At 36.3% G+C, this 72089-nt stretch overlaps 2 protein-coding genes across 4 annotated transcripts; both read right to left on the reverse strand.

The window, feature by feature from the left end:
• Nucleotides 1-9907: 9907 nt before the first annotated feature.
• On the reverse strand, nucleotides 9908-18476 carry LOC132068730 (probable protein S-acyltransferase 19). 3 transcript variants are annotated; one of them, XM_059462412.1, is made up of 10 exons: nucleotides 17862-18476; nucleotides 17713-17767; nucleotides 16448-16561; nucleotides 15499-15897; nucleotides 13628-13696; nucleotides 13451-13522; nucleotides 13241-13369; nucleotides 13071-13151; nucleotides 12780-12980; nucleotides 9908-11275 (listed from the first exon to the last, which is right to left on the reverse strand). In XM_059462412.1, exons 2-10 carry the CDS (start codon nucleotides 17755-17757, stop codon nucleotides 10223-10225), a joined length of 2163 nt encoding a protein of 720 aa, XP_059318395.1. In that variant the 5' UTR covers nucleotides 17758-17767; nucleotides 17862-18476; the 3' UTR covers nucleotides 9908-10222. The 3 variants fall into 3 exon arrangements, with proteins under 3 accessions (XP_059318395.1, XP_059318394.1, XP_059318396.1); XM_059462411.1 differs by having other exon boundaries at nucleotides 17713-18475; XM_059462413.1 differs by lacking the exons at nucleotides 17713-17767; nucleotides 17862-18476 and adding an exon at nucleotides 17559-17582.
• A 4868-nt stretch (nucleotides 18477-23344) lies between these two features.
• On the reverse strand, nucleotides 23345-32926 carry LOC132068731 (cytochrome P450 97B2, chloroplastic). The gene is made up of 14 exons (XM_059462414.1): nucleotides 32666-32926; nucleotides 31314-31494; nucleotides 30607-30714; nucleotides 29815-29899; nucleotides 27906-28144; nucleotides 27471-27644; nucleotides 26226-26273; nucleotides 26021-26080; nucleotides 25722-25808; nucleotides 25338-25426; nucleotides 24531-24622; nucleotides 24166-24227; nucleotides 23884-24033; nucleotides 23345-23788 (listed from the first exon to the last, which is right to left on the reverse strand). The coding sequence occupies exons 1-14, from the start codon at nucleotides 32800-32802 to the stop codon at nucleotides 23567-23569; spliced, it is 1734 nt and encodes a 577-aa protein (XP_059318397.1). The 5' UTR covers nucleotides 32803-32926; the 3' UTR covers nucleotides 23345-23566.
• Nucleotides 32927-72089: the final 39163 nt, after the last annotated feature.

Raw genomic sequence — 72089 nt, forward strand, 5'->3', positions numbered from 1 at the left:
CCACAAAGAAAAGAGAAGAACTAAAGACAACCCAAATAGATGAAAATAACCTACCGAGTCAAGTTTTGAACATAGAATTAATACAAAAAGATTTTAAAAAAGACATAGATAGAACTAAAAGAAAAATACTTTCATGAGGAAACACAAATATAACTTTTAGATGTAAAGGAAAAGTTAGGAGATCTAACAATAGAAGAAACTATAAGTCATTAAATATGTGAAGCTAGAACCGATAATTGGGGATATAGAGTAGAACATATAAAATAGGGAAATAACTTCGATAAAATCTATACAAGATAATAAAGAAAAAGACTCAATAATAAGCCAAAAAGTTAATGTAATAAATGAGCGCGTTCTATTGTTAAAGAACAAAAGAGAACAATACATAAAGACACGAGCTAAAGAATGTACTTAGAAGAAGAGTTTTTAGATCAATTAGGAGAACCAATAGAAAATATAAAACCTCGTGAAAAAAGAAAAAAGTCAAAATATTCTAGAAAAGCAAAAATGAAAAATATTAAATATCCAATTAGATCCACAAAGAAGGAGAAACAGAATAGACCAAGAAAGAATAGAGTAAGTTATATAAAAACCTATAATGATAGGTACGGAAACTTTTTTATCAGAGACATTTTAAGGAGAAGACCAAAGCTCTATGGGAAGCATATAAGGAAGATTTTCCAATGGAATTCCAATACTTAGTATCCATGGGAGCAAATCCATACAATTTTACCAATAAAATACATACTTTAAAACTATTAAGATCCAAAAGTGGATTAGTAATACAACAAAGAAATGCTTTAATTACAACAGGTTAAGTATAGACATTATATTAAAATTTTTTTAAATGATTATTTTTATTATTGTACAATTAGTGGAAAGCGTTTGACCAAGAACTAGGAAGGAAATTATTTAATAAACTCCGTGAAGCTTTAGGACAGAATAAAAAATATGGAATAAAAGAGACGCTAATACAAAATGGGATTAAAAATAGTAATAGGATACAACATATAATGGACATACTACAAAAAAATGCACGCATATAAGATACAAAAACAATTAAAACAAAATGAGATGAATTTTTGTAATGAAGAAGTATACACTACTCGGAGTTACGATAAAGACAATTATAAAAATAATGGAGAAATTTTTTATCAATATAATAGAAACTACCCTAATACAATAGAAAGAAATACTATCTTAGAAAATCATCACCAAAAAAAATATTTAGGAATAGACATATAAGAAAATAGGATACGATAGAAATTATAAAAATGGAATGTTTTACTTGTGGAAGTAGGAATTTTTAGCAAATACATGAAAAAGAATAAATAATAAGATACTAAGTTTAAAATTAAAGTAGAAGATTTCAAGAACCTTAATAAATGTAGGAATATAGAGTAAAATATATATCCATAGTAATTAAACCGAAGAAAAAAATTAAAACGAAGAATACGCAGCTTAAGAATTAATTAATGAGATAGGATTAGAAAAACTAGACTTAGAACCAATTCAAATAGATAATTTAGCAAATATATCGAAGACCGTAATACATGAATTCTAAAGGAAAGAGATAGTAAGCATTTTCTCAATTATAAATGGTTTTATAGAGATAAAAGAGCAAAATGTAGAAATTGCTTTATAGAAGGATGTATCTGTGATAGAAAAAGAATTTAAGACAAAAATTCATAAAGAAGAAAGACATAAAAAAATAGAAGACATACTATGAGTATAAGAATAATGACATTAGAAAAAATAAACGAATAGAAACTTATGTAAATTAGAAAAAGGAAAAAAAAAGAAGCAAATTGAAGATGAAGAAATACATCTATCTAATATACAAGAGAACAATATAAGATTCACGACGGAACTAATGAGTATAGAAGACCATGGAGCCCTAGTATGTAATGAAGATAAAAAATTAGGAACTATAAAAATACTTGCAAGAATTAAGATAGATGACTATGAAATAGAAACATTAGCATTAGTAGATTCAGGATGTACTAAATGTATAATAAATAAACGAATAGTTCCACCAAATTTAATAAAAGTTCTAGACAAACCAGTTGCGGCCATGCAAATGGATGGAACTCATAATATATATAAACATTATGTTCATAAGGCATACATTAGCTTTATCAACACTTGTTCGGAATTTTACAAACCCAGTTATAAAATGGATAAAATATGGGTAAGAGACTTGAATATAAATATAGACTTCGTCATCGGGTTAGACTTTATGTTACATAACAATGGAAGTTGCATGATTACAAGAGATGGAGTAATTTTTCTAAAAAATATTACTCATACACCAGTACAAGCTCATAAAACCGAAACTAGAATCAGACATAAGAAGATCTCTACTCCAGACCAAATAAACCTACAAAAGAAAGAAGAGAGTTGTTGTAAGGATTGTCAAGACAACAATACATGCTGTAAAAGCAAAAGAGAAATAAAGAATTTAATTCTAGAAGAAGAAGAAATACTAGACGACGATAATCTAATAGAAAAAAAATTATACTTTAATAGATATAGAAACAGAATTATATAATTTTAAAACAGGGATAGAAAAGATAGGAGTAATAAAAAACCAAAAAGATTTAGATAATATAATAAGAATACTAGATGAGATAGAAATTATAGGTGAAAAACCTTTAAAACATTGGAAAAATAACAAAATTGTATGTAAATTAGACATAATAAATCCAGAATATATAATTAAAACAGCCTCAATAGAAGCAACTAACCAAGACGTAGAAGACTTTAAAGTACAAATAAAAGAATTGTTAGAGTTAGGAGTAATAAGAAGATCTACTTCTAAACATAGATCTGCCGCATTTATGGTAAGAAATCATAGTGAGATAGTAAGAGGAAAAGCTAGAATGGTAATAAATTACAAAAGACTTAATGATAACACCAGAACAGATGGATATAAGTTACCAGACAAAACAGAGCTAATAAATAGAATACAAAGTAAAAAGATCTTTAGTAAATTTGATTGTAAATCAGGATATTGGCAGGTACGAATGCATGAAGAAAGTATAGAATGGACTGCATTTACCTGTCCTGAAGGACATTTCGAATGGTTAGTAATGCCATTTGGATTAAAGACAGCTCCACCAATTTTTCAAAGAAAAATGGATAGCATATTTGGAGACTATAAAAGATTTGTCCTAGTATATGTAGATGATATATTAGTATTTAGTAAAGACATGAAAGAACATTTAGGACACCTCCAGACAGTATTTAGATTATTTGTAGAAAATGGAATAATAATTAGCAAGAAAAAGATGGAATTATGTAAAAACCATATAAACTTTTTAGGAGTAGTACTAGGAGATGGCAAAATAAAATTGCAACCGCATATAGCCAAAAAGGCCTTAGAAATGCCGATAAATTAGATAATGTTAAAGAATTACAAAAATTTCTTAGGAATAGTAAATTATGCTAGAAGTTTTATAAAAGATTTAGGAAAAATAGCAGTGGCCATTGTATTCAAAAAAGCTGGATCAAATGGTCAAAAACACTTTAATACCGAAGATATTAGATTAGTACGTAAAATTAAAGAAAAAATAAAGAATATTCCGGACTTAAATATGCCCCTAGAAACAGACTATTTAATTATAGAAACAAGATGGAAGCTTCGAAGGATGGGGAGCCGTATTAAAGGCAAAACCAAATAAATATAGCAATAAAAATGAAGAAAAGATATGTGCTTATCAAAGCGGCAAGTACCGAGAAAAAGGAAATATGAGTAGTATAGACGCCGAAATTTTAGCCGTAATATATGGCTTAAATAGTTTTAGATCAGTATATACTAAATAAACCGTAAATATTGATAAGAACGGATCTGTGAAGCTATAGTCAAATTTTATCAAAAAATTAATGATAAAAGTAGCGAGAGACGAAGATGGTTAAACTTTATGGATACTATTTCAATTTATAATTTAACATTCGAACATATAAAAGGAAAAGATAATAATCTAGCGGACCAATTAAGTAGATTAAAGATCACATCTAACTAATTTTCTATTTGAACAAAGGCATGAGACCATCAAGTTCTCGTACAACGGACAAGGGAAAAGGCATAGCCTCAACCCAAGACACTTACGTATGACAAGTACTAGGTAATCTTCATTTTAGACCTACATCCGCATTAAACAAAACGCCCAAGAAAGAATACATTTTGGAAACAATAATTTAGTATTTTTCCGCCATCTAATTTAACTTTAAGGTATTACCGTAATATGTAATAGACAAACAAATGTATTTGTTTAGTAGACAATTTATGGATATCGCATAACAAAAAGACGCCGGTCATTTTGTAGCCACTCTAAATGCACTTTGTCAATATTTTACGTACAAAAATCTAGATAAGAAATTTAAATTTTATGTTGTAGTCCATGGTAAAACTAATGGTATTTTTCAAACCGGATAGAAGTTGTAGATTCTATCAAAGATATAAGAAGACCTCTTTTAAAGGCTTTAATGATTTCACCGAGGCATTAGACTATGCTAGAGGAGTATTGGGACCAAACTATTATATTTCTCCACTCTCGGACAAAATCCAGATAAAACCCCTCAAGACAATATACAAAAAGACACGGACAAGGTGATTTTTTGCGATCGCTCTACTATGACCGAGACCGTCGAAGACTTAACCACAGAAAAAGAGACACTCATCCAAGAAAAAAATGAAACTCTTGGAACAAGCAAGATCGTTAGAACAAAGACTACAAGCAGTTAAGTTTGAATTAGTACAATCCCGCAGTTCTCCATCTCGGACAAAAATGGATGAGACTAGGTGTGCATTCCCCAATGAATGCAAATAGATCCACTCCGTATCGGATAAAGATACAGCTAGTCCGGTTCAAACGGTAGCCGGTAAAGACTCATCAAATCCGTTAATGGCTGTCACTTTGCCAAAAAGTGAAGATGAGGGATGTTCATCTCTCTAGACAAGACGAAGACTACCAAAGACACTGACGCAAGGAGCTACTTCTACCAAGAAAAGCATACTTGCAAAAAAAAAAAAATGACAACATAGAAAGTGTAGTTAAAGAGACTTTGGAAAGATTTTTCCAAACAAAAGCGTAACAAGACAAGCATGTAATCAAGAACCCTAGTCCATAATTATCTCCAAGTCCAAGATGTCACCGGTCCATAGTTCGGAAGAAGGAGATATGGTAAATTTTCAAGACACGTTGCATTTCAAGATTCTCAAGACCCAAACGACTACGATTCGGGAATGAGTTTTGATTCTATTGCACTACATAATTTAGACATTAAAAAAAAATATATATATATATATATATATATATATATATGTGTGTGTGTGTGTGTGTGTGTGTGTGTGTGTGTGTGTGTGTGTGTGTGTGTGTGTGTGTGAAAAGCAAAATAATCAGACAAAAATAGTGGAGGAAATAGTCATCATGAGACAAAAGACTGAAAGATTCGTTGAAACGGCTAGAAGACATACAAAAGTAACTTTAAAAGTAACTTTAATAATAAATCGGCCCTAAGAAATGGACAAGATCGGCTCGCGGACAAGAAGATGAAGTTTCCTTTTGAAAAAGTTCACGTGACGATGGGGCCCAAAGAGCACCCGGCTGAACTCAAAATATTCTTCAACATTTTGAAATCCGAAGTTGAAGTCCGCCAAGACCCCTATAAATAGCAGCATTTGTGGAGAAGCGAAGACATCACGAACAAGAGCAACAACCACCTCTCTCTCTAGAAAACTCCCATATTCCCCTTCTCTTTCATCAAATACTCCAATCCCTTACCCAGCCAAAAACCAGTGTAATATAAACTCCTATTGTAAAATAGTACTAAGTTTTTTTTACTACCCCCTAGTGTGAAGTAGTTTTTGGGGTTTTCCGAAAGGGAAACCTCCCTCCTTCTTCAAATCATGTAAGTTATTTACTATGTTTTCTGTACTAATCTCCCTACTATGTAAATTATTTTGTGATTATTATGTTTAAGTAATTACTTCTTTAAATCCTTTTGTGATTATTATGTTTAAGTAATTACTTCGATCCTCATGAATTTGTTATTCTTAGTATATGGTTATTCTCTTAACTTCTTAATAACCTCGATGGATTAACCGTAAATTCCTAGGTTTAAAAAGTAGGTTTAATGTCTAAAGGACGATGTTGGCCATGGTTACCGGGGTGTGGTTAAAAAAGACGCTATTAATAAAAAAGGTTAATAGAAAGAGATGAACGGTATAACAAAATTCGTGACTGGACAAAAACCATAAAAAAAAAAAAAAAAGTTACTGTTCAAAAAGTACTGTTCATTTTTACTGTTCAAAAAAAAATTTAAAAAATTAAAAGTTTGGGAGATAGACAGAAAATTAGTTATAACTACATAATAAGAAGAAATTTGGGAGAGAGGAAGTACCGAGTAGGATTGTTAAAAATTTATTTAAAAACAACTTTAATTTCCTGCTTTGTCCTTTGAACTTTTCTTATTGAAAAAACTTATTAAGAACTTATTGAAAAAATTACTACCCCCCATATATATATATATATATATATATATATATATAGTACTTAGTTAGAGTCTTTGGTTACATTACAACTAAGGTTGCCTACTAAATGTTTCCTCTTCCAAATTTACCCCTATATTTGTCTTTTATTGTTTCCTCTACTATGGGGTGTTTTAGAAATATTAAGGCACTTCTAAACCTTTTTTGATTATAGAAAATCCCTTATACTAACTTTTTGAAGGTGATGACATGTACTATAACTTCTTCATATGGCTTAATTTTACTCCTACTTTATTTCTTTATTAATTAAGGTGCCACACCCAATTTTGGTAAATTTAGAAAATTTTAAGGTTCTCTTAAAACGCTTAAGAAATTGTGAATTGTGATGATGTCAATTAAAAAAAAAAAAACACGTCACTATGCATAATTTGAATGAGAGAATACACCGCAATGCTTCCAAGATTTTCCGTTCTAAGTAAAAAAAATTAGTAGGTTCAGTACCAATTATAATGTTTAGTATTGCATTAAAAAATACATACTTAACGTGCCACTAGATCAAAATAATTAATTTTATAGAAAATTTGATAACTAGTGTATATATATCTCTAATTAAAATATTATTAATTTTATATTTTGAGTCAAGGTTTAGTATATATATATATATATATATATATATATATATATATATATATATATATATATATATATATATATATATATATATATATATTGGAATGGAGGGAGTAGATATTAAGCTCCCATTTGGCCATAGATTTTAAAGCCATATTTTGATGATTTGTTTTCAAATCTTTGTTTGGCCATAAAATTTTGACAAATTTTGAAAACAAATCTTCAAATACCAAATTCTGGCTCAAACCTATTTTTGGGTCAAGATTTATGTTTTGGCCTTTTCAAACCTTTTAAAAACTACCCCAAACTTTTGTATTTTATTAAAAAAAAAAAAAAAAAAAACTCATCTATTTATGACCCAACTAATTCTATCTGTTATGTTCCTCCATTAAAGCAATATCTACCATGTTTCCACAATTACTACCATTGTGGGAAGATTATATTTAACATTCTTAGTTATAAATCATTTATTTAAAAGTTATGGGGTTCATGTCTGTATTATTGTAATTTTAAGTGTGTTTTTACGCAATAAATTTATATTCAAATATTATGGGGTTCAATTGAGACCCTTAACAATGACGCTATGGTTGGGATTCTTGATAATTTTTAGAACTTATGGGTATACGTAATATTTTATGTTTTCCAAAATAAAAAGTGAAATATGTTTTGAAAAATTATGGTCAAACACATTTTCAAAACTTGAAAATTGCAACCAAATAAAGTTTTTCAAATTTTTTTCGGGAATATATGGCCAAACGCTAGCTAAGCACTTCCTCTATTACAAAATAATTGAATTTTTGGCACTTTTTTTTTTAATCCAAAATAAATGAATTTTTCAAAGTTAAGGTTATTAATTAATTTTTTTTTCAATCTAATGGACTTTTCAAATCTCAGTGCTAATCTTTATTTTTAAGAAAAAGTTTGGGAAACCAAACAGGTAAAATAGTGAAATGACTCTTTAATTAATGTAATTAATTATTCCCTCTAGTTTGTGAATTTTTTTGTGTGACACGACAATATTACTTTTTATTTCTCCAAACTTTTCTTAAACGTAGAAATATTCAGTATTGACGTTTAAAAATATATATTAGAGAAAAGGTAACATTGAAAAAACTTAATTAATAACCTTAACTATGAAAAATTGATTAATATTTTTTTGAGTTTTAAAAGATTCATTTATTTTGAATCAAAGAAGAAATGTTGGAAATGCCCTTATTTTAACTAGGAGGGAGTAACAAATATAATAAGTAGGTGCGAAAGTATGTACGCAGACGCCAATATCAAGATATGGTCACTCAAAAAGATTCATTAGCTAAAAATTTGTTTATTAGGTCAATCAGACAAATTATTTAGAATGAGATAATAAGCAACATAATTAGTCCGAAATTGTGTTAATCCTTTGTCCATGTGAATATAACTAGAATGGCGCGACATGAATGAATAGCAATACAGATCACTAAAGCAAAATAATTGATAAAGTAAAAGAGAGAATGATTCGTATTGATTCTCCTAGCTCAGAAAAATCTCTAAAGATTAGTGATGACCAACAATGTTTACCGAAAATAAGAGTAAAGATGCGTGTAATCAAGTGAAATTCAATAAATACAATCATGAGAAAGTGAAATATTTATAGGGGTAACTACGTTGTTATGTCCTCATAGCAATATCTTTTACTTTTATGTTGAAATGCACTACAACATTAAATAGCTGGTCCTTAAGTAAAATTAGTTGACGTGACCATCGAGGATGTTAGCGGCAATAGAAACTGCCAACGAAGAGACCAAGGTCCAAACCTATGGCAAACTATAAATGCTATAAGCCTGGCGCAGCATCTATTGCCAACTTGTCTACATCCAATACGGTACAAAGTTTATTAATAGCTGCATGGGCATGAGTGGTATGATCACTAGCCACGTTGATTAATTCCTGCATGACTACAGTCTACAAGTCTTCATGAAACATCAAAAGTTTTCCTATTTTTAACCTACAAATCTTGTTAAATTGTTCACAAATCATGCCGGATCAGTATGATTTAGTACCATCTACATTTTACCTATCGTATTGGCAAACTGAATAATCGTCTAATTTTACAATAACTAGAAATGATACATATGCCCTCCCGATATCCAAGTATGGGACCTTTATGGTCTATTTAAGGTGATATCTAAACCATTGCTCTAAGAAAACTGAGGTGCCAAATCATCATCTCAAAATCTGTTTCCCTGTCTTTACTTACAAGTGACAAGGTAACACTAATTGCTATTCTAATTCCAACAATAGCTGTTGAGTATATTTCACAAACTGTCAACACTATAACAAGCAAAATAAGTTTGTATAGAACATCATCTATTTCTTCCTTACCATACTATCTATTAGTTAGTCTCTGAAATAAAATAAAGATAGAGGCTACATTTGCTTTCGGCTACTGAACTTTCGTCAACTAGGGTGTTGCATTCAGGCTTCGACTAGCAGCACGACATTTTTCTGTTCCATAAAACATTCATAATCGTATAAAAGAAAAGGTTATCTATTGACTGGTATCTTTATTTCACAATGAGACCACCAGCACAGTTAATCATTTAAATAGCTCGAGTACAGAGAGGCGCAGGAGGAAGGAGGAAGAAGAAGAGCTGGAAAAGCGGGGAGTGGAAGGGTAAAGATGTCGCCTGCCTTGCCTAGAAGGAGCCTGTTTTTGGCAAGAATTCTAAAACAAGGACAAATATTACCAGGCCTGCAATGGAACACACCCGCGCAATTTTTTCTAAAATAAGAACCAAAATGCACTCAAGCAGGAATAGTCTGGCGATTCTCATTGCAAAATTGCTAGACAAACCCACCCTACCGCTCAAGCTTCAATTGTACAGATAAAAAGTTCAAAGGATCAAGGAGTGCATTTCCTCCACACTACATTCATTTTCTTCCGTGTTAAGTTAGACAATCCGTCAAGAAGAAACCACTGGAACCTCGGAGTGTACACCAACGGACTGCAAGGTTCCTGGAAGGCCAAAACCAGCTATAGCTCGAAGGGTTTCTTCTGTTGAAGCCTTAGCTATGCAGAGGCAAATGAAAAATGGAAATTCATCAGTAGTCCTGTAAGCTTTATTTATTTGACTCAAGGTCACCAGGAACAAACACAGGAAGTTGATGTGACGCAGCATCCCTTCTAAACCTGGATTCACGAGGCAAATTAAATGGCAGCCTCTCTTGGTTATCTCTGGAACCAGCGCCTCTCTCATTTCTCAGTCCATCCTTAATTGGACCGCGCAAAAGTGGACCGCCAAAGAATATGGACTCTCCAGTATATGTTAGCTTTTCTGACTGCTCGACTGGAGGCTTTGCGGAAGGCTGTGAAGGTTCTCGAGGGACAGGGGCTGCTGGCCTCTTGTCATTGCTAGCAGAAACAGCATTTGGGTTTGATGATCCTCCTTGCATAGGCGGTGGCCTCGTCCGAGCATCTGAAGCTGATACTGGAACAGATACATACCTTCCAGCTTCTTGGTCCCAAACAACAGATGTTCGTTTAACGTCTCTCAGCAGAGAAGCTGCAGGGGCAGCAGCTGCAAGCAATAACGGATCGGTGGTACTATTCCTCTGCATGATTTTCTCATCAAATTCTGAAGAATGTGCGAGGTGGTGGTTATTATTAGGGGGTGCAGGCCGAGTAGTTCGGACCCTCTCTGGGACAATGCCGGCACTGAGATGACCTAAATTGTGAACTTGTGGGAGAGGGCTTAGTGTGACTGACTCGTGCACATGGCTAGGACTGCTGAAGCTACTGACGCTGTGAGTTCCAGTTTCATACTCATCTCGGCTACCTTGACTAGGAGCAACTGAATTCCTCAATTCATTTCTCATGTCCCTATTTCCTCCGGTGGTATCAGCACTGATACTGCTTCTGACACTCATATTCTCACTGGAACTTAATTGATCAGGATCAAAACGACGGTTATCAACAGGACGTAGAACAGATGAGGATGCTCTAGCTTTTGCTGCAGCTCTCATTGCTTCACTGGAATCCAATTTTGCAAGTTTCCATGCACTGATCTTAACAGGCCGCTTCGGTCCCTTGTTTCCCTTTTCAACAAACCCAGCTGCATCTGGATCAACTGTTGATGGGATCATTCCAGGCTCTAACTGAGGTGCAACTTCTTCCTGCTCATCAATTGAAATGCAGGGTGACAATTCAGAACATCAGAGTTTAAATGGAGATTACAGTTAATATTTGAATAACTGGCACCTGCAGAAACAAGGGGAAACCTTTCTAGATTAGAATAACACAAATATAGAGTAATTACGAGCAATTTGTCCAATTAGGTACTTTCATCCAACTCTTTTGCTTTACTACCTCTTGCATCGACAGTCCCCTTTGGGTATAAGCACTTTAGTTTTGATTTCCGCTTCTGATTGTTTTTGAATTTTCCTTAATTATCCAATATCTTTATACATATGATGTTTCTATTATCCAGAATACTTTTGGTTACTTGTCATGAGGATATCCAAAATTGAGGAAGCATACATCCCGAGCATTGGGGGTTCCAAGTACCACCTTGGCTCAAGATTCAAGATTCCCTGAATGATCAAGACAAATGCCTTGTAACTGAATCACTTTACAATGTAAATATCTATATTTACCCGATGTGGGACACCAAACTGCATTACATCAGGTATAGCTGTTTAGGCTTAACCATTTAACTTAGCTATCTATCATACGCATTAGCACTATGCTTTGAATAGCCAACAACACGTGTTCTTTTTTTGTTTTTTGTTTTTTTTCCCTGGATAAGGCCGACGATACATGTTCTTAGTAACAGATTTGAAAAAACTCTTGAATAAGCCTAGACATCAAGAGTACGAGTAAGTAATAAATATTTGTCAGAAGTATGGCACAAAGAAAGTCTCAAAGCAACGGTGTATGTGATTTCCAGATCAAGAAAAATCTATTATCCATATAAAATGGATTGTGAAATGGCAACCAAGCACCAATGCACTCGTGTCTCAAGTTGAGTAAGAGTCCAAATATTGAAAATGTGCTAATAGGCGATAACCACAAGAGAGGCCTCTGAAGCCAAATGATTGGCTATTTAGGTTTGGTGTGGCAACGCACCGGACCCAGCAGACTAATGTTAACTCTGGAATCATCAGCAAATGCCTACTACTAAAATTCTTGCCACTTTGGAGTTTCAGAAACTAAAAAATAATACTTAATTTCTCTAGGTATAATAATGATACATGAATGGTCAAGGAAGTGGCACTGAAAGTTGTGAGACAGTGAAGCAACTACCAACTATTTATTTTTTGTTTCATACCAACAAGAAAAATGCAATAGAATTTGGATCACAAAACACAAGTTCAGCATCTTGTGATATTGATCAAAATTACTAAATTAAAACCTCTCCTTTTTATCAGGTTCACTTTTTTTTTATCACACATTCAGGTTCAGGCAGGTTAATTCCCAAATTAAAATCATATATTTTATCTTATGGACATGTGTGTCGTTCTTCTGGCCCATGGTTCACTGTTAGATATTCATTGTAGACGACTGGAACAAAGATTTCCATAATGGAAAAAAAAAAAAAGAAGGATTAAGGCATCCTCTCTGCCTACCAACAGACTTGGAAGTTTTCAATAACTTAACTTCTCAAGTTGTTACTAATACCTGATAATCAACAAACACCCTAGGAGGGGTGCACCATGCTCCCTTATATTGCAGTCCCAAAGAACTTCCACCACTGAAGCCAGTCGTAGCTGATCCGGATGGAGAGTATACAATGTTAGGCTGTTCTTCATCTATAGATGCTCCTCCAGGTGCCTCACTCATGGCCCTCATAGCTACTACGTACTCGTACGTTGTAATGCCCTGACAGGAAGGTCATTTTGAAAAAGAATCAGACAACGAAACGTCAAGTTCCAACTCATAATAGAAAGAGAGAACCATAAAAAATCTAACCTTTCTTATCAGTATCATGTGGAAAAAGAAAAGCTCCCCTAAGGGCACACAAGCCAGCAATGAAACAGCAGTACATACAGCCTGCATAAAGTCAATATCCGTCACAATTATGAACAGGATTCTGTTTTCATTAACCAGTCAGAATAGTAAGCAGTGCAAGTAAAAATTACCACAACAGTTGCAAATGGGGCCAGTGAGAAACCATTCCCTAGTCTATCAACTATTTCAGCCTCCATGTGCTTTTTGTTTACAAAGCATCGTACCAGAACAGCAATTCCAACTCCAGCTTCAGTAACAAGCTGCAGAACAGTGTGTGAATGATTCAGTGATAAAAAAACACAATCACTTCATCAGTAACAAAGCATTTGGCTCGAACATACCCAGACCAAGCTGGTGGCCATCAGTGATATAAAGGTAACATAGTTCTTCCTGCCAACGCAGTTGTTCAGCCACTGCCAGTTCGATAAATGGGGTTAGTTTCCTGGTAATAATTATGAAAAAGTGGGCTCCATAACAAAATCAGAATAAGATGTACCATAGATGACTGAGATGAATACCCGACAATGGTGATCAAATCCATCCACACATTTATCACAGCTTCGACAATGTTTACTGAACTTGCGCACCTGCAGCACACCAGGCAGTCAGTTTATAGATGGCCATGTCTATTTGCATAAGAACAAATGTAAGGTGGTCCTGATGATTATATATGTCCCATGATGAAGAATCTGCACTAAGTTACATGCCTAAGCAACAAAACTAGGACAGAAACAGAAGGAGCATAAAATGGCCATGTGCTGTTGATTTTGTCTGCATACACATGGACGTACATACCTCATCCATATTTTTTTTTTTTTGATGACATGGGAACCCACAGCCGCTACCCTTCGGGTGCGCACAGGGTAAACCCAGCTCCTGTGCAATAGCTTGCAAACCACACAAGAGAGATAATCCGCACTAGGCAAGCCCCGTGCGACGAGCTCGACCCAGAAGGAAAATCCCCTGCTGTCGTAGGCAGGGGGTTTCGAACCCAAGACCTCCATTATGAAAGCCTCATGCTCAACCAACTGAGCCACCCTTGCGGGTATACCTCATCCATTTTTATAGACTATCAAATCTCTCAATTTGTACATTATTGAACAATTTTTTCAGCAGATCATGTTGTCAAACAGTCTATGAAGAGTCGAAAGTCAAGAAAATGGATGAAGTTGTATGTTAAAATGTGTCTACTACAAAATGTGCAAAATAATCTCTTACCTTACTATGCATAGAGAATAATTATTTACAATAAAATAGCATAAGACTTCTATCAGAGGAGCCTCTCTTGCATATTGTCAATATTATAGAGAAATCCATTCTTTTCACAATTTTTTCAGTTCAATTCTAGAAAAAACAATTCCCAGTCCAATTTCTGACTTGAATTCCTCAATCAATGTCTTTTTCTTTTATTGGTAAAGATATTCTATTAAAGTGCAGCAAAGTGCTGGAAGTATTTAGAGAGAGATAGCCACATCACAAAATTTTTAACGAGCTTGTTGAGAATATAATTAAGTAAATAATAAAAATGTGCTCTCTCTAACAGCTAAAGCTTTTAGACGAGATGGTCACACACTTCAATAAGGTATCAGAGCAGGAAGAGGTCCTGGAATGGAATCAAATCTCACTGCTACCCGTTATCAAAAGAATTTTCACGTGCTTGGCGCATTGAAAGAAAAAATCAGGCCCGCACGTGGGGACGTGTTGAGAATATAATTAAGTAAATAATAAAAGTGTGCTCTCTGTAGCAGCTTAAGCTTTTAGATGAGATAATCACATACTTCAATATAGAAAATTGTGTCATTTGCAATTGCCATATTACACCCCCCCCCCCCCAAACACAAAAAACAAAAAACAAAAAACAAAAAACAAAAAAAAGCTAAGGAAATGTATAGAAAAATTCTGGTGTTCATTTCCTTCCAGATGATCCACCATATGATCAGGGCAGTGAATTCCAAGTTTTCAGCTTTTCCTTTCCCAGTCTTTTCAAGTACCAGCTTTGCAGTAGTTCCTTAGTTGTCTTAAGTCATTTCCCAAGCCTCATTCAATGTCATTTGTCAATGATATATTAAGTTTAAGTTGCACATATTAATATTGTTTCCCCATGGATTACATTGGTATTAAAATAACTGCATAGATTGCATCAACATATTTGGACAGTGATGTTAAGGTTGTTTTCAATCTTATGTTGTTATTCATATGAATTGCTAAATTGTGCATCCAAGCCTTTATGGGCTCAAGGAAATATTTGCTCTTGTGGATTATGAAACACCTCATGACATTAAGAGCAACTTTCCGCAACTTGGTTATAATGCAAGCTTCAAACTATGTCATTACAAATGGTGAAAAGCACATGATAAAATTGTCAAAAACAAAATAATAGATAAGCTACCTCAGCATTGCACAATGTGCAAAATAGAGCATCTTCACCCATCCCTTCCTCTTCAGCAGCTCCATCCATTTTGTGGCAATCCTCGTGCACAAATAAAAAGCAAAAGACTCCTCCAAATTTACAACAAGAGGACTTTCTAGTCAAAGAAACCACTTCATTATCTAATCTCCCTGCTTCTTGTTGACCTCTTTTGATGGAGTTAGCAGCAGCAATGGAACTTCTTGAAGCTGACGATAGAGAAGAACGTGCATCATTACTATGTTCATCAAATTTTCTTGCAGACAATCCATGCTTTGAGTTGTTGTTGTTCATTCTTCCAGAATCAAATTTGGACATTATGCCTGGATCTGCAGGATTGATTGCGGTACTCCGAACATAAAGAACAAAAACAAGCAATGCCTGCAATATGACATAGGAGGCACTTCAACTTTAAGTAACCTTCGTTAGATAAATTTACAAAATAATAGTCCCTCAGATCCATCTTTTTATCACTATTTGGGGGGACTAGGAGATTACAAAGCTAAATTGTTTTATAATATGGTAGTGATAGAATAATAATTTTTTGCAGAGTTCCTTTTCTTTTTCCCTTTTTAAAAGATTGTTTGACTTTAGAAACATCGACATGATGAGTCGTTGAATTTGTCCCAATAGTCAAATATTTTGGGATGTTTAACAGCAGAGAGTTCGTCTCATAGATTAGGAGAAAGATAGAACGCGAAAGTAATGAATCCAGCAACAGTAGGATAAATGTAAGAAATGAGAGCCTTTAGCCAAATCGATACACATAATTTAAGTTCAGAAAAATAACCAACTAGACGACACTTAACAGGAAGGCGTTCAAGAGCAAATGATCAAGATTCCATTATAAGAAAATTTCCTGCAGTCCTTGACTTAAGCAAAAAGAAAAATAGATGCAAGACATATATACAGATAACTCGAATTCACATACCGCTGGTGAATAAGCTGCGATGGAAGCATACTCCCAAAAGCGTCCTCCAAGGAAAGGTGAGAAGAAAGCATAAAATGCAACAACTAACAAGCAAAATACTGTTATAGCAACAACCTACACAAAAGAGTCCAAGATTTAGGCCACATATTGCATAGGCACAACCGAAATAGTTTACACAAAAAAGACCGAATTTGTACCAAGCATGCACCCACCTACAGAACGGTCATTCCCGATACATTCTGATAGCAAATCATTGAACATGTAGAATGGTTGCAAAATAAATAAAAACTGAGATCACTAAAATGAATTACCAAGCAATATCAGGATTATATGGTGAAAAATTAATTTCCATTATTGTCACAAGTTTTGTCAGTGTCTAGAAACATGATGCATTTCTTTTTCTACTTCAAGAACATAAAGTACCTAAAGGTTGTCATTAACTAATATTGACCATTTTCCTTCATTTAAGTCTTTCCTAAATCCATTTTCTTAATTTCCAACTGCTGGAAATTAACTTCCCAAAAAAAATGTACTAAGGGATGACTAAATTTGATAAGCTATTCTTCCCTCTCTTCTTTATGGAGAAACTTTGCGAACATTTGGAAAACGGAACCAAGTTTCAGAATACAAATCCCTAGTTGTTATCAAATTGACCCACAATAGCTCTTTTTATCCATACAAACTCATCTACGATTTGCATTTATCTTTGATGACATCATTCTCCATAGCAAATGGAACATATAATCTATAAAATTATTAACCATCGATAGATTAGTTGCCTTAACCTACCCTTGTTTTCTTCTCCCTTCTTGATGAGGTCATTCATGTAGCAAAAACAGAAACCACCTTAGAATGATAAACCATCTAGCAATTGCTAATCCTAATACCTGAGCACAACATAGCACCCAAGGGTGTGGCCTAGTGGTCAATGAAGTGTGAGGAGAACCATGAGCTTTCACGTTCAGACAAAAAAACACTAGGTGATTTTTTCCCATTTGTCTAACCCTTAGTGGACAGAGTATCCCGTGAAACTAATCGAGGTGCGCGCAAGCTGGCCCAGACACCAGGAAAAAGAAAGCTGAGCACAACATAATTGAAGGAAGAGTCTTACTAACTAATCTCCTCAATTTTCACAAGCTACTTACCAATTTCAAGAATGGATTAGAAGTGTAAATCACTACTATCAATGAGTAACATTCAGACTCTAGTAGAGCAATCACAGAAGAATGACCAAATGTGAAAGCAATTGTCAACAGAAATCATACCTGAAAGGTATGTGCTGGTAGCTGCCATCCATGTTTCCTCACCATCACTCACACCCCCACAAGTTCTTTTTTCACACTTTCACTTCCACTCAACTCCAACAAGTGAGAAAAAATTTCACCCCTTTTCTTCAAAACACCAATTAACTTAACCCACTCTTTTTCTCTTAATAATCTCAGACAATCAAGAATGAATAAACAAATCAAATCTTTGCCTCCTTTCTGCTACAAATGATCAATAATCATTCTTCATTAACCCTGACATTCTAGATTTACAAGAAAAACCAGTTCTTTCACAAAAAGGAAACAATGCTTGGGAAATCCTAAACATGGGAAAGAAGAGACAAAGAAAACAAGCAATTTCTCCCCTTTTTTCCACAACACCAAGTAAATAAAACCCCACTTTTCTTTTTTCTCCAAATTTGAGTGAATTAAGAAGAAAAAAAAAAGGGCAAAATATCAAAATTAAAATTAAAAAAAAATGCTAACTTTTTGGTTCAAATTTGCAGTAGTTGTTCTTCATTATCCCTAAAAATCAAGAATCTACAAGAAAAAAAGCTTTCTTTTCACACAAAAGAAAAAGAAAAAGAATGTAAGAGGAATAGTAAAACATACTAGATTGGTGAGACAAAAGGGACAAATTAAGAGGCAGAAGAGTTGACTGTAAAGAAGAGCATATTATGTTATGTTTTTGTGTTGAAGAAAAAGAGAGTAGTTGTGAAGTGGGAAAAAAGGGTTAATAGTGATTGAAGGGAAGGTGGGTTTTCTAGGTGGAAAGATAGTGGAAGTATTAATTGGGACTTTGGGGCCACTTCCTTTATTCTTTTCTTTTTGGTTTCTTCTTTTGTCACTAGTACAACTCTAAGTCCCACGGCTGACCTGACATTCTTTGTAAATTATAGTTCTAATTCTTATAAAAATTAATTAGGTGAAATATGTCAATTTTGTTGATTGATTTAAATAAATATGGTTACTAAAAGGACAAAAAAGAAGTTATCTTATTGAGTAGAAGAAGCATGGGAAAATGTAAAACAAAAAGAAAAGAAGAGAAATTGAAGGAAAGAGACAAAAGAATCTTTTCTTCTTCCTATAAGTTCATTTAGTAAAAGTTTATTCAAATTAGATATTTACAAGACACATATTTTTCATATTTATATTATTATAATGCTAAGGTCAAATGTCTTGATTTGCGCTATTTAATACTCATTAAAAGAAAAAACACTCTCTATTATGAAATTCTTCATTATAATAATTCCAACACAAGACCTCTTATCAAGGTGGAGAGATCTCACTCATCCCAAAGACACTCTTCAGTAGTGAAAAAACTACTTTATTTATCTCATTTGAAATAGCAAAACTTTTCTTTAGGGAGTTCAATAATCCTTCTTAGACTATGCCTTTTCAAAATCTTTAAATGTTTCTAATTAGAATTTGCGACGTATAATAATAATTTTGTTTAATTTTTAAATATGTAATTTTATCGCAAAATATAAGGTTAAGGACTTGACATCACTATCCTTCGTTATTCAGTAAGACTAACGTAGTAGCAGATGCCTGAGTCAGAAATTAGCTATTATGGATAGCTTAGCTTGTATTTTAATTGAGGAGTGTCCTTTGCTATAGAGGTTCAGGACTTGGCTGACCATAACGTATGGTTAGGATGAATGTATTTTATTCGAGAAGGGTTTTTGCTTGTGTAGTTGCATGGTCTTTGCTACTTGAGTAAATTAAGGCACACCAATACGAGGACCCACGTTTGAGTCCGGAGCCAAAATAAACGCATAAAGGTTCAGACCAAAATAGGTGATGTTTTTTTTTTTTTAATGGGTATTTGTTGATCATTCAACGAAATACCTCGCCATCGTTCAAGGAACTCTTTTTTTTTTTTTTTGCTATTTCGTGGATTGTTCCTGAAATAGCTTTTTTTTAATTTTTTTTTTGCATTTCGTGGAACAATCCACGAAATAGCTTCTTTTTTTTTTTTTTTTTTAATTTCGTGAATAAAAAAAGTAATAGGAAATTATAATTTTTTTTTTTGTTTTTGCATTTCGTGTATTAAAAAACGAAATAGGATAAATTTTTTTCTAATTTCGTTCGTATAAAAAGGAAATTGGAAAATATATATATATATATAATGAACGAAATAGGTTTTTTAATGAAGGAAATTGATTTGTTTTTTATTTTTTTTGCATTTCGTAATCTAATGAACGAAATAGGTTTTTTTTTTTTTTTTTTTTTTTGTATTTAGTGAATAAAAAAACGAAATCAAGAAATTATATATATATATATATTTTGCATTTCGTGTATTAAAAAACGAAATAGGAAAATAATTTTATTTTCATTTCGTTTATATAAAAATGAAATAGGAATACATATATATATATATATTTCATTCATGTACCAATGAAATATGGATTGTTCCACGAAATGCAAAATAAAAAAAAAAATAAAAAAACATATTGATTGTTCCAAAATGAAAAAAAAAAAACACTTTATTTATATTAACAAAGCTTTTATTTTTTAATTTAAAACTTTTTTTTTTTTTTTTTTTTTTTTTTTGCATTTCGTGGAACAATCCACTAAATATGTTTTTTTTTTTTATTTTTTATTTTGCATTTCGTGGAACAATGAAATATAAAAAAAAAAAAAGCTTTTTTATATATTTTTGAAATTGATTTTATATATATATATATATATATTATATATATATATATATATATTCCAAATTGATTAAAAGCCATTTTTTAATTTTTTTTTAATATATATTTTTCAAAAAACTTAGTGGAAGGTTATTTTAGTCAACTTTATATATCGAGAAAATTCACTTTATTTTAAAAAATTGAAACAATGAAATTGACATTTACGGATACATTATCGAATTTTTACGTTGAAATCTATTGCGTATCATCATCTTATAGTAAATAAAAGCTTGAAAATTTCACGCTAATTTCAAAAAACAAATTGAATGTGATAAAAGGAATTTTTTTAAAAACGATGAGCAACCGCCTTATGGCGGTTTGTGTGCATAGATCTCGGAAAAATACCCAAAATCAAAAAAAAATCGCATAAATCAATAGTCCCAACGACCATTGCATGACGACTTTGGACTAGTTTTTCTCCCTATGTTTTTTAGAATTATATTTATATTTAAAATAAAGTTATGTCTTGACTTTACAACTAGTTTTTTTTTTCGTTTATTAAAAAACGAAATAAGATTTTTTTTTATTTCGTGAATATATAAATGTTTTTATAAATGAAACACAAAAATATATATATATTCATCCTATTTCATTGGTACATGAATGAAATATATATATATATATATATATATATATATATATATATATATATGTATGTATGTATGTATTCCTATTTCATTTTTATATAAACGAAATGAAAATAAAATTATTTTCCTATTTCGTTTTTTAATACACGAAATGCAAAATATATATATATAATTTCCTATTTCGTTTTTTTATTCACTAAATACAAAAAGAAAAAAAAACCTATTTCGTTCATTAGATTACGAAATGCAAAAAAAAATAAAAAACAAATCAATTTCCTTCATTAAAAAAACCTATTTCGTTCATTATATATATATATATATATATTCCAATTTCCTTTTTATATGAACGAAATTAGAAAAAAATTTATCCTATTTCGTTTTTTAATACACGAAATGCAAAAACAAAACAAAAAAATTATAATTTCCTATTTCTTTTTTTATTCACGAAATAAAATAAAAAAAACATCTATTTTGGATTGTGTCATGATATGTAAAAAAAAATCATTTTTTTCACGAAATTAAAAAAAAAAAGAAAAAAGAAGCTATTTCGTGGATTGTTCCACGAAATGAAAAAAAAATTAAAGCTATTTCGTGGAACAATCCACGAAATAGCAAAAAAAAAAAAAACTTAAGTTTGACTATGAACAAGATCGAGGGTATTTCGTTGAATGATCAACGAAATACCCATTTGGTATTGAACCATTTTGGTCTAATTCCGTAAAAATATGCCAACAAGCTCCGACTCCCCACGTTTGAGTGCACTTAGAGAAATATATATATATATATATATATATATATGTATTGCGGCTTCAAGGTCGAATTTGTGTGCCTGATATTGGGAATTTGAGGAAATTGATACTTGAGGAAGCGCATAATTCGTATTATTCTATTCATTCTGGAGTTACAAAGATGTACCAGGACTTTGTCACAATCCAAAAATTTTCTAAGTCGTAATGGCACCTACACCAAATCCAATTGGCGAACCATTCACAATGTTAACGGATTTCTATCATTATAATGCATAAAGTAAGCATTCAAATAGTTACAAATCATAAAGGTGTGTCAAAATACTTTGTCAAACTATACTCTTTTACCCCGAGGAACTGATGTCACGAGTCATGAGCTACTAAGAATATAGAATACAACTCAACTTCTACATGCACAACAATTGAAAAGATATAAACACAAAAACAAAGACTCTAAGCTATCGCGAACAAACTAGTCTAAGCCTGAATGATCTCGATTCTCTCACAAATGCAATATAATTAATTCTTTGCATAAAAAGGTCTAAAGTGTAAATACGAGTACAAAAATCAATGCGTATTTAGCAAGTATCATCGACCGACGCCAACAAGATAGTGGATAGGATTGATCTTAGAAATACTTGCATTGCCGACCATTCACCATAATAAATTAACAATAATAAAGTAAATCGAATCGAATAATGCTATGACAACGTACAAAATCAGCTTGTAAAGAAATTATGCACAAATTCAACTAAACAACACATATGTAAGGATGCACAATGAGCACATATAGAAGATATGTACAGATTCAATCAATTCAATAAAAATCACTAGTCCCAACGCGTTGCATACACCTGGACGAGCTGGGAGTTACAGGGCTAGCAATCCATGGGGGACAACCGCGTTATTCATACATCGCATGAACGAACACCACGTGTTGCACGAACAATTTCCATCACGCATTTATTGTTATATATAACTTTTACCCCATCGTGAGGGGCATGACTATGATGTATGCTGAGTATTGCATACTCAGGCGTCATCTCATGATGTTAGATTTAGGAGTTGGTCTGGAGTAGGAAGGTCCATGTCCGAGTTAGGATCCTACATCTTCATAGGTGAGTCAGTTTTGAAATCGTGGACACATGTTGTAATTCCATTCTTTTGCATAGTGAGGGTAAACTCTGTAACTTTATGTATTCATTTATTGAATTATAGAGGCTCTGTACATAGACTTGTTTTGGATTGTGGTTACTCATTTGGCTCCATGAATGACACCTTTATCGTTTTGCTTAGACTTATAAGACACGTGGGATTTGAACTTAATGTTATTTATTTTGGTTTAACCATTTAATATCGGTGCTAGGTAATTGATACGTGAGTACAAAGTGGGTAATCACTATACTAAAACGGGCTCGCTCGGTGCAAGTTGGCATGAATAGAGTGTCGTGCCATGTCTCATCCCATTTTGGGTCGTGACAGGTGCCCGTCACGGTCAAATCCTAGGTCTGTCTCTGAGGTCAGCGCACTTCATGCTGTTTATGAGTTGCCATTCTGTTGGCTTCTCTTCTATTTTATTTATGCATGAAAAAGAGCAAAAGACTTTTGGCACAAAATTTTCATTCAGTTCATTCAAAATGGATTTAAGCATATGAGTGGAAGGTGGCATCTAATTAGCTGCAAGCTGTTCCCTCCTACAATCATTATACAAGAAAACAGAACTCTTGGATGATTCCCTTCGCTGCTGTTATGGATTCTCTTCCTCATAGAATATACCAGAATTGTTGATTGTGATAGGATATTACTATCCATAAGCTGGAGATCTTCAAACATTTGATCTCTTATTCAATTTGCACCACAAGCCAGTTTTCGTGTGAATAGTTGCCCCCGTCACGAGTTCTACATCCTCGGGAGACCCTTTCAGTTCCACATCAAACTTTTGCAGCAACATTGCCAATGCTATGGTTGACTCCATAAGTGCAAACTGGTCACCAACACATTTTCTTGGTCCCCCACCAAAAGGCAAGAAAGCAAAATCTGATATAATCTGATTACAAAGACGATAAACGCATTGGTGAAAAAAACAAAAAGAAAAACTGGAAATGAATTTGCTATAAAACAGTGGAGAAACAGAATTGACACCTCATTTGGGTATAATGCTCCAGGACTTCTAGATGGATCAAAACCTGCCCACCCTTCAATGCCTTGACTTTCCTTTTGTACTAGGAACCTCTCAGGTTCAAATTCATTAGGTTTGTCCCAGAAATATGGTGATCTATGAAGATTATATACCTGCTTGGATGTGCTAGTGTCAATTGGATTCATCTAGATATTGCCAACCAAGACTCAACAAGACATGAGAGACACAAGAACTGAATACTTGGAGAAAACTAACAAAGTAATAGTAAGGAAATGAGAACTGACAGATAGGAAAACATCAGTGCCAGCTGGAATTTCATATCCATCCTTGTCACCATTATAGCCTCCTGAAGAGTAACATAAAGTCTCAGCATTGATAACACTAGGGTGGATAAACACAATGATTATACCCTATTCACAGGGTTTTGACCCTTGATAAAGAAGAAATTAAAAGAGTGCAAAAAGTATGCCAAAGAAACTGCCTGCTTGCAAATGGAAGGAGAGCTACGGGCCACAGACACAGCTGTGCTAGAGGGCGTGTAAATGCCAATAGCAATTAGCATAAGAATATAGGGAAATATGTACAAGACTAGTTGAGCCAAGTTACCAAAACTAGGAGTAGATAATCAAATCAGCAATAGGAATCTTACCTGGTAGTTTATCTGATTTAAGGGAACGTCTAATAAGCAATGGAGGTTGCGGATACAAGCGCAAAGATTCCACAACAATAAGTCGCAAATATCTGATACCATGAAAACATGCATTACAGATCATGCAAAAAAAATCCTGTAATTTTCTGCAACTAATAGAGGTAATCTCTAAAAACTTTATCTTATTGCTAACAGTAAATATATCCAGGACTGGCTGCAGCAGTCCGTATTTTCAATTCAACTGTATATCAAGCCTTTGTTTGCCATTCCATGATTTTCCTAATTACTTCATTCCACGTGATTTTACCTTCCTCTTCCTCTATTTTCCAGGTTAATGAATGTTCAATTGGACAGCCATGTCTTCCTCGTATGGTCTAACCATCTTAATTCTATTTAGTCTCTACAATCAATGTTTTAACTGTAAGCCAGATATTCTTCATTCCTAACCTTATTCTGTTGAGATTATGCATCATCCATTGTGACATTCTTACTTAAGCTATTACTAAGTTTACGAGAGTAGCATTAATCAACGAATTGCATATTGGTCCTATTGCCTCATTTAACACCAATAGAAATTGTTTGTAACTTTATCATCTCAAGATAAACACCAAAAACACTTCCACTAGATATCATATGCTACTTCAACTCAAGAAAATAGCTAATCTTAAAACCAAGAAAAGAGTAAGCATATCCACCTATGTTTATGCCCACTGATGGGAAGTACATAAGTTTACATTTTGAGAGCAAATGCCACAAGAAGTGATTGCTCCTTTTACAAGAACCAGTACTGTGAGTTCGATAACTTACTCTAAGTTTTTAAGAGACTCATAGGTTGTCCTTCCCTGACCAAGCACTGCATCAATTTCTGACTGCACTTTCTTCATTTTTACTGGATGCTTCAGGATAATTTATCAAAGTGACATTAACCACAATGCTCATGATCCACTTTGAAGGAACTTGAGGTAAAACAAATCAACTTAAGGAGATTCATTCAAACTGAAGCAAAAAAGGTGAAAAGTGGCAAATAAGGGAACGGACAACTACATTTTAGGAAAGGGACTTGAAAATTCCATATGCAAACTTGTATATTTGAAACTCATTTACAGCCTTTAGTGTGACAAATTCTTATTTATGTATAACATTTTTGCAACGGTATAAAAGATAATTATTTTGGGTTGTAATGAGCCATACTTGTGCTAGGAGGAAAACAGCCCATGTAAGAACAGCAGCAGTTGTTTCATGTCCAGCAATCAGCATCGTCATCAAGTCATCTCTTAGCTGTCCAAAGAAATTAGTGACAGGGTTGAGATTGATATGTGCAATAAACTACTTACACACTATGAATTTTGGTCCACAAAAAATATCCCACGAATACCCTCGTGCATTTCCACTATGTTATACATAAAACTTACATAAAATTGGTGATTGTGACAATTTTCTATCACTTTATGATGGAAAAACTTTACAGATCAAGGAGCATGATATTTTACCTGACGATCATCAACATCAGCGCCTCTCATATCAACTAAAAACCGCAAAAGACTTGCATCCTGCAAACTTTAAAAGTTACAATGCCAAGACTCATTCGTCTGGATTTTGCAATGCTCTTTAAAATTGTACACACTTTGTATAACAGCCAAAAAGAAGAGGAAAAAATAATTAAAAGCAGAAGAAGAAGAAATATAAGCAAAAAACCTTAATATTTAAGTAGTCCCTTTGCTGTAGCTTCTCAACATCTGCTTCCTGCAAAAAATTGTAACAAGGATTAAGCTAAGGTACAGTATAACCCTGTAACTTTATAAACATCTGCAAAGGTCCTCTATTTGATTTTTTTTTTTTTTTTTACCTAAGGTTATTCACATTTCACATCTATAACTACACAGAACAGAAAGCTATTCCATGCTTTGCGATAATTCCACTGCTGTTGCATTCTATGAAAAACTAAGGTTTTTCACCTCACAAACAAATTAAGAAAGAAAATGTCTGACAAACTAAACATCCCAGTCAGCCAATTTCGTTGTTATATATATGTGCCTGCTAGCTGGTTGATGGGTTGGTTATTTTAAGTTACATTAGTTAGTCATGTGAGTTGTTCAGTTTTCCTTTCTCCTTCCTAATCATGAACCACTCTTGACTAAAATATAATAGTAGTGCTAAACAATTTTCATTATTCTATAGAATAATGAGTATTTTTTAATATCGCCTAAATTCTTCTTAAAATATGTTCATCTTTTTGTACTTGTTCACTTATGGCTAGAAGGGGGCAGGGGGTGAATATGTCTGCTGTTTGGAAAATTTAAACCAATAATAAAATAGCATAATTATTCTGCTAACAATCAATCAATTAACTAATCCTTAATCCAAATATAGGTGGGTCAGTTATATGAATTCTCTGTATCCATACCGCTCTATTCAGGTCCACTTCATTCCAATACTACATATTATGTTTTTAAGGTTAATCAAGGCCTTGAAAACTAGAGATTCTCCAAAAACCACATTTATCCATACAAGCGCATGCGATTCTCTAAGCAAAATTAAAAGACTCTTGACAAACAGCAACAGCATAATAACACAATGTTGCTATGCACCCAAAGATATGCCTGGTTATTTTACTTCCGGAATTTATTTTAACAATGCAAGCGTTATTGGCTTATCATATACGTATGACCCTAAAGAATACAGATCATCAAACAGGCCTGGATTAGCATGAAAATACCAAACCATACTAATATATGGAAGTATAATCTGATAAGTGTAACAACCAATTTTTTTTCCATTATGGTGCCTGTTGTCAACTAGAGTGGAACAAAACCAACTATCAACCATAAGGCAATAAATAGTATAGATAAATGCAAAAGGAATTTCTATTACTGAACTGATAAAGAGTATACGGAATGTGAAATTCTAAATGCTAGATAATAGCACTATCCATCCTCTCACCTGCCTGGTCTCTTTTGCATTTTGTATAAGTCCATCAAGGCAGTCATTGATGACCTTTAGATCCTTTTGGAACTTTCGCTGCCGGGGAACTAACCATCTTGCCAGAGGGATATTCCAATAGGGGATGTAGAAAGTAGAACGATGCTCAGCTTCAAAAAGTGTACCATACACTGCCTGCAAATTTCATGAAAAGAGCCATCAGTTTTTGATTGGGTGGAAGAAGGTGAGAGAAAACAGAAGAATATCTGCAGTGTGGAAATGCAAAAGTTGAAATTGTTTGTCAGCTGTTAGAAAAGCAAATGTGCGTCGTTTACTCCAGAACTATAAGTTTAGAGAAAAACAAAGAATGTTAATAATATGCTTAACGATTCAGCATATTGAGAAAGTAAAGGTAGTATTTCATGAAATCAAGGAATATAGTTGCATGGTCTGGACCTTAATAACTGGAGACTCTGTAGTGATGGAACCAAAGTCATAATTGAAAACACCAAGCCCAATAATATCTAGTGCTAAATTTGAGAATTCTGCCTCCAGATCCAATTCAATTGTTTTCCCTCCTCCTGACTCTTCTTGTTCAACAAGCTTATCAAATTTCAACATTGTTCTATCAGCACAGTCAGTAAATAGTTTAGCCATAGCTTCTAGGTATGATGAGTGGAATCCAGGAGCAATAACTGTCAATCACAGGAGAGCTAGTTAAAATATTTGAAGTGCACATATGTCAGTACGTGAATCCACACGCTTGTATGTATACATCTACATAATAATAAGTACAAAGGGAAAAAATAAAAATGTATGCACAAATGACTCGTAATCACAGAGGTGGCTCCAGAATTTTAATTTGATGGATTCAACCTTCAAGATTATGGGTTCAAACTCTAATATTTGATGAATTTTTGTTATTTTTTTACATATCTATCTATGTTCCGTACTTCCAGTAAAAAATGTTGGGTTCAGTTGAACCCATAGGTCTAAAGCTACATCTGCCACTGGATAATAAACGTGATTCTGACTCTTCATAACCCACACAAAGGCATAAGGATCTCAAATGGCTCCTCAACTTTCTCTGTCGTGTGGGATCACAAAAGCTTATTTTTGTCTTAAAGCTTTTACCTTGAAATATTGGGCGACAAAGAGAAAAGTCCCAATTACCAAGATGACCCTTTTTCTCTTTGGCTACACATCATTTTCTAAAACGGATGGGGAACTTGAGTCTCTCTGTATATTTTTGCCTCATTATTTTCTATATGTTATCTTTTTTTTTTTTTTTATGTGCTGAGGTAGGAGGGGGAGTCTAAGTCGGCAGAATGCCACCATCCATGCAAATTGCAATCAATGGAATTGTTTGTTTGTAGAGAACTGAAGCAGAACAGTATCATCTCTATATTTATTAATGGTTGGAGCAGCTTCATCCTTCTCTCTAAGACTTCTATTGGTATTCTCATCTATTAGTCATTTTCCTACATCATTTGACTAGTGATGAATATTATGATGGCACTTCTGTGTTTCTGAAACACTGGAACAAAATGCTGCCTCACTTAGTATCCTAGGGGACAGTTGAAAGCAGTGGTGCCACCCTTGATAACAAAAGGCTATTAGAGTAACTTTGATGTCAGATATCATTCAAGTTCACCGGTCACAAAGGCATTGCACTCTCTTGCATAACCAACTTATCACAGATGGGCACCATTCTAGTTGACCATTCAAAGAACAGGAAAGAGCACGTAATCAAGCGATACGGGAAATCAGTATCCTTAATCATGGAAAAGTTTAGTTAGGGTTAAGAATGGCCATCAAATAAAGTAAGATTCATGTTTATAATGCATCATGTACTGATCATGAAGAAAACAATGAATCACAGTCTACATTGAAGGAATTAGATTCGGGTCACCCATGTGGGTCAACCCGGATCCATATAAATAATAACTATTAAATAAGTATATATTTGTTATATATTTAAATTGAGTTAAAAGGAAAGGACACAACTGTTGGAAAAAGTTCCTGAACAGTTGTACCTATTCAGGAAACATAAAAGAATAGATTCCTAAGAAGAATGAAAGCGATCTTCATTGAATACTTGAACAATCTTTTCTAACATGTACGACTTAGACTATGAACTTTACGGTATAGTTCGTTTATACATGTGATTATACTGTCGACTAGTGAAACAAATATATGGATCTTGGGAGAACTGTGTTTTCTTAGATTGTTGTATTTTCCTTCACATATTGACCACATTAACCAATATATGAGTCAATAATTTCCACCGCAGGATCATTGGCAACCGTTAAGAAGGGAACAAAGTGGGCAGAACCAGGGGCAACCCCATATAACACATGCTTACCTCTTCTCCTCTGTTTCCAAGTATCAAGGTCAGCAGGTATCAGCCCTTTTCCCATGATTGGTTCCAAGATTTCAGCAAGGACCCCCTGGTTAGAAATAAGAAGAGTCGCATTACAACATACAATAAAGGTAAGTTGACTGAATTTCTTGCTATTGTTATTAAACAGAAAATTATGCAACTATAAAAATTAAATTCTATCAGCTAATATAGATATATTAACAAGACTTTCTACCTAACAATTAAAAAGAGAAAAGAAAGGTCATCAGCAAGTTCTTAACAAAAACAAGGCCTGGAATTATAAGTTGATAGAAACTAATGGACAGATATGCAACAAGAAACTGTAAATATGTAATATCAAGGTCCAAATATCATATGTTAACTTGAGTTCTTTCCATACAGTAGATTTCTCCTTCAATGAATAAGGATAACTATTCCAGATGCACCATATAACATAGTAACTAACCTAATGAATGCACCATATAACATATTAACTAACCTAATGAAGAACCAAGGAGCACTACCAGCTGTCTAAAGGTTCCACTGATACTCGACATTTTGCGATATTGAATTGCAAATATAACCAAAGCTAATAAGCAATTTAGATAATTTACTTTTGATAGAGGCAAGTTAAGAACTTAAGATATGAGTATATACAAGTGCAGGCATGACCTTAGATATGTTAAAGAATGCACACAAGAGTTGCAAAGAACAAAAGGGCTAGGAGGTTTTCTGGGGGATGGGAGGAGGAGGAGGGGCTGGAGAGAGAGAGAGAGAGAAGTCATAGTACAATACCTTGTCATACGAAAATGCATTCTCGCGAAGAATATACCTAGCAACAATGGGATCTGATACAACAACAAATGCCTTTGGTCCAAAAGCAAGTTTATAGACTGATCCATACTGTCAGCTCAACCAAAAGAAAGAAGAAAATTATTCACATAGAAAAATAGGTGGACAAACATGCAGAGAAAAGTCGTATGATATTTGTTTCAGATAGCTTTTCCAGGAAAAACCTAACAAGTAAGTTCATCCATTTTCTCGTTATAAATAGATTAAAAGATTAGTCAAATTTGTTATGAATAATTAGTCAACATATCCTAGCAAGCTCTTGGCTGTTTTATATCAATATGTCTAAAGACTAAATACATGTTTGGCGCCTTTGTTCTGAATTACCAATTCATTCTAAAAAAGTTGGTAGCCATCAAAGTAATCCTGTTGGCGCAGACATAAATCACAAATGGACATTATCAGTCTCTTCTCCTCCGTGATATTTCAAGTCTCTATTTTCTCACATTTTCTGCCAAATGATACAAGGGTTTTCTTGCTTAGATAAAAGCTTTACACCAACCCAACACTCGAAAAGGCATCATCCAAAACAATATCCTGTGCCCTCTAACCATTGAGAAACAAATAGAAATAAGAAATAGTACAAAATTAAATCGTGCCTTTTGCTCAAAAGAATACAAGGATAAGAGAGAGCATCATACTAAGGCTATTACCTTTAGGAACCAATCATACAATGAGAAGAAAAGTGGCCGGTCGAAAAGGTCAGATACTGCCCCTTCTGCAATAGGCATTGACCCAATTTTCCCCCCACTCAACAGATTAGTGAGGAAGTTGCTAGCATTATCAAATAAATTCATCTTTGTTTTTGGTTCATCTGTGCTTGTGGACTGGCATCTGCATTTCATAATCCTCAAATTCAACTAATAAACATTGCCAAAAATAATCACTAGATACCTCAAAAGATAAGAGGAAATGTTATTCGAACCAAGATGACTATACTCCAGAAGGAGTAAAAAGGATAGGAAAAAGGTAGAACCGGAACCAGTAACTTTGGTTCAAACCCCGTATTTGTCTAAAAATCCATTGGATATGTATTACTTCCTTCGTCTACTTTTCCGTGCCATTATACTAAAAATAACTATCCACTTTTACTTGTCCAATTTGGAAAACCACGAGAATACCATTTTTTTAATCTATTTAACCCTTATTATTAAGTATATTCATTTCCCAACATTTAGATGACTTATACTAATATTGAGGGGTGATATAGTAAAATTACCATTTATTTATGGCTTCTTAAGAGATGTGTCAAGTCGAACATGGACGGAGGGAGTGATTTAGAAAGTAACTTAAAAAAATTTAATCTAGAACTCATAATCTTCAAATCGTAGCTCTGCCTGTGCTGGTAAGTAGGAAAAAAAAGTGAAGACTATTGCTCATAAAAGTAACAACCGCTAGAAAAATGAATGAAATTCAGTTAGTCACCGTTTTCAATTCATGTAAAACTCATGAAAGTTTCATTCTTCGCTAAAACAATCAACTCTTTTCAATCAAAAAGCACAAGTACAACAAGCATAAATACAAAAAACAAACACTGCCATCATCAGTAATTCAGTACGCATTGTTCTGCAGAAAAACTCACTTTCACCAATTGTCACCCAAATAGGGTAATAGGTAAAAGTTCTACAAAACGAATACACACACTAAGCACGCAGCCTTTGTTACACAGTAAGAGGCAAACCAGTGGTACTCGACACCCAATAACAACATACTCAGTGTAATCCCACAAGTGGGGTTTGAGGAGGGTAGAGTATACGCAGACCTTACCCCTACCTAATAGAGATAGAGAGGTTGTTTCCGATAGACCCTCGGCTCAATTAAAGCGTTTCAAAGCAGTTTGAAAAGGGAATACAAAAACGAAAGCAGTAACAATAACCAAATAATGCAATAAGGAAAGCAGTACATAACATTCAGAAAAATAACATTAACAACGACAAAATAGTACTCGATACCCAGTGACTTAAAATGTAGAATTCATAGGTGAAAGTGAAAGAAAGATACATACCTGACTGAAGATCTTTTTGGAGTGGACCAAAAAGTAGTAGGATGAGAAGAAGGAAAGTGGGAGAGAATTGAGGAACAAGAGTCACTGCGTCGATTCAATACAAGGCAAGTGTTGCTGCTCCCAAACCCAGTTGCCATATTTCTCAACCCAACTATCTGGTGGTGTTTGATGGATAGAAAAGGTTGTGAAACGGACCACAGAAGTGGAGGGAATCAAGAGTATTAGTACTGCTTGAACAACCCCACAATAAACTTGAAACTGCCTCTTGATTTTTTGTTTTTTTTTGTTTTTTCCTTATATAAAAGATATAACAAAAACACGCCTTGACTATCACTTTTTTATGAGTTTTTACATAAAATATTAGATGTGTGAGTTTCCTATCACAATCATTTAGGTAGACAAATGAACAACTGATACTTGAGGTGTGTTTTGATAAATAGTTGGTGATAGTACAAAGAGAAAATTCGCGCAAATCCACAAAAAGTAATAGTTCAAGATGCGTTTTTTACCATTAACTCTTTTTGAAATATAAGTTAGTTTTGTGCATTAGTTTTGTGCATCTTCTTTTTCTTTCTAGTTTTGTACATTACGTTAGGTCTCTTTAACAAGACTATATGCCAATTTAAAAAAGATTTAAGTTATATAATTGATAGTCTAAATATTCTTTTAATAAATTATTAATAAATGTAATTTTAGTCTATAATTTATAATATAACATATTATTTACTACTTTTATCTGGTTTATCAAGAATTTATCTATAATTTTTTTATATGTGACCTGATTGTGTGAATATCTTTACACGTTAATCCATAACTTAAAAAAAGTACTCTTCAAGTATTATAATTTACTATGGATTAATTTGAATTTCAGTGTATACAATTGAAATTAATCATAAATTATTCTTTGTCATAGTGAAATAAGTTTGACTCTTTTACTTTTGCTAAACTAGAAGTGTCAAATTGAACTCTGAATACTATTATTTTAGTGGATTCATAGGTACTAATTCGAATTAAGCTTAGAAGAAAATAAAATCTGAAGTTCTTGATCTGGTCACTTTTACCTTAAAACTGTGAACTGATAAGGAAAGATTCCTAACTGAAACTTGAAATTAGCATTTGATTATATTACTCTTTTGCCTTTCGGTTTCCACATATTGATTTAAAAAATATTATCCAAATGAGCCTATCTTCCACTTAAGGAGGAGCAATTTCATGTTGATAGAGACGCGTAGCGCTCTTTGCCCAACTGTTTGTCTCAAGGGGCAACATATAAAATTACACCGCTTTCCTTTATGACCCTTGTGGTTTGAGGAATTGTCAGAAAGCTCCCATAAGATTTAGAAACAGTCAGACGCATACCTCGTGATGTATCTTTTACAAGTCGTGTGGTAGAAGGTATAAGGTGAGATTAGATTTATTCCATATTTGGTATGAGATATAAATTAAACCTAGTATAAAATTAAACCAACACTTGAGATTAAATTATTCCATTTCCCAAGTGAGATACCAGAATTAGTTATCCTGGGATAATACTATAAATGACCATCTTACCCTTGAATCCTTTTCATTGATTAAACTGTGAAATAAATGAATCGAGAGGTTAAAACTTGTGCTACATATGAGAATTGGATTTGGACACCACTTACAAAATATTTTTAATTTTATGACGTTTTTACAAGAGATCTGAAAAATAACATATAACAGATCGAAAAAGGTCATTTTTTTTCTATTCAAATTGTAAGAGGGTAAGAGATCTCATTTCCTCGTGAAATTAGGTTGTTGAAGTAAAATAATGTCATGTTGCAAAATCATCTTGATCCATGAGAAGTACTATTGTTTACGTGATTGTTTGAACAACTCCAAAAAATTATTATTTCATTCGTTTTAATTTGATTTGGTATGAAGTTTGAGAAATTTAAAAAGACTTTTGAATATTGTAGTCTTAAATTAAATATATGTATAATGTACCAAAATTTTATTTAATCTTGTGATCGTAAACATGCCATGTAAATATTCAGATTAAAGAGTTGTCAAATAAAAAATAAATATTCTTTTTGAACTGACTAAAAAAGCAAAGTTAAACTACAAATTGAAACAAGGGAATAGCTTTTATTAACTGACATTTATGTTCATTCTTTCGACATCTTTCTCTCTTCCATTAATGTGAAAAATAATTTTGGTCATGTTAAATATATTCATATCCAATGGCGTAGTAAGGAATTGTGCTAAGGATATTCAGACTTTGAAAATTGTGAATAGTTCTTTTTTTCTATGAATGAGTGCGATAATTTTTTTTAAATCAAATTATGTAATCTTTAGCTAAATCATAAAAACACTTATAATAGAACAACAAATAAAAATCTCACATTTGATCAGCAAGACAAACAAACATTAAACAACATCTTCGAGATGTTATCACATAATTATTTTATTAACAAAATAAACAAGAGTAGCATTTTCAATAGGAAAATCTCATTTTACAAGTAAAAAGTAGAATTTCAATAGGCGAATAATGCCTCCACTACTTATAAAGTAACAATACAAGTAAAATCAATATTTTCAATAGGAGAATCACACACTTCTAGAAAATATACACTTATCCAAGTTGAAATAAATTGATAGGTTACACAATTAGTACCCTGTCTTAATTTCAAAATTTTCTTTAGGCAAATGCTTATTATTCTCACGAGCATGATAAAATTAAATCAAAGATTGAGGTTCGCGTAAATTGACTCAGACACCAGCATTATAAGGAAATTTAATTAAAAAATTCACTAAGATAAGTATAAAATTAAATAAACAAGAGTCTCAAAAAATAAAATTAAAAAAATTATGTTATCTCTATACGGATATTATCATCATATAATCTAAGTGCTAAAGAGTTTTAAATCGAATTGAATACTATGAAGAGCCAAGATTTCTTATTCAAATACAAAATAGACACGGACCTTTAATTTGGTTTCATTTTAGAGTTCCTTAATGAATTAGGAGATTTACGAACTTGGTTAAAAACTTATGATTTAGCTAAATTTTCAGATTTCGAATGTTTTGATTTTTTTGTATGTTGTCATTTCAATGTCACTATCAAACAAAATACAGTACACAAAATAAAAAAAAGAACAAAGAAATCTAAAGGTACAAAAGATGAAAAGAAAAAGAAATAAATCGAATAGTGTCACGGCCCATTTTAGGATTGCGCGGGCACCTACTATTCTCACCATGGTAAGCGAATCCTTGACCCAAAACAAATCCATAACCAATTAAAGGACGGAATTCACTATCTTTCAAGGCATTCTATAAACAAAGCGGAAGTCAACCAATATGCATGTATAAATAAAATAACAGATGTATTTACAACAGTTTAATAAATACACAGACTCCTTTTCTCATGACCTGGTCTAGATTAGTGCAAGAGAGGCTAGGATTGGAATACTGAATACAACTATAACTCTATAACTCTAAGACTCAGTCTCCATCTCGTAATGAGAATGATGGAGGGCTTCTAGATAGGCACCGTGCATCTTCCTGAAAACTTCAAATCGATCCATAACCTCAAAAACTCTACACCCAAAAAAGGGTGTAGCAAGAGTAGTATCAGTACAACACTAGTACTGGTGAGCATCATAGGCTGACAATGGTTAGAAGAACATATTAGTATTAGAATTCACAAATAAGCATGACAGGTAAAACTAGGTTGATAGTGCACATTATCTACCGCTAGGCTCAACAATAAAGATTCTTATTCTTATCAATTCCTCCCTAGTGATCCGTTTTGCCTAACTTACATTATGCCCCCTTCTAACTCATATAACATACAATAGACAAATTGGTTCAAGTATCACCAATCAACTACCATTACCCTATCCACTCTTAGTATCATGAAGTTATAACGTCATTCTGATATTCAATGTTCACCTACATTTAGGAAGCCAAGATGCACAACTGAGCAAGCGAGTGTCAAACATAAGTAATTCAAAATCATGGCCTATGGTTATAGCAACTAAGCCCAACTGTGCCAAGTCTCAATACATCCATTTCGAATCCTTATATCACAAGTACATCACAAAAGAAGCCGTAGTACAATGTAATGCAATAATGTATGGAATGTGAATGCAATGCATATGCACCGTACATATGTACTCAGATGATGGAACATCACATCTCAGAAGCACAACCCATGGGGGACCCGCGAAGTCCATGTACCTCACGATTCCGGCAACAACCTCCTCAATCGCTACACTCATCCTCGATTCCGGGATAAACATCGGACATCGGTCCTCACGTATCTCTCATCCAACTGACCCCAGCTCATAATAGTGTTTCTTTAAGTATCATTAATGTATCAACAGTATATCATGAAGGATGAGAATGCGTGCAACGTATGAGTTCAATGTCAATAATCAAATCAATGTCAAAAGTACCACGCAGAGGCACACCAACAATATCATGAAAATGCTACACAATAAGCCATAATAGAATCACTATCCTCGTATCAAACGACAACAAGTAGGATACTACAATATCAAGAATGAGATTAACACTAGTCACCAATGCCCAGCACAGACAAAATGACAATAACAATATCACGTCATTCCTTTACTTCCTAGCGACATCAATATATGATAACTACGCTTCTAACTTATAACATCAACCACTAAACATCTAGTCTAGAATCATTTCATGTTCTTTTGAAACATTTATCAATTTCAACACCAAATTATGATTCAATATTAAATAACACAGGACATGGTCATGTACATCATGCGGGAATTCATCATCAATAGAACATAACAAGCCAAGTACCGAACAACTAGTCTTCCAAGCCACATATAATCCACCAATACGCAAAGGAATGCCAACACACGAAACTAGGGAATCTATAGGCCACAAGCTCGAACACATAATCAACATAACAGTGGCAACCTAAGATTTCCATCCCAAACTCCGAAAGCCTATACATGCATTCTCCGTTTCATCTAATACATGAATTATGTAAGTCTAACCGGAGTCTACCAAGAAAGGAAGCCGTAACGTACCTCAGGCCGAACAGGTGTGCGAACATCCACTTGGATTGCATCTTCCATCTGCGTAGGGAATTTGTAGATCCAGGAGGTCTAAGAACGATGGATACATTCAATTAAGCAATAATTGAAGAAATTGGTCATAGAGGTAAAATCGTCATTTCTAAAATAATCATTCTAGATTCTTGATTATTGTTATTTTACTGCTTTTATGGAAAAACTTTCACTTTCCATAACCAAAATGAAAGAAAGTCAACCTATTCCTGAAATTGCGGTTAGTCTAACAAGGTTTACCTAAGTCAAACTTACCTGAATTATTCATATGAGACACTATTAGCAAATTAACCCATTTGAGAAATAGCAAGGATTTGGGCTTAGAATTAGTTATTAAACTAATTCTTGCAATAAGGAAGCCATCTTAGAGCTATTAATTATTCTAGGACAATCATTACTACAATTCCCCAAGGGACTCATAAGAATTTTGAAGCAAGAGCCTTCATTTAAAGCTTTGCCATAATCAAAAGTGGTCTAAGAAGAAATGGGGAAATTAAAGGAGAAGAAATGAGGGATTTAAGAAGATTACTTTCCCAACATTTTGATCTCAAAGAGGTGAAAATATCTCCAGATGGCGGCTGTAACTTGGGAAAATAAATGCTAGGTCAAGTCAATAAATGGGTTTTAAATAGGGAAATAACTGCCCGTCAACTGCTGTGGCGGTCTAATGGTCGCTGTGGCGGCACTGCTTCAGCGGTAGCCCCACCGCTAGGACGGTCCATTAATATTCTTCTACTCCGCTTCAGCAAAGCTTCATGCCGCTGTGGCGACAGGTCTGTCGCTATAGCGGCGTAACTAGGCTCAGTGGCCCAAATTCAATATTCTACACGCGACTCACACGATTGGTCTGATTAAGTTGGTGAATTTTAAGAGTGTAAGGATCCGAAGGTGTTTTTAAGGGGTCAAGGTCGCGAATTTCCCGAAAAAGTCACAGTAACGACGAAAGGGGTCGTACATCAGATACCAATTAAATAACCGTTCATCCTAGAATGGTGAGGGGGAAAAGGTACAAGGAATGGGCTTAGCTGTCGAACTTGCAAGAGTCAAAGGTGTCCATCATTTGTGTCAATAACAAGGAAATATGTACTGCCACGTACGAAATTTGGTCAGGGAAATAAATGAGAAAATCCCTGATTGATTTGGAACAACTTATTGCGGAAATATGGACCAGCCATAATATGAGGAGTATTTACTTAAATCGCCCTAGAGTAATGGAAAGGCACGAAAGAAGTAACACCCCACTTAGCAATTTTCCCAAAAATCATTATCGCTTCCGTGCGGTCTCATCAATAAGGATCATCATTCGCGAAATTAACTTTGGCAGCTTATAATAGAGATGGCTCAGCTAATATTTCGCGAGGAGATTGAAAGGGAAATAACTCAAGGAATCGGGTTTTGTGAAAGAATCAAATGTCTACCAATCGTAGATATATTAGGAACACGCGATAATTTGCGAACGAATAGGGGTTGTCGGATCGTATGTGTCTCACAAAGTAACCTTGAGATTAAACTTAAAAGCAATAAGTGAAACATAGAGTAGTCCACCGCTCTTGGCCCACTTGGGGCCACATGGGCGGGGGTATAAGGCTCGGGTACCTTGAGATGAACGATGAAATATGAAAATAAAATTCTAGTTAGAGCCGCTATAACAGTTAGGTGTGCGCTGGAGCGGTGTTGCTGGGATAATAGAAGGAATGTTGTGGCGAACACGAAGGATTCAGGAAGATACCGCCCCAACGATCTGAGGACCCACTGTAGCGTTACCGTACCAGCAGCTAGGAGCCGCCAAGCGGTCTTTGCTGAATCAGGAAAATATATTAACTCCACAGTGCCTCTTCACTCTCTCACCCCTACTGCTCTAACCCAAAAAATTCTCCAAATTCCCTCTCCAATACAACTTCCCACTTCCTAAAAAACACAAATAAAACCTTCCCATTACTCCCACACTTCATCCTATACCACAAACAAACATTCAACCTCACAACTCTCTCTCTCTCAAAGGAAGGAAGGATTTCAAAAGGCAACCACTTAATCAACACCGTTCTTGTTCAGATCTCTAAACAAAAAGGTAAGAATTCATTCCCTGCACCTTGTAAATAGATAATAGCACTAGAATTTAGAATAATTGTGCTTGGAAAACCGGATTTGTAACTCAAAGTTTGGATTTGTTTGGGTTTTGGTTGATGAAATTCATAGGTGTTGATGAACTAGAATACTTAACTTGTCTAATGTTAGAATAACTTCTACATTGAATATTGCGTCGCTAGTGCACAGATTGTGTTGGAAAACTTGAACATAGTAAAGAATTTTTATTTGGAAAAGGTATTTGGAATTCATCAATTTGGGGTTGTTTTGTTGCTAGAAATTGTTCCAAATAGGCTGTAAACATCATGCACACTTGATGTCTGCTCGATCCGCACCTAAAAACAAGTTTTTGAGTAAAAAATTGAAGTTGAAATTTTAAAAAATTTTGAGTTCTTGCGAAGAAGACGGGACCACTGTGGCGGCTTGCCAACCACTACAGCGACCCCACTGTGGTGCTCAGGACTGTGCAGAAGGGGTCCTAGGGAACTTTACATATGATCGCTATTGTGGCACTACTACAGCGGTCTGAGTGACCGCTACAACGGTTCCTGCAACATCAGGCACCAGAAACTATAGCTTAAATTTTTCAGATACATAGGTCGTATTGCTGAGTTATTACCACCGAACTTACTAGAATAGACATTGAACTTGGGTGACACGAAATGTAACGTGTTTCAATCTCTCTTGCAGGTAAAATAGCTCAAAATCAGAATCAAGAAGAGGTACCGCAAGACGAGGAGGTTCCCACCTATGAGAAGCTTCCCACCTCTCCAAGCAAACGTTTACACTTGAGTCAGATGTCTCTTCCTCTACTGTTGGAACGGGATTTTGATATGAGCAATGTAGAGACACGGCTCCGGACTTCCGAGATAGATTGATAAAGATCAAGTGGACTCGCTTGGTCAGGGATCCGGAGTTGATTGGGATTCTCCCGAGCCGGAGATCATTATAAGAGGTGTTCTGGGGAAAATGAGGTCAAGGGCGCTTAACCGAATTTATAGGCTAGATGATCATCTTGAGGAGCTTTTAGCGGTTAAGGCAGCTGATAAAAATTTGATGTGGTTGGCCTTTAAACTGGTGCACGAGGATGATTTATAGCAGTCTATTTGGGTCTTTGGCAAGGTTGCTATCCAAAGCACCCTTTTTACTGCGGAGGCGAAAAGATGGCTAAATATCATCTCCCGCCGGATCCATCCTTCTGGGAATACTCATGATGTGACCTTCGCCCGAGCTCTTGTGGTTGCTTGTGTTCTTGATAACATACTGGTAAACGTGGGCTCTCAGATCATTCAGGAGTGAAAGGAGTTTTTGTGAAGGTTGGCGGAGCGAGCTTGATGTTCCCATCTCTGATTACTTCCTTATGCCGGAGGGCCAAGGTTCCGAGAGAGGTTGATGATGACTGGGTCCCTTTTGATGCTCCGTTTCATCCACTACGGGTGAAGGGTCGAGGTACCGCGGTCAACAATTGAAAGAGAAGGAAGGTGGACAATACAGGAGAGGGAAGGAGTGGAGCCGGGGCTGAAACTGAGGCTGGAGATGGGGCTGAGCATGAGGCTGGGACTGAGGTCCCTCGTATCCAGGGCCCTTTTAAGTGCATGGACTCGCGCTTTGATGAGATGATTTCTATGTTTTGGATGATGTCCATGCCTTCTGGCGGGTTCAGTTCATTAGGAGTCACAGGTTACCCTACTCAGGAGGAGATGAAAGGTTATTTTGAATCCCAGAAGAAGATGGGTGAGTCACTCAAAGACCTACATCGCCTATACCAATCTAGCCAAGAACTACGATGATCTTCGCAAGGACTTTAACAAGGAGAAAACAAATAATAAGTCCTGTGACAAGCTCCACATCAAGGCTTAGAGGGGTATCAAGGGAGTGTGGAGGAGTATGCACACCCGTGAGCCGATTCCGATGGAGGACGATAACGTCTCGGAGCAGTATTCCTTCGAGAGTGTAGCCCAGGGTGTTGGTGGCCAGGGTAGATTAGGTGATGATGGTGGCAGCTCAGATGACGATGGCGCGACAAGCAGGCTGGCGGCCTAGAGACCCTTCCCCTTCCTCATGATTATGCTTTGGTTACCCTTGTAGGGCTTTCTATTTTCAAACAATTCTGTTTTGCTTTGCTTTGTTTGGCTTGGATGTTTAAACAATTTCTTGTTAGTTTTTTTATTCTTGTGTTTGGATTTGTAATGTGGATTTAGATGATTTTCGCCCTTGTCGGGCTTGTTTTATATGACTGTTGGTTGTAGGCTTTTGCTAGTTTGTTCTATTTTGGCTGAACTCATTGAACAGGAGAGTGTGATGAAAACAGGGGAGTTACAGGCTCTCAAGCACGTGTGTACTCTGCTTCTACGGTTTCTCAGACAGCTATGGCGGTCCCGTGTCACGACCCAACCCCGTAGGCCGTGACTAGTGCCCGAGCTGGACACTCGTATACACCTGTTAACTATAATCAGCTCACAATTAACATAATAAGGAACTCATATATAAAAAGGCAAGACGTCGTCTCAAAACTGTCGCATATATAGATATATCATAGCAACCTGTCTCCTGAGGAGTTACAACTTTCCATGATGATATTACACATAAAGCCTACAAGTGGTCGTCATAATATAAGGGAGCGTCCCAACCATATACGAGCCAACAAGGCTACCATAACACACAACTTCCAAATATATATATCTACGCAAGCCGACAAGGCTGCCACTACACACAACATCCCAAAACACATATATATACGCAAGCCGACAAGGCTGCCACTACGAATGGGAACGCCCCAAAACATAAGTCATACAGACAGAACTGAACAAAGAACTATATACAAACCCACACATATGTCTAAAGACCTCTAAGAGTGACAACAGTAACATATGACGGGATAGGGTCCCCCCGTACCCCTGGCTAAGCATATATATACAACAAAAGGATCTGTACCAAAAATATAGGCTCCCCGGAACAAGGGAGCACTCCAAGATAGCAGAATAGGTATCCTAAGCTGGCGGATCACCAAAACGAGCGTCCGTACCGCGGGCATGAAACGCCCCCCCCCCCCCCCCCCGAAGAAAGAGAGGGTCAGTACGAAATATGTACTGAGTATATAAAGCATGAAATACAGTAAACAGGATTATAACCAAAATAAGAATTACAGAAAACAAGTACAATAACCAGAATACCAAAATGCTTGCTTTTGAAACACAAATCATGTATGTCAATATCATATATCATATCCGGCCCATTATAGGACTCGGTGAACATGGTCGCCACCCCGTCTTTGGCGCCATAACACAGCATACTCCGTAACACAAAGATAACTCCGTATCACAAAGATAACTCCGTATCACAAAGATACCTCCGTATCACAAAGATAGCTCGTATCACAAAGATAGCACTATAACGCAAAGATAACACCATAACACCATAACACCATAATATATATATACCATACCCGACCGTCTAGTGAGGGACTCGGTGAAAGATGTAATAACAGAATGCACAAACAGAGTAGTGAGTAACCATATGCATATAAATCATCTTTTGAGACTCAATAGACAAGTAGACTAACCAACGCTCGAGTATCAGGATGATAGCCATATTAAGTTCTCTCTAAATGTCATTACGAACTATATTAAGGAAAGTCTCGGGATCATAGACATGTATTAAATCAATACGAGACAACTTATGAAAGTTAAGGACATTATTCGTTATAGAATCCTTTAGGAATAGGAACTCTTAGCGCATCATTTACTATTCAATCATATAAAAGACTAGAGGGCAATAGCTCGACTATCCTGAGAGTTCTAACATCAAGAAGTGAATAAGAATCATCAATCATACTCGGAACTTATGAATAGAGTTACCCCCAAGCTCATATCTTATCTTACTTACATCTAGGACATACCAAAAGAAAGAAGGAATAGGCTTTACATACCTTTAGCGTTTACTCGCAACACAACCCGTATGCGCTGCCCAATAGTACTTTAACCTATATTAAGATGTCAAGAACTACGATTAAACTACGAAGAGATTCAAAACGTGTTCTAACGTTAGTAACCCCTTTCTAAATAATTTGACGACATTTCCTTTACATTCAAATCAACCACATACAATCGAACCAACACCAATGATCATACGTTCAAGTGCTAACCCGAGACCATTCAAACAAGACTCGAAAACACTTTGGACAACCCGCACAATATTCAAAACAGCCCAACCAACATACAATACAACCCGCAATCTTCTCAACTCAACAAGAACAACAACAACACATTCCTCTCTTCCAAATTCATGAACTATACCAACAACCACACGTTAATAACATCATTCACACAAATGCAAGAAACTATATTAACATCATATTAGCTTCTACAACAGCCCACAAACAATTACAACTCCAACTTGAACCATTAAACCTTCATTTTCATCATAGAATCCACAACAACAACAACCAAAAATACTAAGTAAATTTAGTTCATCATTCCTACACAAGACAGCCCCTACACAGCTTCAACACCAACACATATGGTTCCATAAATTTCATTCATTTCTACACACTACAACACGCACAAACCATCCATAATACATGCCAAGAAGATTTGAACCTTACCTTTAACACTTGGCTTCTCAACTTGGTTCCAACTTGTGCCTTGAATTTATACTTGTTCTTGTTGCCCTAGAATCAATTCCACGTTATTACACATCTTCTAAAGAGTTGAATTGCTTGGAGAAAATATTTTTTTGATCAACTTTTCACAAATTCAATCTCGGCCAGCCATGGCCGAGAGTCTCTCTCTCTATCTCTTAGGTTTCTAATGTTGTGAAGGTGATGAAATGAATTGCTTTGTCATCAATTTTCCTTATATATCATGCCTATGTGTTGGACACATGTCCCACTCATGGCTTGAGCCAATCAAATTTGGCCAAGCCATGGGTGGGACCCACACGGCTATTTGTGACTTAATTAGTGACTAATTAAACTTTTTAATCCCACTTAATAATATAATCATGGTTAATTAATCCCAAATCTCCATTAATATTTCTATATCAAATAAAATTTATAAGCAACTTGTGCATTAAAACAAAATCGGAGGTTAAAAGTCTCTACCTCGGATCCCAAAATAGTCTTGTCCTTAACTTATCGCGATTAGCTTAAAATATCCCAATGTACAAAAATACGGGAATAACATCCCGCTTCAGCGGTAGGAAGGTCACAGGAGCGGTCGTTAAGGAATAGAGGGTATCGCTACAGCGGTTGAGTATCCGCTGCAGTGTTAACGTCATAGCAGTTGATTGTCCTCTGTGGCGCCAATCACTGGACAGTGGCATTAACACAATGCCCGAACCACTTTCGTAACTAAGATTTAAATCAAATATTTCCCCCTACACAAACTAGGTCTAATCCGTAACAAACATAAATACACGCTTAGATACCAATTGGAATCGTCTAGATACCAATTAGACACAACGAGATACCAATTTGACCGAAGTAGCATGAATAGAATGAAAGGAGGAAATTTTTCCTAGATGCCCTATAGTCTCCCGTGGAGGGGCACGGAGGTCTACGTACCATTCCACGAGACTTTACTAGACATTGCTCTTGTACTCGTGGGATCGGTAACTTAGGCTCTGATACCAACTTATCACGACCCATTTTAGGATCGCGCGGGCACCTACCTTTCCCACCTTGGTAGGTGAACCCTTGACCCAAAATAAATCCTTAACCAATTAAAGGACGAAATTCACTATCTTTCAAGGCATTTTATAAAAAAAGCGAAAGTCAACCAATAAGCATGTATAAATAAAATAACGGAAGTATTTACAAGAGTTTAATAAATACACAGACTCCTTTTCCCATGACCTGGTCTAGACTAGTAAAAGAGCGGCTAAGATTGGAATACTAAATACAACTATAACTCTAAGACTCAGTCTCCATCTCAGAATGAGAATGATGGAGGGCTTCTAGATAGGCACAGTGTATCTTCTTGAAAACTTCAAATCGATCCATAACCTCAAAAACTCTACACTCCAAAAAAGGGTGTAGCAAGAGTAGTATCAGTACAACACTAATATTGGTGAACATCATAGGTTGACAATGGTTAGAAGAACATATCAGTATTAGAATTCACAAATAAGCATGACAGGTAAAACTAGGTTGACAGTGCACATTACCTACCACTAGGCTAAACAATAAAGATTCTTATTCTCATTAATTCCTCCCTAGTGATCCGTTTTGCCTAACTTACATTATGCCCCCTTCTAACTCATATAACATACAATAAATAAATTCGTTCAAGTATCACCAGTCAACTACCATTACCCTATCCACTTTTAGTAACAGGAAGTTATCACGTCATTCTGATATTCAATATTCCCCTACGTTTAGGAAGCCAAAATGCATAACTAAGCCAATGAGTGTCAAACATAAGTAATTCAAGATCATGGCCTATGGTTATAGAAACTAAGCCCAACTGTGCCAAGTCTCAATACATCCAATCTGAATCCGTATATCACAAGCACATCACAAGAATATCACAAAAGAAGCCACATTACAATGCAATGCAATAATGTATGGAATGTGAATGCAATGCATATGCACTGTACACATGTACTCTGATGATGGAACATCACACCTCGGCAGCACAACCCATGGGGGACCCGCGAAGTCCATGTACCTCATGATTCTGGCGACAACTTCGGCAATCGCTACCTCACGATTCCAGCAATAACCTCAGCAATCACTACACTCAACCTTGATTTCGGGATAAACATCGGACATCGGTCCTCACGTCACTCTCATCCAACTGAGCCCAGCTCATAACAGTGTTTCCTTAGGTATCATCAATGTATCAACAGTATGCCATGAAGGATGAGAATGCGTGCAATGTATGAGTTTAATGTCAATAATCAAATCAATATCAAAAGTACCACACAGGGGCGCACCAAATATATCATGAAAAGGCTACACAGTAAGCCATAATAGAATGACTATCCTTGTCTCAAACGACAACAAGTAGGATACTACAATATCAAAAATGAGATTAACACTAGTCACCAATTCCCAGCACGGACAAAATCACAATAACAATATCATGTCATTCCTTTACTTCCTAGCGACATCAATATATGAAACTACTCTTCTAACTTATAACATGAACCACTAAACATCCAGTCTAGAATCATTTCATATTCTTTTGACCTGTTTATCAATTTCAATACCAAATTATGATTCAATATTAAATAACACAGGACATGGTCATGTACATCGTACGAGAATTCCTCATCAATAGAACATAACAAGCCAAGTACCGAACAACTAGTCTTCCAAGTCACAGATAATCCACTAATACGCAAAAGAATGCCAACACACGAAACTAGGGAATCTACGGGCCACAAGCCCGAACACATAATCCACATAACTGTACCAACCTAATATTTCCATCCCAAACTCCAAAAGCCTATACATGCATTCTCCGTTTCATCTAATACATGAATTATGTAAGTCTAACCGGAGTCTACCAAGAAAGGAAGCCGTAACCTACCTCAGGCCGAACAGGTGTGCCAACATCCACTTGGATTCCATCTTCCATCTTCATAGGGGATTTGTTGATCTAGGAGGTCTAAGAACAATGGATATATTCAATTAAGCAATAATTGAAGAAATTGGTCATAGGGGTAAAATCATCATTTCTAAAATAATCATTCTAGATTCTTGATTATTGCTATTTTACTGCTTTTATGGAAAACAAGGTTTACCTAAGTCAAACTTACTTCAATTATTCGCATGAGACACTCTTAGCAAATTAACTCATTTGAGAAATAGCAAGGATTTGGGCTTAGAATTAGTTATTAAACTAATTCTTGCAATAAGGAAGCCATCTTGGAGCTACTAATTATTCTAGGACAATCATTACTACAATTGCCCAAGGGTCTCATAAGAATTTTGATGCAAGAGCCTTCATTTAAAGCTTTGCCATAATCCAAATTAGTGTAAGAAGAAAGAGGGAAATTAAAGGAGAAGAAATGAGGGATTTAAGCGGATTACCTTCCCAACATTTTGGTATCAAAGAGCTGAAAATATCTCCAGATGGCGGCTATAACTTGGGAAAATAAATGCTAGGTCAAGTCAATAAAAGGGTTTCAAATAGGGAAATAACTGCCCGTCAACCGCTGTGGCGGTCTAATGGTCGCTGTGGCGGCACCGCGTTAGCGGTAGCCCCACCGCTGGGATAGTCCATTAATATTCCTCTACTCCACTTCAGCGGAGCTTCATGCTGCTGTGGCGGCAGCTCTGGGGTGGTAGGTCTGTCACTATAGCGGTGTAATTGGGCCCAGTGTCCCAAATTCAATATTCTACACGCGACTCGCACGACTGGTCCGATCGAGTTAGCGAAGTTTAAGAGCGTAAGCATCCAGAGGAGTTTTTAAGGGGTCAAGGTCGCAAATTTCTCGAAAGTCATTGTAACGACGAAACGGGTCATTACAATAGGCATAGAAAATTAAAAAGAAAGGTCAGACAAAGGGAATGCGCATCGGTATTTTTTCAACAAAATATGTAGGAAAATGTTCGAAGTTAGTGCTTTCCACGAGAATCGACCATGCGAGTTTCAAGTAATTTTGAACACACTACATCCCTGATTGCTTATTAAGTTTGTGGGCCTGATGGCTGTGGAGGTTACAAGGGCGGCAGCTCGACGAAGTAAGGGGCTATAGGCCACGATGAGTCCCCTAATCCCATGAATGTTGGGCTGAATTTTCTAAATTAGCTCGTAAATGTAACGACTCGTTTAGTCGTCTTGAGGCGTTTTCCCAATTTGTTTCAAAATACCCTTCCCGTAGTTTTATTTTGGTATATATCACTTGTGGGGATGGATGACATGGTTCCTGAGGAAATCAAGTGATTTTGGGTTGGTTTTGGTGAAATTGGAAGTTTCTAAGTCAATGCGTCATTTTTGAAGTTTTTCGATTCCATTAGGTCCGAAATGTGATTTTTGACTTAGTTAGACTGTTGGTTCGGGTCCCGAGGCGTTTAGTGTGATTTGAGTAGTTGGTTGAGAATCTAGTATTTTGGAGAATTGGTGTTGGAGGGACCTTTTGGGAATTCCGAGTGCGCGAGCAAGTTCGTAGAATGTTTTATAAATAAAAGGCATATTTGATTTTTGTCTAGGAGGTTCTGAGTGAGTTTCAGGTATTGGATCGAGGATTTGAAGAAACCAAAAAATAAGATTTCAGCTGTCACTAGTTTCCCTCATCTCGTTCACGATGGAGGGACCGCGATCGCGAAGGGTTGATTCGCGTGGGGTCGCGATCGCAATCGCATGGAAGGGGACTTAGTTGGGTCCGAGTAGTGCATCGCGATCACAATCTCGATCACGATAGAGGATTTTAGCTGGACAAAATATATTCCAAATTGAGCCCCATTCTTTCTAAATCAATTTTGAGAGCTAGGGATGTTGCACCTAGTACTCTTGTACGTTGAGCTTTGTCGTAAGTTAACCAATATAGGTTTAGAGTGTGAGATTATCTTTGAGGTTATAAGTGATTAGACGTGTTAATCCTAAGAGTACAAAGGTTTAAGATTATTTTTATTAGGTGTTGGAAGGTTTAGAAGTTAAATGAATCGAAGAAAATACGTTTCGTCGAAAATCGGGTTGTTGGCCAGGATATACGGTCTATACATAGTATGTACGGCCCATACATTGTGAGATACCCACCATACCTCGTTGATAGAAAGTTGAATTTGCCAGTCACTAGATGCGGTCCAAAAATATAGCCCACGCATGGGATGTACGGTCCGTACTTCCACCGTACATTGAGGCAGCTAATTTTAGTTCTTGATCTATTTATTTCGTGGCTTTCATTATTGACTCATTTCTTATCTTCTACAGACCCTGTACAGTCCTAAACCCACTCCCCAAGTTTTCATACCAAGTTAGAGCAAAACTAAAGGAAATCAAGGTGATTTACATGCTAGGGGGCTAGTGAACCTTATTGGAGTATTGTTGATCTTCTTGTGATTGATTTGGATCATTCTTCATAATGAAGTAATCTAAAGTTTGGAGTTGTTGTTGTGATTTGAGGTAAGATTTTATCCCTTCAATAAGTATTTGAGTTTGTATGGGTTCTAGCCAACTTGTTTGATGAAGAAATTATGAAAGGAAGGCTGGAAATCATACTAGAGCTCTTGTAGTGTTGTGGACTATTTTGGGATGTGTTCTCGAGCCATCTTGTTGCTGGAAATCATGGAGAATAACTTATGTTGTTGTTGTCGTTGTTGATGTGCTACATGTTTATGAAGGAGGAAAACTGTATAGGATAGTTGGTATATTGTGTATATGGTGCTAATTTTGAAGATGTTCTTGAGTTGGTCATGATTGGAATTCTTATGATATGGCTTGACTATGTTGTGGTTGTTGTCTTGCAAGTGTTGTAAAGAAAGCTATATAGAGTTATTGGTTATTGATGTAAGCCGAGCTTGTTGCTCGATATATTGTATCCTAAGCCTCCTTGTATTGAAAGAAGTTCTATTGTTGTATTATTGTAGATGAAGGGATTGAAAATTGATTTCGTCACTGTGTTCGGGTAAACGACAAGAAGTATGTAAAGGCTATTCCCTCCCTTTCATTGGCATGAAACCATAACGGGAGAGAGATTCGAACAATTGTATCAGAGAAGCGTATATCGTAGAATTCTCCCATTCATAAGTGTTTTACCTTTCCGATATTATATGTGGCCTTGTGAGAGTTATACTACCTTTTCCATATTCCATATTGATGAAAGAGTAGAGGAACTATGTCACGACCCAATTTCGCAAAGTCGTGCGGCCACTTACCTATCCCAACTCGGTAGGTGAACCCTTAACCCAATATTCACAAACACAATATAAATAGCGGAAGAAGATCAAGTAACATAAGTCTGACATATGAATATGTAATAAGTACAGAATTAAATCAAAAACCATCTCAGTATCTAGTCTGGTCATACAAGAGTATCTAACTAAAATCTATAAGTCTGGAAGTAATAATAATACATCAATAGTCTCAATAATGTCTCAGAATAGCAAAGTAAGATATAATAGAAGAAGAGTCTTCGGGTAGCGAAGCGTCCACATGCTCACCCCAACAGATTGGAATCAGTAGCCTCGAACTCTCAGCCACGAGGGGTAGACATCGATCCCACATGATACTCTGCATTCATAAAAGAATGCAGCAAGTGCAGATCAGTACAAAACATCATGCTTGGTAGGTATCATAGGCCGACTGAGATTAGCTAACATATACCAAGACAATAAAGTAAGATAAATAGGTAAATCAACAAGGTATAAGTCAACACGAGCCAGTAACCAAGTACAAGTCATCACTTATGTTATAGCATCTAAACCCAACTGTACCAAGTCTCAGTACATCCAATCCAAATCCGTATAGCACAACTATATCACAAGAAGCCAAAGGTAGAAGCCAAAGGTACAATGCAATGAATTACTGTATGAAATATGAATACTTGCATATACACCGATACACATGTACTCTGATGATGGAACATCACATCTCGGCAGCACAACCCACGGGGGACCCGCGAAGTCCATGTACTATTATTCCTCACGATTCTGGCAAAGACCTCGGCATTCGCTACCAGCACTCATACTTCGGACATCGGTCCTCACGTCACTCTCATCCAACTGAGCCCAGCTCATAGCAATGTTTCCTTGTATATCATCAGTGTATCAATAGTATATCATGAAGGATGAGAATGCGTGCAATGTATGAGTTCAATATCAATAATCAAATCATTCTCAACAGTACCACACATGGGCACACAAACAATATCAATAAAAAGACTACACAATAAGCCACAATAGTATCACAATCCTCGTCTCAAACAACAACAAGTAAGGTGCTACAATATCATTATCAAGATATATCACTAGTCACCAATATCTATTATCTCCACGTGCTAACGAGCCAACAATAAATAGAATAAGATAAGTCATAACACAACGAGGTGGCTAACCCCAAATCATATAACAAAGCCCAACCTAAGGCAATATCTAACCCAACTTTATACTAGAAGGTTTACATGCATTCTCCGACAATATCGTCTAAATATATGCTTCGTTAATCGAAGTCTCACCATAGGATAAACCGTAACCTACTTAGAAGGCGGAACAACAAAGTCTCTAACAATCACACCTTAGTGTTTCCTTTTCTTTGAGCCACGTAATAATGGAAGTCTAATCATATCCGAAATATGCGATTATAATAAAAAATAAATATCAATTAGCCTTTAATTATATTCAAAACCCAAATCTCAACCTATGGAATGAGTTTTATGAACTAGGAAGATGGAATTTGGATCCTATAGGTCCCAACAAGAAATTAAGGTTCTAGGTGATCAATTCCGACCAATAATAAGCTAGGAGAACTAACAAAATCCTAAAATTCGAATTCTAGGCAAAGCCCCCAAATTTGGGTATGAAACCTAACTTCCAATCCCATAAATTAGCCACTAATTAGGAAGAAATCATGTAACAATAGATTCTTGTCATCAATTCCATGCTTAATGAAGCTAACCTAATAAATAAATCAAGATTACAAAGCCTAGAAATAAGAACTCATTGAACCCTCTTTTAATTCTTAAACTCTTAGTGAACTTGCATCATAATGGAATTCTAAGGTGATTATGGAAAATGGAATAGAAAAGAAGGTAGAAGGACTTACCACAAAGATTTCCCCCCAAGAATCACCTTGAAATGCTCCTAATAACAGTAAAGTCGAAATAATAAAGAATGAGGGACTTAGTGCTTTTAATACTCATTTAATGAATGTATCTGCCAAATGCTTGCTCCTGCGATAATGAGACCGTTACGGCAGTCCTTCTTCGACACTCACTCAGACCGCTGCGGTGGTTAGCTACTACATGCACTAGCCGATTCTGCGGCATGTCCACGGCTATAGTGATGCCGCTGCTGGGGTACTAGTGCCGCTATAGCGGGGCACCAGAACCAGAAAACTCCCCAAAAATCACAATCTCAACCCAAAATCCCAAGTATCACCACAGGCTATCTGCTCACATACCACAATGCAGATGCACATATAAACACGCTATGAACGCACTCGTGGCCTCAGAATTCCTAACGGAGATCTCGGTGACTGAGTTAACCCCGAGAACCCAAGTGCATTGGGAACTGAACCAATAAACGCACAAGTTCTAAGAAACCATCCGGACCACTCAAAATCAACGGATTCCTGAAAAAGGTTCGTTTATCCAAAAGTCAACTTTGAGTCAACTCCTGTTCGTTTTAAGCCCAAATTTTCCAAAAAATCACTCGAATCGTATCCAAATATGTCGGGAATCATGTCAACGGTCCTTTTGGGTCAAAAAATGAGCTATACAAGCTCGAAAAAAGATCAAAAGTACCGAAAAAACTATAACGACCAAACGGGTCATCACAAACTATATATATACTTCTGTGCATTCTATTATATACATGATATACATAGATGTTATATGCCCGGCCTACATTGCTGGGGAGAGTATCCTCATGTCCGGCGTATTGTAACGAACCGTTCGGATGTTATGCGCGATTTGATCATTTTACCGCCGTCAACTCAGTTCTCGACATTATCTGGCTATTCTAGTGAAAACTGAAAGCATTAGGACCTTTAAGTGAAAATATTTGACCAATAGTTTGCTTTTGAGTAAACAGACTTTTTTCTGAATTTCATCAATTTCGTGAGGTCCGAAGGGTCGTTTATGACTTGGTGAGGGTGTTTGGTTCAGTTTTTGAGGCTTTCGGGGGATGTTTTGTGTACTTGGTTGGAAACTTGACTTAGCCGTTTGGGGGTTGACCAGTTCAAGATTACCTCCTTGGAAATTTTGAGGGCAAGGGTGAATTCGTAGTGTCGTTTAGAGTCAGTTTGGATATTTTGTTTGTATCCGGAAGGCTCTAGATGAGTCTCAAGATTTCGGGGTGTTGGAGTCAAAAACCAAAAAATTTGGTTTCAGCTGTTGTTGGTGTTCTCTTTCGCCATGGCATGGAGATGTCCTGCGATCGCGAGGAGGTGAGTGTTTTGAGTGGGTCAGTTGTGGTTCTTCGCGATCGTGGTCCATGGTCTGGCGATCGTGATGGGTCTTTGGGTCGAGTTTTCTTTTAGCCTTCACAATCGCGTGATCTCAGATCGCGATCACGAAGAAGGCACTGTAGCGACTGAAGATAATTCTTAGAATCCGAGGGTTCATTCCTATTTCCAATTTCTATGTTTTTGAGTTTGCTTTGGAGAGTTTTCAAGAGGCTTCTACGAATCTAAGCTTTGGGGTAAGTTCCTAATCCTAATTTCAGGATTTCCCTTACTTCTTTTCATCATGTAATGGTTATAATCACATGTTAGGTTGATTAGAAATTTATAAACCCTTGGTTGAAATTGGGGGTTTTGGGTATTTAATGACATTGATGGACCAAATGTGGTTAGAATTCCATGCAATTAAGGATAATGACTATCTAGATTATGGGTAATGTAATTTCATTTTGCCCTTGAGGCTCATTAGGGGGGTATTTTGGGGTAAACTTTTTGCACCAGTTCCTTTTGAGAATAATTGAACATTCCGTGATCAGTTACTTACTTAGAATTTGGTAATTGTTAGACTTCGATCGTTCTGAGGTGCTACGGAAGTGGAAAGCCCATGTTTGAAAATTCAAGGCTCGTGCTCGGCATTGAGGTAGGTTACGACTTACTCTAGTTGGACTTTGATTAGCGACTCATATATGATTGCGTAGTATTGACGAGGAAAGTATGATAGGTCTTCTGACATGATGTTGGGATGGATTTTCAATTAGGTTGGCATGATTTCTGATTATGTGGGCTTGTCTTATTTACGCATTGTTGACATGTGGTATATTTGATTACGTGATTGGAGGTGTAGGATGTGGTAGATTCATTGTAGTGATTGGAACTTGATATTGATCTATTTCTATGAGTGTTGTTGGTTTATGAAAGACTTGATACGACTTATGGTGTTTTGGTGATTCCATAGCATATTCATTGATTTCATGAATTTCTCGCATTTATACACCTCATGCATTCATTGAACCTATATATTTGGATTGGGTTGCGTGCCGCAGCATATATATACATATTGAATCAACTTGGCGAGTCCCCCCTGGGTCATGACTTTTGAGACATTGAGATTCCGTCCGTAGCATGTGTATACAGGTTTGAGTATTAGCCATTGCATTGCATGACATCTATCTCATTGCATTGCATGTATTATCATCCATTGCAGTGCATGACATCTATCTCATTACATTGCATGTATTATCATCCCTTCTACATTGATCTACTGAGAGTTGGTTGTAGTTGTGTTGTGAATGCCTTGAAAGATATTGAGACTTGACAGACTTGTGGTTTAGAAGCATTACCTTAAGCTATGATTCAGTTATTATATATACTGTAACTCTGAGTGATTATTATTTGCCTATATAATAACTGAATCATAGTCTTCATTGATGACATTTTGATGTATTCGCGCAACAGCGAAGATCATGGGAAGCACTTGAGGATTGTACTTGGGTTGTTGAAGGAAAATGAGCTTTATGCTAAGTTTTCTAAGTGTTAGTTTTGGCTTGGTTCTGTAGCATTCTTGGGGCATGTTGCGTCTAAGGGCATAATTATGGTAGATCCTAAGAAGATAGAGGCAGTCCGAGATTGGGCTAGGCCCACTTCAGTGATTGAGATTCTGAGTTTTGTGGGTCTCGCCATTTATTACCGTCGGTTTGTGAAGGGCTTTTCTTCAATCGCTTCCCATTTGACTTGTTTGTGTCAGAAGAATGTGCTTTTTCAGTGGTCCAATGAGTGAGAGGATAGCTTCCAAAAGCTCAAGACTTTGTTGACTTTGGCTCCTATTTTATCTCTACCAGTCGAGGGAAAGGATTTTACCGGGTATTTTTATGCTTCACGTCTAGGTTTGGGTTGTGCTCTGATGCAGGATGGTAAGGTTATTGCCTATGCTTCGAGGCAGTTAAAGGCGCATGAGAAGAACTACCCCACTCATGATTTGGAGTTGGTGGCGGTAGTTTTTATTTTAAAGATTTGGAGGCACTACTTGTATGAGGTTTATTGTGAGGTTTTCTCCGTTCACCGTAGTCTTCAACATATGTCCAATCAAAAGGATTTGATCTCCAGACAGCGCAGATGGATGGAGTTGCTCAAGGGCTATGATTTGACCTTTTTTTATCATCCGGGCAGGCCCAATGTTGTGGCGGATGTGTTGAGCCGAAAGGCGGTGAGTATGGGTAGTTTGGCCCGATTGGTATCTGAGAAGAGACCTTTGGCTAGAGATGTCAGACTTTGGCGAATGGGATGGTGAGACTTGGTATTTCAGATTCATGTAGAGTTTTGACTTCTGTTGTGGCAAGGTTTTCGCTTTTGGATCATATTAAGGCACATCACTTCGAAGATGCTAAGTTGTGCAAAATTTGTGATAAAGTGTTGAGTGGAGAGGCCAAGGAAGCAATTTTGGATAGTGAGGAGGTTTTGAGGATTAAGGGGCATATTTACGTTCCTCGGGTTGGTGGCTTGATCATGTTGAATTTAGAGGAGGCTCACAATTCTGGATATTCTATTCACCCTTGTGCTACCAAGACGTATCGTGATTTGAGATAACACTATTGGTTGAGTAGAATGAAGCGTGATATCGTTGAGTTCATTTCTCAGTGTTTGAATTGCCAGCAGATTAAGTATGAGCGTCAGAGACCGGGGGGTTACACTACAGAGAATGTCCATTCCAGAGTGGAAGTGGGAGAGGATAGCCATGGATTTTGTGGTTGGTCTTCCGAAGACCTTAGGAAAGTTTGATTCGATTTGGGTTATTATGGATAGGTTTAATAAGTCTGCGCACTTCATTCCAGTTCAGATGACCTACAATAAAGAGAAGTTGGCCAAGATCTATATCCGAGAGATTATTCGATTGCATGGAGTGCCCATTTCCATTATCTCCGACAGAGGCCCTCAGTTCACGTCCCAATTCTGGAGGACTTTGCCGAGATAGGGACTCAGTTTGATGTTAGTGCTGCTTTTCACCCTCAGACGGATGGCTAGTCTGAGCGGACGATTCAGGTTTAGAGGATATTCTTCGAGCTTGTGTTATCGACTTTGGTGGTCATTGGGACCAGTTCTTACCTTTGGAAAAGTTTGCGTACAACAAAAACCATCATTTGAGTATTGACATGGCTCCATTTGAAGATTTATATAGGAGGAGATGCCGATCTCCGATTGGCTGGTTTGATGCTTTTGAGGTGAGACCTTTGGGTACCGATATTTTGAGGGAATCATTATATATGGTGAAGTTGATTCAGGAAAAGCTTCTGGCTGCTCAGAGTAGGCAAAAAGAGTTTACGGACCGGAAGGTCTAAGATCTAGAGTTCAGGGTTGGTGAGAAGGTTGAAGGTTTCGCCCATAAAAGGTGTGATGAGATTTGGGAAGAAAGGCTAGCATAGTCCGAGGTTCATTGGCCCAATTGAGATCCTTCGTCGTGTGGGAGAGTTAGCGTATGAGTTGGCTTTACCTCTAGGTTTGTTGGGTGTTTACGCGGTGTTTCATGTGTCCAAGCTAAAGAAATACCATTCGGACGGGTCTTATATCATTCACTTGTTTTCGGTTCTATTTGATCAGAATTTGTGTTTTTAGGAAGAGCCGATAGCCATTTTGGATAGGGAGGTTTGAAAGTTGAGATCAAACGAGATAGCTTCGGTGAAGGTTCAGTGGAAGCACTGTCCAGTCGAGGAGACTACGTGGGAGATCGAGGCTGATATGCGTAGTAGATATCCCCAGCTTTTCACCCAGTCAGGTACCTTTCCTTTGTTTAATTTCTTGTCTCTTCGAGGACGAACGCATTGTTTAATTGGTATCTCATCTAGCGACCCGTGTTACGGTCCACTTTTACGTGGGTGTATAAAAGCTACTGCGAGGTTATTGGTGCTCTAAATGGATTTTTGTATTTTTTAGAGTCGTCACCTAATTTATTTAACGAAAAATAGGAAAACCGGGTTAAAAAGGTTTATTCAAGCAAGAGAAAAATCCTTTTGGACCAGAGTTCGAGGTAAGGGTTCTGGTGATCTCCTAGGGAGGGTTTTAAGTACCGTAGTATTAAGGATCCGTAGAATATGGTTGGCCGACGAGCTTCAGTGTGTGGTTATTGTAATTATTTGCTTCAAAAGTGTTTAGTTTTCACAAAATGTCATTTATTTCTTTATCATAAACTCAAGATTTTTTTTTGGCAAAAGTCCCCTTAGAAAAGGGGGTTTGGGTTTAAAAGTCTGCGTAAGTGTTCAACTCACTTTATTTCCGGACTAAGACACCCGAGATTTCTTCCGAGTAGAGTCACTACTATTTTTGTCCCAATAAAATGGGTTTAGTACTTACGGGTTTTATACATATAATATATGAAAATGTGGAGTATATCTCTAATTTTTATACATATATATACGAAAAATACAAGTATTTCATTTAAGTCAAATTTTATCATTGAAGCTCATAAGGTCAATGTATTCCAGCCCAGATTCCATCATTTCTCAAACTCGGCCCAAAGAATTTCCTCTTGTTTCATTTCAGTCCATGGGTTCTGGGCTTTCAGCCCCAAAGCAATGTCAAAGTTTTTCTCAAAATTTTGAGAAAATTAAGGTATTTGATCAAAATAATCTTGTTGTCCAAATCAGTTTTTTCGAGTCATTTTCCCTCAGATCCAATAATAATACTGACAAAACTGGAGAAATTTTTATTGTTGTCAAATCCTATAAATGACTAACAGCGGACTAAGGCCTAAAATTGTTTGTTATTATTCATTTGGTCTCAAAAAGGGCGGAAAAGCCCGACATTTATACTTAGCAATCTTTTAGAGTCATTTCATATTAATAAATCGCTGAACCATTTTTAGGCTTAGAAAATTCATTAAATGGAAATTATATGCAAAATTGATAGTTAACCGTGTTTTTTTTTTGTCTTAGACTTTCCAAGGATACTAAGTGTTTTCCTAAGTTCTACATCCACATGGGTTTCAATAATTTCACATGTTCTTACAAATACATATTTACACATAATGAATCAAATAAAAAGGGAGTCAGGCTGGTGGGCCTACCTAAGCCCACCAGTTACTATTTTCACCCATGGTTGGGCCTTCAATATATTAGCTTTCCTTTTTTATATTCATACTGACTCGATCAAGAAATAACTGTTACACCTCGAAAAATTCCCCGTTAGCGTACAGTGAATAGACTCACGAAGGACATGACGGATACGAGGTTTGGATAAGTAAGAAATAGTATTTGATGATCCTAATTAAGATTTCCAAAGACATCCGAGTTAAGGAAAGAAAGATGCTAAGGCAAGCGAGTTATAAGTCGAGCGTATCGGATAAGAATTTCGAGCATTGAGTTAATGATGTCTTAATGCTACCCTAAGGAAGAGTTATAACGTCCCTTAGATTGGTATTGAGGTGTTGAACAAGTGTTAAGAAGGTTCCATAAGGATCGGAGATCAAACGAGTCGATGAAACAACTCTCCGAAAACTGGGCAAACATACGGCCAGACATACTGGCCGTATAAAATCTACGGACCGTATGTCCAGCCGTAGATCTAGCCCAGAATGACATATTCTACTGGACCAAATATACGGTCCAACATACGGTCAGTAGAAATTATACGGACCGTATGTTGGTCCGTATATTCCAATCGGGACTGAAGTGAATTTTACATAAGGGACCCTTTTTCATTTTCATTTCATTTCGTACTTTACCCCCACACTTCAAGAAGCCTCTAGAGTGTTCCAAATACTTCATCCATGAGAAATTAATAGAAATCAAGGATCAACAACAAGAAAGCAAGTGAATCAAGTGAAGGAAACCCACTAAAGGTCATCCAAATCAAGAAAACCCAAGAGAGATGAAATAGGGTTTTTGTGCAAAGAGCGTATTATCAATTAAGGCCTATTCCTCCATCATCTAAGGTGAGTTTCATGACCTTTTCATGTTATTTGAAGTATTTATAAGTTGAAACACATGGATTGTGAAAGAGTATAGGAAATGGGTCATAAATATGAGGATAGTGTCATTATTGAATGGTAGTTGAGTTAAATCATGGATATGGTTGTGTTGATGTTACAAATGCGTTATAAATGACGTTTAGAACATGGAATAAGCATTGGATATGAAAGAATGCGATGATGGACTTTTGTCATGATTATGGAGAATTGTAATGAAATCATGAATTGTGGGCAATGTGATTAGATGATGCCTATTGTTTGCGATATTGTAATTGTCGTTATGAATGTTGGGAGTTGATATGGAATATGGAGGAAAGTAGTATAAACAAAGGAAATGCTGCCCAAATTTCTATAGCTTTAGTAAGTATATTTTCACGATGATATAGCTAATGTCAATACGAATTCCATTGAAGGTATAAACGAGCGCATTCAAGGAGAACGAGCAAGCGATAGAATAGTAAACGATAAAGGTATGTGAGGCTAGTCCTTTCTTTCTAAGGCATGAGTCCTATGGCATGAAATTCCTCTTGTATTATGAATGTTCCATCTTCAAGGGGACTATGATTCATTATTCATGAATAGCTATACGAGATAAGAGATATGCTACGATTGTGATAATGATAATGATAAGCTTAAGTCTAGAGATGCTATAGCCTATGATATGATGTGCCAATTAAGCTAATGAAACTATCCATAGCCCCTTTGATGTTGATCATTATATACACTCACCTTATGCTTGTTCCTTCAAGGTGAGGCAGAATACTTATGAATGTTCCATAACGAAGTCGGGAGTTCACGACCTTATGTCACCCCGATAAAGTATGATGAGTTATGAGTCTCTATGCATGCATTATGATAATTATATTATGATGAGTTATGACAAGTATAATATGATAAGCATACTATGATGAGTGCATGATGATATCACACCGCGCCTAAATGGCCGAGCCGTCACCGCCAAGGCGGGCAGCTATACACCATGGCCAAATGGCATGGGCAGACACCACTAGTGGGCGGCATGAGATGGTACCCCGGACGCGGGAGGCCTGGACGCAGGCTAATGCTATTGTTAATGTTATTGATCATCACACCGCACCTATACGGTTGGGCAGCTTATACATTTATGCATGTATGATATGATGATGAGTATGACAATAAGCTAGCATACATTATTTCCTTTATGATACAGTCAGTACATATTGCTCCTCATTGGTGCCTCCTTACTTCATTGATGTCTTATTATTGCTTATGCTTTACATACTCAGTACAATATTCATACTGACGTCCTTTTCTTCGGACGCTGTGTTCATGCCCACAGGTAGACAGGGAGGTGACCCAGACTCATAGGAGCTAGCGGCTGATTTGAGAGCACTCCATTTTCTGGAGGTGCCGTTGATTATTCTTTTGGTACATATATGTATATATTCATGTTGGGCACGACGGGGTCCTGTCCCGTCCATATGTCTAGTACTCTAGTAGAGGCTCGTAGATACGTATGGTCCCATAGTCTTCGTGGGTAGTATGGTCCCATAGTCTTCATGTATATGAATGTATATATTATTTTGATAGCCGAAGGGCTTACGTTTATATAAGTAAATATGTTTCAAATGTTAATAAATTTCTATGATTATATATATATTGAATATATTGACTTATATACACTCTCGAACGTATATATAAGATTGAGTATACTCTATATATCTGAGTATATCCCTTTGATATACCACAAAGCATCAATCATACAAAGAGCAAACAACAAAAGAAACATGCTAAGACCACAAATGTTTAAGGTTTCACTCAGATACAGTTAAGAAAAATCAAGGAGGGGACAATATACAAGACAAGCACCAACAATATACATGCTATACACAGATTTCTAGCTATTTTTTTACAACTCAGAGGGTCCCATAGGACATGGATTCCTATGAGGGAACCCCAACAACCTAGGATAGAGGATTTGGATTGAGTTAGCTAGAAACTCAAAGTCCTCTTCCCTTCTTCTTTGGTCCTAGGTAAGTCACACTCATATTCAACCATACACTAAGTGACATCCTCTCTTAATTTAGACTCTTCAATGCCCAAATTCACATGTTAATACTCCAAACTTCAGACATGCTTCACTACTCGCGTTCAGTCCTATTTAATAGTCATGCAGGGAGGTATATAAATATGCAGTATCCTAGTTAATAGACATGAGAATTTTGGAGCATAAGTGTAAACCAAACAGATAGCATACATAGCATTTGATCATGCAAACAGGCCTTTGGCATTTTCCTTTTTAACATGTTAACTGGACATAGCAATCTCAATATTCTTACAAGTCCAAACAAACATCATACAAGGGCATAGACCCATCTAATTCCACAATCTTCTTAAGTGAGCCTAATCAGGTTTAAATTTAATAAGAAATGATCACATAGTACACAACTAGCAATTTTTGTCAACAAGGAACTTCAAACAACATTACAGGACACAATAGAGCATTGGTATAGGTTTGCAGATGCTGAAGTTAAATTCAAAATCCTTTTAATCCCTTTAGAACACATTCTAAGACTTGTGATACTACCAACAACAAACCAATTGGCATAGGCCTCATATTTGAAATAGATTTCATTAAGGGAGCACACGAATGGTCTGGTTCCTTTATTAAGTCAAGTATATGTCATTTCTAGCTTCAATGGATACAATTTCAAGTCTAGTAGACATGTGGTTCCATTTTACCACCAGTAACATAATTTGAGAATAATACTTGACTCAAGCAACACACCACAGAGAAACCATTCTAGTATATCAAACACATAGGTCACAAATGACTTTAAACTTAACTTAAACAGATACAGACATGTCTTAGACATTCAAAATCAATTCACACGCTAGTTAAAAACCAGACAAAGAGTTGAGTACACTAATCATGGTGTCAAACAGGAAAGCTTATGCATTGTCTAATGTATATTTAACCATATTGATCAAGTCCAACACACATTAATCTAGATTTGACCAAAACAGTTAATAGGATGACCAATCATAACAAATTTTTAACCATATTAGCATGATTAGCAGACTTCTAGGTCATAACTGAACATAAAACTCATTAGATGTCATAGCAGTGAACCAACAAACCCAGGTTTTAGAGAACAAGAAAGGATTAACACCATTCTTCTAAACAATACATAGAAGTAAACAGAATAGGCATGATAATGGTCCTTATTAGACCCTAATCAGATGAGATTCAAACTAAACACTTATTTAAATACTTTGAACATGATTAGCTTAAGACCGATAGCATGATTCAACAAGCTTGGACACTTACCCTTAACACATTTAGTCCTTTTACAATGCCATTATCTCATTTAATCAGGCTATAGGACTTCATCTAACAGAATAAATGAATTAGCAGGATCGTAAACAAGATTATATCTTATGCTTAGGAAAGTAATAGGCAGAAGTTAAGCTAAACATACACTTAACAACAAGATTTAAAACCGATGACACCTAAATCATGCTTGCATAATAACCAATCTAATCAATCTATTTAACTAGATAGCATATGAAACAGGCTTAATCAAACTAAACTAAACTGCACATAACTAACACATAAATTATACCTAAGCAGGAAAAGAATGGCAAAAATTAAAAGGGAAAGAAGATTACGTTTCTCGTGTGCAGCCTTTGATCTAGATTTGAACTTGGAGACCCCTTTGTGCTCCTCAAAAGACCAAATACACATCCACAAACTCACACAAGAACAGGAAAACATTTAAAATTTAGACTAAACTCGAACTCTTAAAGCTTTAGCAATAAAATGCTCAAAAAACTTATATATTTCGAGTATGCAAGCAATATTTAAGTTTGCATGTTGTCGAACAATGTAGCTTGGGGCCCTTTATCTAGAAACCCCTAAAATTCCAAATCCTAATTCGATTTTGATGTGGGACAATACCAATTTTTGAGAATTGGTTCCTCACATAACAATCAAAAGCTGAGATTAGGTCAAATAAACATATCAAGGGCCAGATTTGACCCAAAAGTGGTCAATCCATTCAGTTCATTGTGAACCAATCAAAATCCACGAATTCAAACAAGTACAAACAAAATCCATTAAGGATTTACAGAGTTTTAACCGTTTTATACTCAGAAAAAGCAAAGAAATAGAGAGAGAGAGAGGGTTATACCGTGTTTGTGGTTGAATCGCGATGGAAAGTGGGTAAGCATTTAATGCTTTACTCAAATTGGTTGAACCAACCTGCTAAAAGCCACGCTTGTTTGATCCGTTGCCATTTTTGGCTTAGGTGACGAGGAGAGAGAGAGAGAGAGAGAGAGAGAGAGAGAGAGGATATAGTTAAGGCGGCTAGGGATTTGGGGAGGGAAGCGGGTAATATGTTTAAGGGGTCGTTGGTTTGGCTGAGGGGTAAAATGAGGGAGTATAGGGGCTTTGCCCCTCTTTATGTTGTGTTGGGCCAGGTTAGTCTGATTTTGGACTGGGCTCGGTTCAATTTCAAGAGGAAATAAATAGGGCTTGTATATATATATATATATATATATATATATATATATATATATATATACGCGATATACAATCTACATTCATGTATATTCTTGTATATATGTTTATATACATGAAAGTAATTTAACAGTAATTTAATAAATAGCCACAATTTAAGAAAAGTCAATCAATTAGAATCTCCCAAATGTGGTTAAAACATAATTAATCAACCAAATAGGCCATTAGTAATTATGATTAATTAATCTAATGAAACTTAAATTGCAAACGTAGCATTAATTGACCTAGTCCTATGAAATAGGCTATTGTAATTATGGCCATATTCGGCTTAATTAAAAAAATTTAAAGCTAATTATGCATTAATGACCTAATTGAACTTCAACCATGAATTTGGTTGTTTCAATCATAGCCAAAATTAATCTTAATTAAACAATTAAGGGTTAGTTTTTTGCAATAATGGCCTTAATTGGCCTAAAACATCGAATTGGTTTTCAATTGAGGCCAAAATTTATAATAATTGATCATTTCAATTTTAGCAACTACTAGTCTCATAACAAGCAATTTATGGAATTAAACATAATTAAATACCCAATTAATTATGATAAATGCCAAATTAAGAATTGTGGGGTAAAATGATTAATTCATTTAAATAATCAGATTCCTTGAATTAAACAGGGTAAAATATTTGCCAATTGATTTCAGATAATTCAAACAATTAATTAAGTAATTATTTCAAATTATTTCCTTGATTAAATTTAGCAAATATATCATAATTTTTGCAAAAATATGTAAATTAATTTCCAAATGATTTATAACATTATAAAAATTATTTTACCAAATAAGAATGGTAAAATATTATCTAAATAATTTTATAAAATCATTTTGACTTCTAAAAATACATATTTCACTCCGTTTAATATTCAAGGAATCTGGATAATTAAAATAAATTTTGGGAGGTCAAAAATTAGGTGTCAATAACCCATTCGGTCGTTATACGCTTTTTAACCATTGTACCCCGTCGACACAGTTCCCCGAGGTTATCAGGCTATCTGGTAAAAACTAAAAGAATTAGTACCTTTAAGTGAAAACATTTGATCAATGGTTGACTTTTGGGTAAACGGGCCTTTTTTCTGAATGTCGTTGATTTCATGATGTCCGGAGGGTCGTTTATGACTTGGTGGGGTATTTGGTTAGATTCCTGAGGCTTTCGGGGGCATTTGTGTACTTGGTTAGAAAATTGATTTAGCCGTTTGGGTTTGACCGGGTCAAGATGACCTCTTCCGAGGGCACGGGTGAATTCGTAGTGTCGTTTAGAGTCAGTTTGGAACTTTGGTTTGTATTCGAATGGCATCAGGTGAGTCTCGGGATTTCGGGGTGTCAAAAACCAGAAGATCTAATTTCAGCTGTTGTTGGTGTTCTCCTTCGCGATCGAGTGGAAAGGTCCCACGATCACGGGGAGGCACATGTTTAAAGTGGGTCAGTCGTGGTTCTTCGCGGGCCATGGTCTCGCGATTATGATGGGTCTTCAGGTCGGGTTTTCTGTTTCGCGATGAAGGCACTGTAGCAACTGAAGATAAATTCCTAGAATTCGAGGGTTCATTCCATTTCCAATTTCTATGTTTTTGAGTTTGTTCTGGAGAGTTTTCAAGAGCCTTATACAAATCTACGCTTTGGGGTAAGTTCCAAATCCCAATATCATGATTTCCCTTACTCCCTTTCATCATTTAATGGTTATAATCACATGTTGGGTTGAGGATTAGAAATTTATAAACCCTTGGTTGAAATTGGGGTCTTTAATGAAATTGAAGGACCAATTGTGGTTAGAATTTATGAAATTAAGGACAATGACTATTTAAATTATGGGTAATGTAATTTCACCCTCAATTTCTAGTTTTGCCGTTGAGGCTCGTTAGGGGTATTTTGGGGTTAACTTTTGTTCCAGTTCCTTTTGAGAATAGTTGAACATTTCGTGATCGGTTACTTACTTAGAATTTGGTAATTGTTAAACTTTGATCGTTCTAAGGCGCTTCAGAAAGGGAAAGCCCAAGTTTGATGGCTCGAGGCTCGTGCTCGGCATTGAGGTAGGTTATGGCTTACTCTAGTTAGACTTTGATTAGCGACTAGTATATAACTGCATGGTATTGACGGGAAAAGCATGATAGGTCTTCAGACATGATGTTGGGATGAATTTTCAATTAGGCTGGTATGATTTCTGATTGTGTGGTCTTGTCGCCGTTATTTACACATTTTTGACATGTGGTGTATTTGATTACGTGATTGGAGTTGTGGGATGTGATAGAATCGTTGTAGTGATTGGAACTCGATATTGATCTATTTCTATGAGTGTTGTTGGTTTATGCAAGACTTGATATGACTTATGGTGTTTTGGTGATTCCATAGCATATTCATTGATTTCATGGACTTCTCACATTTATACACCTCAAGCATTCATTTGAACCTATATATATATATATATATATATATATATATATATATATATATATATATATATATATATATATATATATATATATATATATATATACACACACATATACACACACACACACACACACACACACACACATATATATTGGATAGGGTTGCACTCCCCAACAAGATATATGGACCACGCGAGTCCCCCATGAGTCATGACTATTGAGACGTCGAGATTTCGTCCGTAGCATGTGTATAAATGTTTGAGTATTGCCATTGCATTGCGTGACATCCATCTCATTACATTGTATGTATTATCATCCATTCTACATTGATCTACTGAGAGTTGGTTGTGGTTGTGTTGTGAATGCCTTGAGAGTTATTGAGACTTGACAAACTTGTGGTTTAGAAGCTTCACCTTAGGCTATGATTCGGTTGTGTGATATTCTGTAACTCTGAGTGATTATTATGTGCCTATCTGTTTAACTTATTAATTATGTGCCTTATATGCATTGGCTAATATTATTCGGCCTATGATGCTTACCGGTACGTTGTGTACTGATACTAGCTTGATGTACTTTTCCTGAGTGTAGAGTTTTAACCCAGATCATCTTCGAGACCCCATTTCTAACCTTGAGGCTATTTGTTGCCACGATTCCGAGTGTGTGCGACTACCTACCTGCAGCCCTGGAGTCTATACTATCCGTCTATTATTCTTTCATTATACAGTGTTATTTGTATTTCAGACATATGTATTTACTCTTAGACATCATTTGGTTAGTTGTTTTTGTACGGTGACTTCAGTTTCTGGGGATTTTATTATGACTCAGTATCTTCCGCACATTATCATTCATGCTATGACTTAAACTTATTATGATTGATCTTGTTATTTATGTTGATTCATAATTTGGATAAGAAATGAATTAAGGGGATGATTTGCCCACCAGGGGGATTAGTGTGGGTGCCATCACAACTCTAATTTGGGTCATGACACTTATACGGCTGAAGAGATTATGCTCATGCCCGACCTATATTGCTTGAGAGAGTATCTTTGTGCCCGGCCTATACGGCTGGAGAGAGTATCCTTATGCCCGCTTATATAGCCAGGGTGAGTTTTCTTACACTCGGCCTTACGGTTGGAGAGACATATCGAGCCCCATATATGGCCGTCTAGCTATACTATTATCTTATATTATTGATATAGGAGATGAGTTAGAGCATGTAAGTGTATTTACAGAGTATCCTTGATTCTCAGATGTGTGTGTATATCATACAGTTTTAGTTGTTATTCAGTTTCCTTACATACTCGGTACATTATTTCATACCGATGTCCCTTTTAACGGGAAGAGGGGGGGGGGGGGGGGAGGGGGGAGGGGCAGCATTTCATGCCTGCAGGTTATGACAGACAAGCAGATAGGCCTCTACAGTTGCTAGAGCCGAGTATCAGCTTGATTAGTAAGCTCCATGCCATCTGGAGTTACCAGGTCCAGATTTAGAGTGTCCTTCTATGTATATATAGACTTGATGGGTAGGCCGGGGCCCTATCCCGACCACAATACAATTCTGTTTTCTTTAGAGGCTTGTAGACGAGTCCTGTACATCTTGTATGTCAGTGTAGCGGCCTTGCCGGCCCTTTTGTATGTTCATTTTGGTATTAATGTTTACCCTTCAAATGGGACCGATATTATTTATAGCTGATTCAGAGTACGGCCTTGTCGGCCTAGATTTGTATTGTCTGCTTGCAATTAGGCCTTGTCGGCCTAAGTTGAGGGTTATCTCTAGATTTTATAGTTACAGAGTGGTATGCTCGGGGTCAAGTAAGTCATCGAGTGCCGGCCACGCCTCTCCAAGTTTGGGGCGTGACAAACTTGGTATCAGAGTAGGCCTGTCCTAGGGAGTCTACAAGCCCTATCTAGTAGAGTCTTATTTATAGATGCGTTGTGCACCTTATTAAATAAACAAAGGGCTATAGGGCATTTAGGATTTGGTTAGCCTTCTTTCAGATGTAAATCATGTTGTAGAGCTGAGTCATAGTAAGTTTGAGTTATATTGACAATTGTATACAGAGATGCCAGTGTCTTGAAAGACTACGGCTAATCAGAGGGGTAATGCAACAGTAGGTGCGGGGACCAGCAGGGTACTCCCAGTTGATGTGGCCCAGTCTGGGGCCTAGGGTGAGACACCCTTACCTCTATCCTGGACTCCTTCCCCACCAGAGCAGCTTTCGAGAGAGACAACACCTCTAATTCCCCTCTTGCACCATTTGATCAGGCTATTAGGAGTGCGTTGCAGTTATTGACACAGATAGTGGCTATGCAGGGACAACCTAGAGTACTGGCTAGTGCAGGACCTCCTGAGGGGCCCGGTACTTCGAGGGTTCAAGAGTTCCTAGCCTTAGAAACTCCAGATCGTACTGGGACTTGGCGGGAAGAAGATCCATAGAATTTCATTGATCAGCTCTATTGGATTTTCAGAGTGATGCATGTTTCAGAGACTGAGGCAGTAGAGCTAGCAGCCTTTAGGTTAAGAGATCTAGCCGTCCTGTGGTATGAGGGATGGGAAAGTTCCAGAGGACCTGAGGCACTTCCAACAGATTGGCCTGAGTTTTCAGAGCCCTTCTTAGATCAATATCTACCGTTGGAGATACGAGAGGCTCGGGTTGATCAGTTCCTAGTCCTTCAGCAGGGCTATTTGAATGTTCGTGAGTATTGTCTCCGATTTGATTCCTTAGCTAGGTGCTCCATATCTGGTTGACTTGATAAGGGCCAGGATTTACTAATTCTTAGCGTGACTGCACCCCGATTATGTTGAGGCCTGCAATACAGATGCATTGAATAATAATATGGACATCTCGCGAATTCAGGCTTCGCCCAAAATCTAATGGATCGTAGACGTTAGCAGCGGATTACTGAGAGGATAGAGAGGGAGCAACACAAGAGAGTAAGGTCTGCTGGCTAACAAGGAGGTTCTCAAGGTGGCTTCAAGCCACAATATTATGGTAGGCCACCTAGGCCTCCACTACCTCAGTCCTAGGGTTACAAATCCGATCATTATATTCCATCAGGACCCGACAAAAGTTCTCGAGATTCAGGGTATCAGCAGCAGAGGAGTTCAGGGCGGATGAGGTTCCAACCACAATATTGTGATAACTGCGGTAGGACACACTGGGAGCGGTATCAGTATGGATCTAATGCTTGTTACTCATGCTGCCGTCCGAGACACGTGATGAGAGTGTCCACAGAGAGTACAAGGTGGCATGGCACAACCGATGGGTTTTTTAGTGGGGTTATCATTATGAATGCGTCCTTCAGGGCGCAGGTCACAATCGTCAGCTGGTAGAGGTCGAGGTAGAGTCGGAGCTTTTATTTCAGGCGGTGCTCAGAACCGCATCTATGCCTTGGCTACTCGTCAGGATTTGGAGTCCTCACCAGATGTTGTGACAGGTACATTGACAGTCTGTTCATATAATGTTTATGCATTTTTAGATCCGGGGTCTAATTTGTCATATATCATACCATTCGTTGCGGGAAAATTTGGCATAGTACCTTAGTCATTAAATGAGCCATTTTTTGTATCTACAACAGTTGGTGAGCCTGTTATTGCTATAAGAGTCTATCGAGGTTGTACAGTGGTAGTTTGTAATCGTCAGATCTCAGCAGACCTTAAAGAGTTAGAGACGGTTGATTTCGATGTTATTATGGGTATGGATTAGTTAGCGTCTTGGTATGCTACGAATGTTGGACAAAGATTGTCAAATTCCATTTTCTAGGGAAACCAGTTCTAGAATGGAAAGGTAATGTGGCTACGCTAAAAAGTAGGTTTATTTCCTATCTCAAGGCGAAGAAGATGATAACGAAGGGTTGCATCTATCATACCGTTCGAGTTAGAGATGCAGGGCTGCCGACTCTTCAGTCTATTCTAGTGGTTAATGAGTTCCCAGATGAGCTTCCAAGTATCCCGCCAGAGTGGGAGATCGACTTTGCTATAGATGCTCTGCCAAATACTCAGCCGATATCAATTCCTCCTTATAGAGTGGCTCCTGTCGAGCTAAAAGTGTTGAAGGAGCAGCTAAGATATTTGCTCGAGAAAGGCTTTATTAGGCCTAGTACTTCAGCGTGAGGTTTCACTAGTATTGTTTGTAAGGAAGAAAGATGGCTCGTTAAGAATGTGTATTGATTATCGGCAGCCGAACATGGTGATGATAAAGAACAAGTATCTGCTCCCGAGGATCGATGATTTATTTGATCAGATGTAGGGTGCCAAATGCTTCTTGAAGATTAATTTGAGATCTAGCTGTCGTCAGGTTAGAGTTCGGGAGAAAGACATTTCGAAGACAGCTTTCAGGACCAGATACAGTCATTTTGAGTTTATTGTGATGTCTTTCGAATTGACTAATGCTCCAGCAGCATTCATGGACTTGATGAACATCATAGTCAGGCCATTCTTGGATCTGTACGTGATTGTGTTTATTGATGATCTACTATTATATTCACGTTCAGAGGCAGAGCATTCAAATTTCCTGAGAGCAGTACTTTGGGTTCTACAAGATTGTAAATTATACGCAAAGTTCTCTAAATATGAGTTATGGTTGAAGTCTGTGGCATTCCTAGGACACATTGTATCAGATAAGGGCATCAGAGTTGATACATAGAAGATAGAGGCCGTGAAGACTTGGCCTAGAACCACGACTCCAACGGAGGATCGTAGCTTCATGGGATTAGTAGGGTATTAAAGGAGATTCCTTGAGGGTTTCTCTTCCCTTTCAGCTCCTTTGATGATGCAGACACAGAAAAACAGCTAAGTTCTAGTGGACAGACGCTTATGAGCGCAGTTTCTAAGAGTTGAAAGACAGATTGACATGAACACCAGTTCTTACACTTCCAGAGGGTTCAGAGGGCTATGCAATTTATTATGATGCTTCGGGCGTCCGGTTAGGTTATGTTTTAATATAGCATGGCTTATGCTTCGAGATAGTTAAGGAAGCACAAGAAGAAAGTCATGCGCAGACTTAAGATTTGGAGGCACTATTTATACTGTGGGTTGATATATGGTTTGTATCCGAGAGGTCTCGGATGAGTTTCGGGTCGAACTTGGTGAAAAATAAGATTTTTCTTATTTCTGGTGTGCCACATCTGTGGACTTGGGTTCGCATCTGCGGGCCCGCCTCAGCGGAACTTGGCTCACTTATGCGATGGTATGAGGTGTTAAGTGTGGCCGTATCTGCAGACAATTCTTCGCAGATGCAAGGTCGCACCTGCAGACTCAAGTTCCCAATTCAAAGCCTTTTCTCGTCATTCACCAA

This window comes from Lycium ferocissimum, chromosome 8, assembly GCF_029784015.1.
Source record: "Lycium ferocissimum isolate CSIRO_LF1 chromosome 8, AGI_CSIRO_Lferr_CH_V1, whole genome shotgun sequence".
Lineage (NCBI taxonomy): Eukaryota > Viridiplantae > Streptophyta > Magnoliopsida > Solanales > Solanaceae > Lycium > Lycium ferocissimum.

What these genes read in the sequence shown, in the direction of transcription:
- LOC132068730 (XM_059462412.1), bottom strand. Translation starts at nt 17,757, where the DNA reads ATGGTGAGGAAACATGGATGGCAGCTACCAGCACATACCTTTCAG. An exon ending in TCGCAGCTTATTCACCAGCG is followed by an intron (nt 15,898 to 16,447) that starts GTATGTGAATTC and finishes GTCATATTGCAG; the next exon opens with GCATTGCTTGTTTTTGTTCT. An exon ending in CCCCATTTGCAACTGTTGTG is followed by an intron (nt 13,152 to 13,240) that starts GTAATTTTTACT and finishes GACTTTATGCAG; the next exon opens with GCTGTATGTACTGCTGTTTC.
- LOC132068731 (XM_059462414.1), bottom strand. Translation starts at nt 32,802, where the DNA reads ATGGCAACTGGGTTTGGGAGCAGCAACACTTGCCTTGTATTGAATCGA. An exon ending in CCAAAAAGATCTTCAGTCAG is followed by an intron (nt 31,495 to 32,665) that starts GTATGTATCTTT and finishes TATGAAATGCAG; the next exon opens with ATGCCAGTCCACAAGCACAG. An exon ending in GAGCATTATACCCAAATGAG is followed by an intron (nt 23,789 to 23,883) that starts GTGTCAATTCTG and finishes CTTTGTAATCAG; the next exon opens with ATTATATCAGATTTTGCTTT.